Genomic DNA, 72089 nt, shown 5'->3' with positions numbered 1-72089 from the left:
AGTTAGAACGTGATTGTTTTTCTACCTTTTTTTAAAAAGAAACTTATCTTTACTCTAAGGTGTGCTGTAATGCACGAGATTCAGATGCTCAACGTAAATTTGATCCGATATAACTCCTCAAAAGTATGATAAAAATTTAAATGGATGCAAAAATCATACTATTTTTAAATGCAATTTTAGTATACTCTACACACAACTTTTAATATATACCAGAATTTTAAAAGTAACCTTATATATATATATATGTATGTAAATGATATGTATTAGATCTCTAAACTACAGATCATGTATTTAATCGAAACTGGTTCCATTAAAAATTGCTTGAAATTCCAAACGTATCACATTTTGGATTGTAATAAATTTATGAAAACTTGATCAAAATTGTCATTGCTCACTAATTGCCACGATCTCTTCTTGACCCGCGGCAATTACTAGCGCTTTTCTAGTACAATTGATTTCTTAAAACATATTTGAGGGCTTTATTCTTAGTAATTGGTAATAGATAATTGATAATATATGATGATAATATTCGTTACACAGTCTTAACAGGATCTATAAGTATAAGCAATTGTTACAAGGTACAACATTACACTAGCATCTGTAACAAAAAATCAACTAAAATATCCTTCCTTCAAATTAATGTAATGTAATCAAAGAATGACATAATATAAATTTGGCTAGAGAAAATTAATTGTCATCACTCATCAGAGAATGACATAACATAAATTTGGCTAGAGAGAACTACCACTTGTTTCCAATACCATAAATTTGGCTAGAGAAAATCTCTCTCCTTAAAAAAATATCAATGATGTAGCGTATTAGCGCACGCTCTCGTTTATTGACCTAGAGGTCATAGGTTTTGGTTGCCTGCTGCCTAGTTCCTCCTACTGACAATACTTTTGCCTCCATGCCATCCTCACACAGTGGTGAGCTCTTTGCTTTTTTTTTTTAATCCACTTTTAGTCCTTTGCCATCTCTCTCGAACGTCACTTAACCTCCTTCAAGTCATGCCTTTTTTAGACAGACTTCACACCCAGCCACTGCTTCACTCGGTGCCTTTTTCAGTAATTCGGACCCCCTCCAACAATTTCTTCATTTAGAGACCACTAACACTTTAGTCCTCAAATTATTCAATAGCCACCACTTGAGTACCTGAATATTCAAAATCAGGAATTTGATCATCCAATTTCAATTATGTCTAACATTTAGGTCCTCATGTCAAGTTATTGAAACGGAAATCTGACATGGAAGGCGAGTTGGCAGAAACGGCGTCAAATTTGTGCCGCGTCCTTACTGAAATGACATCGTTTTGCTTCTCGAATAAAAAAAAAAAACCAAAACGACACTATGCAACCTTGGCCTGCAGACCCAAGAACGCAAAACGACGCCGTGCATTCCATCCGACCATGCAAAAACGACGGCATTTGCCAGCTTCCCTTGCTAACATCGAAATGACGTCGGCTTGGCAACCTGCAGATTGAAAAACGAAAATGACGCCGGATTCTCTACCTCAGTCAGTGTTCTTCCTGCCAATTGAAACCATCCTCGAGTCGAATCTTAAATTCCCAAATCCATTTGAAACCCTAATCCCCAAATTGCCAAATTCCTCCAATCCAACAGAAAACCCTAAGCCCCAAATTCTGTAAAATCCTCCAATCGAATCCCAAAATTTTCCAATCGAATTGAACCGTGAACCCTAATCCCCAAATTCCCAAAATCGTCCAATCAAACCGTAAATCCTAATCCCAAAATTCCCAAAATCCTCCAATCGAATCATAAACCCTAATCACCAAATTTCCACTAGATTCCCAAAATGCTCCAGCTGATTGCGATCCCAATTTCGAACACCATGAGTTGCAACCCTCAGTCATAGTAGAGCTATGATAATCATCGTCGCTTGCGGGTGGATTCAGTTGTGTACCCCAAGAGCACGAGAACGAGCAGTTGGAGCATGTCCAATGACGAAGATGGGTTATGTGATTGTGGGCGAAGAAAGAGCAGTTGGAGTAGTAAGAGGGATGAAGACATGTACTGTCACTGAGGGCGACGAGCTCTGAGGATGACATCCAACACGAAATGCAATCCTAGAAAGGCGTTTTATAGGTGCCCACAGTGGAGGAACAAAAGTCTGAGTTGCGGTTATTTTCAATGGGAAGATAAAATTGGTTTGTCAAACTCCTTTCCTGATCAGAGGTTGATCAATCAGCTTAGGAGGAGGAATGCCACAAATGAGCTACAGTTGAAAAGGTTACGGATTTTGTGTTTGATTTTGGCTTTTTAGGTTATTGTTTTGGCATTGAAATTATGGAAGTAAGCTGGCTGTGGTATATTTGGTGTCGCTTGGAGTGCAGTGGTCTGTTATGCTGTGATGGAAGTCTGAGCTGCGGTTATTTTCAATGGGAAGATAAAATTGGTTTGTCAAACTCCTCTTCTGATCAGAGGTTGATCAATCAGCTTAGGAGGAGGAATGCCACAAATGAGCTACAGTTGAAAAGGTTACGGATTTTGTGTTTGATTTTGGCTTTTTAGGCTATTGTTTTGGCATTGAAATTATGAAAGTAAGTTGGCTGTGGTATATTTGGTGTCGCTTAGAGTACAGTGGTCTGTTATGCTGTGATGGAAGTGGCTTTTGGGAAGTGACCTATGTAGTTGATCAATATGTTGGAGTTGATCATTGTATTGTTAGTTTATCTGTCTGTTAGACTGTCGGTGTTGGTGGTCTAGGTAGATGGTGCTTAGGAGTTGGTTTTTGTTGGATGCTCTACTGCATGTATAAACTGAATGTACATGATTTATGACAATATCTAATGAAGAGCCGTTGTTGATATCAGTTGTTTCATCTTCTTCCTGTTATGCCATTTATATCTTACTTTGCAACTTAGCAATTGCTGCAGTAATGGTAACTGAGCATTGGGCACTTTTTTGTGAGATCACTAACACCAAGCAATGAGTAGTAACAACAAGCAGTGAGCACTAACACCAAGCATTAGGGACCTAACACCAAGCACTGACTACTAACACCATGTGAGCACTAACACCGACTGAGCACTAATACTAACACTAACTGTCCAGTAACACCATCTGAGCACTAACACCGACTGAGCAGTAACACCAACACTAACTGTTTTGAAACACCAACTGAGCACAGAACACAAACTAAGTACTAATACTAAGCACTAACACCAACTGTGCAATAAGACGAACTAAGCCATTTATATCACTGTGCACTAACTGAGTTGTTTCATTTTGCCGTTGTGATGCCATTTACTGACCAACTGAACAGTAATCTGACAATGGAGCAACAGTACAACTAAGCAACTTTTAAACATTCTTGAGAATAATTATTGCATATATTATTAGCTTCCATCACAAGGTAAGAGTACAAATGGTCAGATAAACATTTCAAGACCACAAAATATGTCAACAACTGGTCAGAAAATAACCATATGACCACTACAAATTGCCCATTTGGTCACCTATACAAAATGTACCTGATTTCACCATGCATATACCATCAACATTAACTATACCGAAAGACCAACTGAACCATGTCATCAACTATACGATAATACCAAAAGAGGACTAAATATCAGCTCCTATACACTTCCATATGTACTCTCATTAAATATACCAAAAAATGCTTCCATTAATGATTCTTGTGTTGCTGCTTTAATTACTGATGCTATTTCTTTTTTTGAACCTGCATGGAGCATGATTCATGAGTGGCCAAATTTGTGCTTGAGCTGGATGACGACCTATGAGCTTATTTGTTTGCCAAACTCCGAGTCATCCTTGGAAGAATTGTTGGTGGAGGAGGAGACTCTGCTGCATGACCACCAATCACTGACCTTGGAGCAGGAGCATGCATTGGCACTGAGGTAGGTATAGTTCTTGGCATTGGGGTGGGAACATGACTGAGCATCGAGGCATGAAGTGGGAACATGACTGAGCATCGAGGCATGAAGTGGGAACATGACTGAGCACCGAGGCATGAAATTGAGGTGATGGTGTTGCTGGTGTTAGAGGCCTGCGTGGGGGTGGCCTCACAGCTTTCTCGTTGTCATTCTTCTAAAACTTCACAACTCTCCCAAGATATATATTATAGTCCTTCACAGCCTCTTTAAACAGTTTAAGAGTGGGAAAGACCATTTCTAACCCCAAGTGAACATCAGCAAATGGTGCTTGGGCAAAATCTGTAGGTATCATCCCATTTTCTTCGTCATCACTCCTTCTCAATACCTGATACTCCTCATTAATGTGTCTTTTATAATCAAACTCAAGTATTACAATATCATCATGTTCAACCCTCACAACTATTTCTGATACTTCATTCTCCGAGGAAATGTTAATACCAACATTTGCTCTCCATTTTGACTTTCTCTGTCTCGAAGACTCGACTACATCACTTGCAACCTTATCTACAAAATCAAATGCTTCTACGAGAAATTCCTTATCTACAAAATCAAATGCATTCTCTTCATACTCATTTGATCCAGGTTCCTATGTTTCATCTCAGTCCCATAAGAACCAGTCTCAACTCCATCTGACAGATCATTCTCCTCTGACATTGTTTGACATTTACAAAAAACAACAAATAAGAGATAGATACAACCCCAACACACAGTAGCATCAACCCCAACACACAAGCATGGTCCACGACTAAAAAAAAGTTAACTCCTTTATGCTTGTCCACCTACCAGCCGACATATAAATGCCAAAATGACAAACAAAACCGAACAAATACCAACATCCGTGGTCCACAACCACTGGTCAACAAGAGGAACAACATTTCGGATCTTTTATGGCAGAAAAAGAGCAAACTTTATGCCACTGTAACCTTCACTAACCTGGACAAATGTGAAATCGTCCTCGATTTCACATTTACTCTGTTGAATAAAATGGGTTAGGCAGAAAAATAAATTACTTTTTCAACTCAACTCTACAATTAGGTTAGACTGATAATTTTGGGGTTGATTTTGGCACCTTTCCACCCCTTCGCTGACAGAGGCAGTAGACGACGTCGTTTTTGCGTGGAACTGAAGGATGGCACGACGTCATTTTTGTTTTTCGATAGGTAGGTTGCCAAACGATGGCATTTTTTCGTGTCTAAAGTCGGATTGCCCGGTTGCATTTTTGGTTTCACTGTTCAATTCAATTGGACGATTTTGGGATTCGATTGGAGAATTTACCGAATTTGGGGCTTAGAGTTTTTGGTTGGATTGGAGGAAATTGCGAATTTGCGGGAATAGAGTTGATTGGATTTGGGAATTTGCTGGAAATTAGGGTTTCGCTCTCGGAAGGAAGAACAGGTAGAGAAGACAACTGTAAGTTGCCAAGCTGACGTCGTTTCTAAGTCCGCCAAGGCAGCTGCCAAACGCCACAGTTTTTGAGTGGCCGGAAGGACTGAAATGCCGTCGTTTGCGTTCTTGGGTCTGCAAGGCAAGGTTGCACAGTGTCGTTTTCGTTTTTGGGTGTTCGGGAAGCAAAATGATGTCGTTTCGCTTATGACGTGGCATAAAATTGACGTTGTTTCCACCAACTCAATATCCACGTCAGATTTCCGTTCAAGGACTTGATGTCAAGACCAAAGTGTTAGACGGAATTGAAATTGAGGGATCTTTTGAAAATTCAGGTACTTAAGTGGTGACTATTGAATAATTCGAGGACTAAACTGTTAGTGGTCTCCTTCATTTAAGTAACAGGCCCTCTCCATTTCGCTTCTCTGTTCTCTATTGCGCCTACAATTTGCTTGATGGAATGCCTCTTCAATTGCTTTGCTCCCCATCACTCTACCAGACACTGTTGTGCTCTAACTGCTTGGTGTACCATCAACTAGCTATTGCATCTGGCTTTACCATTGAAATATATCAAGCCTTCCTCACCCTTTCTTCATTGTGGCAGTCTTTAACACCAGTAGTTTCTCACTGTAAAGTATGGTTCGCCTTTGCTTGTGCATACAATATATGTTTGAGTTCTCCACATTAGATACCACATTTTCTTTCACTGACGATCATAATGTACTCGGGTTTATATGCATCTGTAACTTTTCTCCTTGCAATTTTGTCCTGCATTTTGTCACAGGGGATTAAGGAAAATTGTGATTTTACTAGAGCAACTTCGCTGTTCTTTTGATGTTCTCCACACCTAAATGTACAGTTTGATATTCATTATTCCGTGTCAGCACACCATCAACATACCTGGTCTCTACATAGATGGCTATTTTCAATAGACCGTTCTCAGTGTTTTTCTTTGAGTTGTTCTTGTTAGATTTTCAGGAGGGAAAAAGAAAAGGAAACAAACTTACTTTGATTTTATTAGGAGCGGAACGGAAGATGGCTTTCTATTTTTCAGCTTCCGGTTTATCCCCGTAGCTAGACAGTTTAAAGTGTGAACCTCCCCCCCCAAAGGGTTGTCCTCCCTCGAGTGGTACATGTTTCAGGTTAGACTTCTTCATGTTCTTAGGATATACGTCTTCCTTTGATTGTGACTACTGCTGTGGATATGATTATTCATTTCAAGTTATCCCGTTTTGGCTAAAAAATGTTGTTTTAACAGTTTCCTAGTAAATGAACTTCAAGCACTGTTGTTTGCTTTTTCACGTAGGCAGTGGTTTCGGGCTTCTTTTTTCTTTTTTATTCTGGATGAATTTAGTGGTTTCGGGCGTATTTTACGCCTATCCATATATATCACTTTTTCAGTTCTCTTTATCTATTCTCTAACTTATCATTCCCCATGTTGTGTTTTCTTTGTAGTGATTTTGACAGCAATATATGTTTCTGATGCCTGTGGTTTTATCAATAATAAATGTGACTTGACATTTTCAATGCAAATCAACGCATAATGGATCATATAATTGCAAAGTTAATGTGTGTCTGTGGGGTCTCTCTCAGAGAAAACCTCATTTTAATCAAGGGCCAGCTGGTCATCATTTTTATAGAATGATTTGTCCGGATTGATTATAGTTTCAGTTCTGTCAGTTCTACTTCCACAACTCAGTCAACATGTTCTTTTCTTGTTGAATCTGATATTGCTACCGTTTATCAAAATTGTCCTGATATAATTTTTTCAAGAGTGGCGTGTCCAATAACACCATTTATGGTACTATTTTTCAGTTGTCTTGTGAACTTCATATCAACAATTTTTATTTAGAGAAGTTTGGTTGGTTTGTAAACAAGGTTATGGTCAGGTGTAGATGACCAGAACTTTTATCTTGAGCCTTGTTACTGGTCTATATAGGGACACTTCTTTAACTCGATATGCTGATGAATTTAATTTAGCATTTCGTATATATGATAACTTCACTATACCTAAGGTGCCAACACTGAATTAGATCTGAAAATTTCTTTTGACTAAATTCCCATCTTAAATCTCGCCATCAATTATTTCATGATTATAGACCTCCCTTTTCAGTGGAAGAAATTCTTAAGCATCATGGCTTTCCTAACATCTTTTACTTTTCAGATAGTGCACCAAAATGTGCATAATGAACAATTTCAGAGAAATAAGAGAAACTTCGCCAACCAAACTCGTTCTTTTTCAGTTAAATGATTTGTTATTTAGTGGAGAACAAAGAAAGAAAACTGTTCAATTACTTGAGAAATTCAAAGTGCTTAATTTTACTTGGAACAAATTTCTATGGTTTTGTTGATTGTATGTGTAATCATCCTGTTGGAAGTGCATAAACGTTTCATTTATAACGTATCTTTAGTAACATGATGATTCAAGAGTAATTTTTGTGCATGCCCTTATATATGCTGACAATAATTATTATTATTGCTGAAAATTCCCCATTTTTGCCCAATGGAAGTTCTGCTTTGTTAACATCAGAGAGAGCCTCACCTATTTCAGGTGTCAAGATGAGTATATCCACTTCTGGTTCTTATGAAACGCCTGCAAGTTCAGATGGCTAACCCGAGAGCCCTCATTTGGTGGCATGACGTACTTATCAGTTACTATTATTCTCATGTGTCTTGCACCTGTAATCTGTCTCAATTACAACCAAAGTGCGTAATTCCTCATTTTATGCTTGACCATTTTCTTGATCATGCAAAAGAAAGACCCAAAGTGTCTATATTTCCTAAAAACTAACTGCTCGAAAGGTACATCATCCGTGCTAGGATTACATGTGTAACTTGAACTTGAATATATAAGGAACATAAGCAAAATGAGCTTCAATCTAGCACAGCTAAACACCTTCTCATCATATGAGCCTGGTCTTATTCCCATTGATTGAACTTGAACAGTGCAAAGACTATAAAAATGGGAAAGAGAGTCCAAAAATGGAACCTGGAAACTTGGGAAGCTAGCATGTACTACCGAACCAACTAGATCATACGAAAGTCATATGTAACACACTTGATAGAGCTCTTGCATAATTACTCTGAATTAATGATGTTATAATATATAATTGTCCTTCACCGGCATGGACAAGAAATCTATGGAGAAATTGAGGTTCGCTTCCGAGGGAGGAGTTGAGGCGGCCTTGTGCATGCAGGCTTCTACTATTTACCTGCAGAGGAAACATTCAAATAAGGATGCTCAAGCTGCCAGAACTGCCTCAGATGGCCATGATAATGAAGCAGAGATTTTCGGCTTTAATCATCTCAGGGCTGTATGTCTTATTTCAACCTGTCTGTATATTGTATTCATGAACCTCTTTAGATCAATTGAAGATAAGAGCAAAAGAATGATTCCAATGAATAGCGATAGCTACTATCCAGTAAAGAAGTACGCCAGGCAAGTCTCCTCAAGGATTGCATAAAAAGGTGAACTAGTTCTTAATGTAGGCTTCAGGGGACACTGTAATCGTCACCTGCAGCTTGCTTAAACAACATAAGGGTGAAGATTGTAATATGACGATTGTTCATACTCAATCAATTATATATTGACGTAACACGTTTTCTTCTTCTTCTTTTTTTGTGTCTTTTTAATTTAAATAACCAGGTTACGACAGGGATATTGACATCGTTGATTATGTTTCTTTCATGAAGACAAAAGTTTGTCTTTTATCAAAAGCACCCTTGTGTTGGCTCATCTTATTGGTCCCTTTTTAAGGACTGTTTACACTAGATTTTCACATGTCGCGTTAATCATGGGAGCTGAAGAAAATTAACTAAGATCTAGGACCAATTGAGCTTTGGATTGACATGAGTTGGCCCGGACATGTGACGAGGACAATTTAGATGGAAGGTTTGATGGGCTCAGGCTTGTAAAGGCTTAAGGAAAGAGGAAAGGCAAAGGATGTCTTCAGGCTGGCCCAGCCCGAGAGAAATGACGACATCTAGCTTAGGGCTGCCACCTCTGGGGATTGGTGGCCTCAAAAATGGAAAGCGTGGGGAAATCTTTGCATCCAAGCAAATTGCAAGATAGAGTAATCTATAAGAAGACAATGACGTATTAAGAAGGGCATTTCCATTTTTATTTATTTCATTGCTCGTTTGAAGCATAGTTAATAAGGATCTATATTTCTTGGTTCTCTTATCTTAATTTTGGCCTATTTTATAATAAGATTTAGCCCTATCTAATTGTTAGCTATCCTAGGCTCGGCTTTATAAGCTAGGAGTGTGGATCATTGTTTTTTCTTCGACAACACAGCATTCACACCCCCTCATTTTATCTACATTTCAGTATTTTTCATTCCCTCGCACTTTACTTTATGCTTTACGTTTCATTCTTCAATTCCAGCACTTACATATCGCACTTAGGACGTTAGAACACACCAAGCCTCTCGGTTTATCCATTTACCCCCGTCTAAGCTTTTGGGTGAGGATTGAGTTCCATTCGTGGCTTGGCTTCCGGGCCTTGACGTGTGTTTCTCTCGGCTTTGCGAGACCGGGATCCATACCACTTGAGTCTTCCAGGATTCATAGTGGTCGGACCTATTAAATTGGCTTTAGGGCCAATTTCATCTTTTTGGGCTTAAACTACACACGTGTTGGGAGAATCAAAACGGCCTTACCCTCATGACCGTGACAACGTCTAATCAACTAATAGCTACACGTATATTCCTATTCATATCATCAAGGAAATCCAGCTGCCTGTTGGTCAGATCTCTTAGACCGTGGCACTCAACTTTCTTTTCCGATGGACTAGTAGTTCCACTTCTCATAGCCCTTGGGACAACACTTTGGTACACTTGATGACGTACTTTCTGCCACGTGTAAGCCAGAGGGGAGTTGTGCTATTTTAGGTGGAACAAGGACTTTCTGAGAACAAATTTAATTGGAAGTTTGATTTCATCAGTGGTTTGGTATTATTGTCGTGTAGCCTACTTGCTTCTTTTATTTGATGAAATTTTTAAGGCTGATGTCTAGATTCCATGTAATTTGATAAATTGTTGGACTTAACAGGTTCATGGTAACACGATGATGTTGGGATTAGTTAAATTTTTATATGTAGCTTTTTTTCTTTTGAAAACTTTTCTTAGCTTTCTGTTCGGGGAAGAAGACCTCTTGGGAAGCAATAATAATACAACTTTTGGTACATGCTTCAATAGTCTACGATAGACCATATTGGGACAAACTATTTATTGGTGCAAACGTTGTCCAAATTATCACATGTATTCATGAAAAATTTTCTGTGAGGATCCAACATGAATTAACTACTAAGAGCAACTGTCAATGCTCAGCATGCATATCATCACAATAGCAAAATTCTTGCGAAGCCTACGCTCGAACTCTTCTTAATTTGGAACACTCCTATGAATTGTAACTAGAAAGGCATTCTAGTGGGCGTATAAGTGATTGGGTCTATCTCCAATCTAAAAATTTGAGCTAATAAATTGTGAAACCCAATCTCTTATAAACCCATGGATTTCTCTTTAATTTTTCCGTGTGGGACAATCTCTCTCAACACCCGTCCTCACGTGGCACCGTGTAACCTTTCTCACACTTTACTTACACGTGCTGCGTGAACACATAAACACCCGCCCTCAACAACTTATCTCGAGCCGGGTTCTCCTCTCTTCCGGACTCGGACCTTAACTACCTCGAGGTGGGCTTTCTCTTCCACACTCGGGCGAGAAGGGTCAAACCAACTGCGAACCGAGCTTCTACTTCCGGACCCGGACTTCATTGGCTACAAGTTCCATACTCTAGCCTGACGTAGTGTGAGTCCCCACACGGAGAAGCTTAACCCGCTCTAATACCATGTAAAATTTTACTGGGCCTATAAGCGATTGGGCTATCTCCAACCCAAAAACTCGAGTTAATAGATTGTGAAACCTAATCTGTTATAAACTCATGAATTTCTCTTTAATTTTTCCGTATAGAACAATCTCTCTCAACAAAGCTGAGATCATTTCCTATAGAAGGTTCCTTGAAATGACCCAATAAGAAGCGATGGGAGTCCACTTCTTGATTGAAGCCCCGAGAGTTGGCGATTCGGGGCCCCGCCACAAGGCTTCTTTGCTTCAAAATGAGTAACTGAATGGAAAAAATAATAGAATTAACAAAACATTCATCACTAAAATATTCTGGTTATTTGTTATTTGTGTTAAATTCTCGACACTAATTTAGCTTATATGTAGTATTCGCTACTTTAAAAAAAAAACACGCAGGCGATGCGCATGCACTTACACTAGTAAGATAAAAATAAAGTTTTAGGATGATTATATCTATGACTAAATTTTCATATATATAAGTTTTGGCAGGGACACTCTGAAATCGGTACTATTTTTTTAAATTCGGCACAATAATAGAATAGTAAGATAAGCATGTGCCTTGCATGTACGCATTTTTTTGTCATTTAAAATTTAATTAATTCTTAATTTGGTATAATTAATGATATTTGCATTTCAAAGGAGTGTTTAGTTTCAAGAATATCAAGCGCAAACTTGTGCTACGCACGAAATTTAATTAAATATTTTGATGATAATATTAATTTAGATATATAATTAAATAAGAACAAGTTAATAAGATTCCATTTCATGCTCTGATTATGGAAAAAAATAAAAATAAAAACAATTCATGCTCTCATTTTTATGAACATGAATTTCTTAAAAATTGATCAACGATTAAAAATGCTGAGGGAAACATACCTTTGTTTGGGTACAGAGAGAGAGCTCAGAGAGAGAATGGGAGAGTAAATAGGAGAAAAAAAAGGATGAGTGGTCCGTTGCGGTGCTCATTTTCATATATTGGATTGGATTGGATTGTTTGTCTTTTCCCAACATTATAAGCTCATCTCTATCGGTCCAACTTACATGCAGAATGCCCAACGGAAAAGCTGCTTCGATGGGGAAGACTGAAGTAGCTGAGCTTTGTGAACTATGGACGTCCACGTCCCTCTATTTAAATGTAATATAAATATAACACGTCCCATGGCTATTTTCCGAAAGAAATTTTCTCACAAAGTCCATTGGGAATTTTTGAATCCTCGGAAATCCATCGGAAGTTTTTGAGGAAAACTTTCCTAAAAAATTCTTCTTCAGAAATAACGTATATATATACATATTTATATCATTTTTTTAGTGAATAAATATTATTACGACTAGAAAAACAAGAGAAATTATAAATAGTGTGGTCATTCAAGGAACGTGTCACCTACCAATAGCTACATGCATGCCAATCCTGGTCACAAACTTTAGTCCTCGTTCAAAAGCACGGCTTAAATAATTGTAGTTGTTGGGGTCGTGAAAAATTGGATTTTGATCACGTGCAAGTCACGAGCCTCGAGTTTCCATGAGCAACTTGCAAAAGGGGAGGATCGAGGGAGTCTCGATCTCCCTCTCCGATGTTTAAATGAGAGCATGTACGAGAAAAAATAGAGGATTGAACATAGGATTTAGGGATATCTTAAGAGGTATTTATAGAGATGCACGGGTTATCCGTATCAGTATATTATAATCTCTATCAAATATTTAATTGCATACAACAATTAGATATATGTGCCAAATATAAGGTTAGAGATAACATAATATCTCCTAAAAATATTGATGGAATATTCTAGAGATATATTAAGGATATCGATAGATATAAAAGAGATGTAGGTAGAGAAATATCATTAATAGGATTTAATTACCAATTTGGGTGTATTAAGGTGAACCCAAAATGGAAAGACGAACCAGATGGGTCGGGTCGATTTTCCAATCCCTAAAATAACCCCCCACTCCCGTGCACTTGAGAGGTCACAGGAAGTGGATCAATTCACAACTGCCGCTATCACGTCGTAAGCGATGTCTTTGCACGAATATAGACTTTGTATCACTTGTTCAATCCTGTGAAAAGAAAACTTGCCATTGGTTATCGAACGTTGTCGCTTTCGCGAAGGAAGACTCTGTTCTTGATTATCGAACCTTATTGCTTATGTGAAGGAAAGCCTTGCTCTTGGTTATCGAGCATTGTTGCTTCCGCGAAGGAAGGCTCCGCTCTTGGTTATCGAGCGTTGTTCGTCCCTTGGTTATTGGGATGTGGCCCTTGGTTATCGGACTCATTTTAACTTAGCCTTTGGTTATCAAGCATTGCCCCATCCTCGATTATCAGATGTAATTCATCCCTTGGTTATTGGAATATAATCCTTGGTTATCAAACACAATCAAGGCCCTTGATTATCGGGTTTTGCTCTTGGTTATCGGGCGGTGTGATGGAGACCCTTGGTTATCGGGTTTGGCCCCTGGTTATCGGGCGCAATCATTGTCAAAAGCGTAGGCCCCCGGAGAAGGGAGATGTTCCAGCGCGTCGCTTTTCTGTCCATGAAGAGTTAGCGAACCACAATAACAATTCATAAACCAAATATATGTTCATCAATCAAAAAGTCATAAAAACATTCATTGCAAACTATCTCTGACAAGCAAAAGGGAAAAGGCAATAAATTGTGATAATACCTTAACAGCTTTAATAAATCACTCCTAGTAGAGTATCCTTGCGTGCGTCCCTGTGCTCGTGATCATGAAGAGGTTCACTATGGACAAAGGACTTTAGGTGTCCTTGTCAGATCAACTTCTCAATCTCAAATTTGAGCGTGACAGCGTTTATCATGACCACAAGCCTTGTGAAACATGCAATATTTATCTAAATTCTGACCTAAGACTCATCTCTTTTCAGCGGTTGGGACATCACATATTTGATGCAACATTGTGGACACACCTTGCGATATTGTGGCGAGAGTCTCTAAAGTTGTGTCTTGCTCCTCAATCATCCTCGTCGCCTTCAAAGGCAATGGGTTTTAAGTGCCTTGCTTCAAGACACCTCATACTTCTCGCTTTGCATGTTCACAGGATTCGGACGTTTCTTGCTTTTAGCTCCAAGCCAACCATGCAAAATTCACGCCATGACTAAAAAAGTCGGGACTTAATTCCTGATTGAAATTAGGTTAATATATCATGACGATTACTAGCCATTCTTATATAACATATATTAGTCTCATGAATGCACAAACCACTAGAAAGGCTTGACTGAAACTCTCAGACCAAAGTTGTCTTTTAGGGACATTAGTCAACATGGGAGACTTGGCTATAATCAACGTGTTCAATTTGTTTGGAATTTCAATTCAAAGATCAATTAGAGATGACAGCTTAGCTTCAGAAGGGAGGCGTTTATTATTCAGCTATTGCATTAACATGGCTTCACTATATTAATAATCACATGTGCTTGATGTCTTGTGATTTTTACGAACCACTTTTAAAAGGAGATGCCAATGTAATGCCTGAAATTTTCCAAATAAATATCGATGTAAATTTCAAAGACCAAAATTTTCTTTTGACCAAATCATAAGAATAAAAGTCAAAAAATGGGGCTTAGCTTGCGATATCCTTTAAGCAAAGGTGTCATATATCTATCTCGAGAGGCGTCACGATCGCCGCGAGGTAGCCTCGCTGCACGACCTTGTTGCATCGGTCCTTACAACATGCCATGAGGGGTATGCAGCCTCCCATTCCCGACTTAAGGTTTGATCAATTCTTGGTGTGATGGAAAGCAACTGATGTGATGACCTTTCATGCCGTTTCCCACAGACGATGTTGGGGTCGTGAAAAATAGGTTCCTGATCACGTGCAAGCCACGAGCCTTGCAGGTCACGAGCCTCGAACTTCCATGAGCAACCTGCAAAAGGGGAGGATTGAGGGGAGTCTCGATCTCCCTTTTCGATGCTTAAATGAGAGTGTGTATAATAAAGAATGGAAGATTGAACTTAGAGTTTAGGGATACCTGGAAATGTATTTATAGAAATGTACGGAATATCCATATTGGGATATTGTAATCTGGATCAAATATTTAATTGAATATGACAAATAGATATACGTGCAAACTATAAGGTTGAAGATAGTATAATATCTCATAAAGATATTGATGGACCATTCTAGAGATATATCAAGGATATTGATAAATGTAAAAGAGATGAAAGTAGAGAAATATCTTTAATTGAATTAAATTATCAATTTGGGTGTATTAAGGTGGACCCAGAATGGAAAGACGAATCGGACAAGTCGGGTGGTTTTTTCCAATCCCTAACAGTACATAAAAGCATAAATTTGCTGTGCACGCATGCACACACTCATGAAATTACATAAAAAGTTAAATGAAAACCACAATTTTATTTAAGTATATATATTTTACGCTTACGTTTTTGCTGGATATTCTATAATTTGCTGTTACTAGAAAATAATTCGTTATTTTACAAAACAAAGATAAGTTACATAGTAGAAATTTAGAGTCTCTCTTCAATTTTGTGTTTTTCTTATTTTCTCTTCCCACTGCGTATAAACAGCTAAGACGGTTATTATGTATGATGTATATTGTACAATTCTTCCTCTTTGCTCGCTTCCGCAATATAATAAAAATTTAGATCGACTTATTCACCTTCCCAGTAAGTAAAGCACTTGCCATTCACACTCAATTTAGGAGACATTATCCTAAATAAATTTGTATAGCTTGATCCAAGAGAACTTAAATAGTATCTTGTAATATTATTATTTGCAAGAATTTCTAATGTTATAACTACCCACATATATATATATTTTAAATCTGACCTTATTATAAGCAAAATTTTTTATTATTTTTCTACTTTTTAAGGAAAATGTAAAAAAAATCCATGTCTCACTTATTCATTCATGTTTACTTTCTTTTTCTTTTCTGGGTTATTACGCAAGATATTTCATGGTATTACCCATTTTTCAAATCTATCCAATGATTTAAAAATCACCCAGAAAAATCCATGGTTTACATTTGGTTCCAAATATATCCCGACGTTAATTTATCCGTCAACATTTACTAATGTTGTTGACGTGGAACGTAAGTGGGCCTATTCTTGTCGCTGTGGCCCTTTGCTCAGAATAGATTTGAGAAAAGAATTAAAACCATAGATAGATTTGAGAAAAAAATTAAAACTATGGGATAAATTTAGAGTCCACTTACATTTCATTGACGGCGTGATAGATTTGAAACAATGTATAAATCATAGGCCTTTTGGATAATTTTTAAAGCATGAGATAGATTTGAAAAAACGGTAAAACCATGGGATATATGGCATAATAACTTTTTTTTTATAGTCCTTGCTCTGGCCTCATATATATGAATAATTATTTACTTAACCACCGACACCTACATCTCCCATATGGGACTTGTGCTACGATTCTTTCCGTCCAATGATATAACAAGGAAATATATAAACGTAAAATACTAAAAGAACAAGTCTGGCAGATGTCCCTCCACAATATTCCAGTTTTTCTAATTTTGGAAAACATATTTATATTTGTATGAATTTTGGAGAGCATAAATATTTGCAGACGTGTCTCTGCATAATATTATTATTATTGTTACTATTGCAGTTATAAAGAAAGCTTACATGGAGCCTATCAAATGGAAAAGAAAGTTAAATAAATGAGTATGGAAAGTCTCATTGATAAAAATTGAACTTTAAATTTGTTATTTCCGGATGGGGAACTCGTATGACTACATCATATCTTCTTTCTCCTATTATTATTCTTTTTTTCATAAATGCAAGTATCTATATTTCTATATATAATAGCAAAATAAAAAAAATGTTTAATGAGGTTGTGCCATGTGTCATCCCAAGATTAACAAGTTGGTGTCATGTGTAAGCCCTTAGCTCTCTATTTACTCAAGTTTCACTAATATTTTCTACCTTTAATGCATTAATAATTAATGTACAAGTAAATAAATTGATTTATAGGGATAATATATTTATATCTAATCAATTTACTAAACTTATTTCCATTTTTCAATACTCGTTTTAATAAGTAAAATTATGTTTACTAGAATATCTATGATCTTTAGAAAAGCCTATACCAATACTAAATGCAATTAAAAATATATAAAATATACAAGTGAGTTGATCTAAGAGTACCATTTAGTAATAAAATATATCTTTTGAAATTTGATTAGTTAAATTATTTTCTTTTCCAATTTTTAATTCTACAAATACTTAAATATATTCTTGAAACTGTAATAGGGTTTTTCAATTTAAAAAGAATAGGAAATATTTTTATAAAAATTTTAACACAACTAATTACTTACATAATTGAAATTGTAAGGAGGTTTGGAATATTGAACAACTATTACAAGTTCTTTGCTAATGTTAAATATATTTAGAAATTAAAAATGATGCTAAACGAATTTATTTATTTAAAAGTTTTTAGTCTCCCTTTTTATTAAATTTACTTAAAGTTGAAACATACTCTATTTGGTTTCGCAGTTAAAATCACAAAATTTTTAACTTTAACTTTAACTCAACACACTACACAACAAAAATACACATTTCATAAGTCAAAAATTTTAACTTTAACTTTAACTCAACACACTATACAATCATTTGTCCTTTTTTCACAATCAAAATCAAAGTTACTTTAACTCTGAAACCAAATGCACCAAAATTACTTTAACTCTGAAACCACAATCATTTGTCCTTCTATGAGCAACTTTTTATTGTATAAAGGATATAAAATATCTTCTACAATTTCGATATATTGAAAATTAAGATTTTTTTAAACTAAAAGGTATTAATTAATTACTTAAATAAAATAATTTTACTCATGTGATTTTACTAATTTTTTTATAAAATATATAAATTAATGCTTTTTAAGAGAATAATATAGTTTTTTATGTAAATAAAGTATTTAATAGAGCAAATCTAATACGTTAAATAACATTATTCGTTCGTCATTATTTTGACGATTATCAAAGAGTTAATTGTACAATTATAAACTAAATATTTTTAAAGACTCTGTCTAATAAATTATAAAAATTTATGTCACGAATAACGCTTTTCCGTAATACGCAGCTGAAATGGCTAGTTTCGTATAATATGAGTTCGGTGAGAGCAAAATGGGCAAGCTAGCTCTTTGAAGAGAAGGACGTGGTAAGTTTGAGTAGCAAGTAGACGGAAAATAGACCAAACACGCGAGTCACGTGCCACCCATGCGCCCTCCCCATAGTTGTTGGCCTTTGTGGGCATTAGTCAAGCACGTGACTTCCCCCTCCGCCATATCTACCATCTCAACCTCCTCCCATCCCATATATAAAACCCCCTACCACTCCATTGACACCCAACGCATCTCCATCCGTCAAACTCACTTGTTACTAGTCTTAATTGCTAAATTACGATCGAATCGGAACAATGGTGACCGTCGAAGAAGTTTGCAGGGCTCAACGGGCCGAGGGTCCAGCCACGATCATGGCCATCGGCACTGCAACTCCCCCCAACTGCGTCGACCAGAGCACGTACCCCGACTATTACTTCCGCATCACCAATAGCGAGCACAAGACCGAGCTCAAAGAGAAATTCAAGCGCATGTGTGAGTATATATCTATATGTTCATATCCTTTCCCATTTTCATATATATTAGAAGCCAATGAAGCCCTATGTATGAAGCATGCATTTCCCATTTTAGTAAACGCAGATTTTTAGCTATTTTTTATATCGTCAAATTAAATGATTAGATATTTTTCCAGTATATCGATTTAATAACTACAGTTCATATTTAGCTACCGATCAAATCTGCAGTAAATAATCTTTTGAAAAGATCTCCCATTTAAAAAAAAAAAGTACAGAGAAATGAAGTGAATTTCGGACATATGTAAAAATTGAATATCATGTCCTGGCATAAGACCATATTATATAGTACGTCAGACTACTAGAAAAATGATCCTGCTATTCCAATGTTTGTAGTTTTTGGTTTTTCGAAACGATGAGCTAAGTGGCGCGACTGTGTCACATGTCGTGTTTTTCCAGGTGAGAAGTCAATGATCAAGAAGCGGTACATGTACTTAACAGAGGAGTTACTGAAGGAGAACCCCAACGTATGTGCCTATATGGCTCCTTCTTTGGATGCTAGGCAAGACATCGTGGTGGTCGAAGTGCCGAAGCTAGGCAAGGAAGCGGCCCAGAAGGCCATCAAGGAGTGGGGCCAGCCAAAATCAAAGATCACCCACTTGGTCTTCTGCACCACCAGCGGTGTGGACATGCCCGGTGCCGACTACCAGCTCACTAAGCTTCTCGGATTGCGCCCCTCTGTGAAGCGTTTCATGATGTACCAGCAAGGGTGCTTTGCTGGTGGCACGGTCCTTCGGATGGCCAAGGACTTGGCCGAGAACAACAAGGGTGCCAGAGTCCTGGTCGTGTGCTCCGAGATCACCGCTGTCACTTTCCGTGGCCCGAGTGACACCCACCTAGACAGTCTTGTGGGCCAGGCCCTGTTTGGAGATGGATCCGCAGCAGTCATCGTGGGATCCGACCCGATTCCCGGTGTGGAGAAGCCGTTGTACCAGCTGGTCTCGGTGGCCCAGACTATCCTCCCGGACAGTGACGGGGCCATCGATGGACATCTCCGTGAGCTAGGCTTGACCTTCCACCTCCTAAAAGATGTCCCTGGGTTGATCTCGAAGAACATTGAGAAGAGCCTGGTGGAGGCGTTCCAGCCCTTGGGTATCTCGGACTGGAACTCAATCTTCTGGATCGCACACCCGGGCGGCAAGGCCATCCTGGACCAAGTTGAGGTTAAGCTGGGACTTAAGCCTGAGAAGCTCCGAGCCACCAGGCACGTGCTAAGTGAATATGGGAACATGTCCAGCGCTTGCGTCCTCTTCATCCTGGATGAGATGAGAAAGAAGTGCGTCGAGGATGGACTCCGGACCACGGGAGAGGGGCTCGACTGGGGAGTGCTGTTCGGATTCGGGCCAGGGCTCACCGTCGAGACAGTCGTTCTCCATAGCGTTGGTCTGGCCCACTAAAGCGACCCATTTACATATTAAGCAATAAATTGATTTGGTTATTTTGGGTTTCATATTTATCCATAAATATCTTAAGTGTTTGGCGGGAGTGAACGGGGATTGTAGACAAAAGGTGGAGGCATTTTGTGGTCTTATGGTAATTAATTTTGTAAAATGCATCCACAAGTACAATAACGATGTAATTCATTTGCAGGAAACTAAGGCCCTGTTTGGTTTTAGGGTGTTATTTTAGAATCACAATTCTAATTTAACTCTACCCACTATAAAACAAAATAACTCATACAAAGTTAAAGAGTGGGTCCCATTTATACTACTTTTTTCCACAACAAAACAACATAACTCATACAAAGTCAAAGGGTGGGCCCCATTTATACCACTCTTTCAAAATCAAAATCTAATTTTAAAATCCTACTATGAAACCAAACACAACCTAAATATGAGAGTACAGTTTCTGTCATTTTCCCAACCGAAAAAAAGATCTTCTTTCTCTTTTATAATAAAGGAATTTGGTGCAATGACCTCGCTTTGATTTGAAATAAAAAAATATTGGATTCAATTCTTACTTGTTAGACTCACCACACTCCTTATTTTCCTCTCCTATATCTATCCCCTTATGTACTCACTAGTGTTCTTTGTAACTAAATAAGAAAGGAAATTGCTTCTCATTTTGTTTTTAACTAATTCTTTTTAACCAGGCTGAAGCCATGGCAGTTTTGTTGGCTATCTCTCTAGCATTTGAACACGTCTGGAGAAAAATTTGGATTAGATTCAATGCTTTACTACTTGTTGATGCTATCATTTATCCTCATCGTTCCCCATGGGAAATTAGGAGCGTTGTTTCAGATATCACTGGATTACTAATTCTATGTTCGGATTGGAAATGTATTTGGATTCCACGTTGGGATAATCCTTAGGCAAATGACTTAAGCCAAATCGGCAATAAGTCCAAATTTCTCTCCTTTTGTATGTTTAATGTTACCCCAATCTTGATTTATTATTATCTTTTTAGAGATATAATCTTAATCTTACTTATCAAAAAAAATCTCGAATATAAACCGGGGCATATGTTATTGATTTTAGTGGAAAACTAGGTTAATTTGCAATAATTGTTTCATGAAATGCATGAAAACGTAATATATTTGACGCATGAAAGCTTCACTTGTCTTGCCTTTACATATATAAGCATGCATATATGTATAAAACATTAATTGAGTATCAAACTTAAGCCCCATTTCCACCACCCAAGAGCTCTCCTTCATTTGAACCAAAATCTCACCCATAAGGGACAGCATTGGGCCATTTTTTTGCGCTGTGTAAGCATTCTAATAATAAAAATAGCCCAAATCATAACCTCTTACATTGATAATAAATCCATACACATGAAAGTCACTTTTCCCCTTTCTTTTCCATTATAAGCTTCAATAGGAACAAAGTTTGGTTTGATCCTTAGGTTTCATCTAACACATACCGAAAGTAGGCCTCCCGGAAACATATATAGATGGGAGGGTTCCAAATTCAAAGAATCTCTCAAAATGATTATGTGAATGATGATTAAGCCCGCAGAGCCAATCAATCCCTCGAAGTTCACAAGCTGTCAGGTCCAAGATCCCCATCTGGGCTGTTACTGCATCTCTCAATGATGATGAAGACATACAACCTGGCCCTGATTGAATCCAGACTTAATGACTAGGCTTGTTTGGTTTTAGAAATTTTTTTTAACTCAACTCAACTCATCTTCAATTCAACAACGCAATTATTATTATTTTTTTCTTCAATTTTTAATACTAAATTCTCTCGACTATTCATTACTCTTTCCACAATTCAACAGCATAACCATTACTTAATCATTACTTTCTTTCAACTATTCATTACTTATTTATACTTTTTCTCATAATTCAACAACACAATCATTATAAACCGATTAAAATCAAAATTCAACTCAACTCAACTCTAATACCAAACACAACAAGAAATCTCACAATTTTCATTTGTCACCAATTGCTTCCTCTGCACGAATCACATTTGAAGATGCTCCATGACCCATTTCCCCGTTCAATTTCTCAAGATCGGATTTTCTTCCTTACTAAAGATGGCAAAGGCCTTGATTAGGTTAATCAAATCATTCACTACTAGAAAATCTCGCTAGTTCCGACGAATTTTTCTGATGGGTGTAACCCATCGAAAATCCGGATTTCCGACGGCGTTTCATTGGAGTTTGCTTGTCTCTCTCTCTCTTGATCAGCCTTCTCTCTTGATCTCTATTTGCCTTATCTCTCTCGGCGTCTCTCTCTCTCGATCTGTCTCGCACTCTATCTCCAGTCTCCACCCGTCTCTCACTGCAGCAAGCTAGCAGCAGCCGATTCATTCGAGATCCTTGAGGTTTCGAAGCAGCGTGCGTGCCCAGCTTTGTCCCAGCAGCCTCGTCCCGCCGCCAAGAACATCACCATCTCAGTCATCCTGAAGCTCACAATCCCGCCGGCTTAACAACTAGTCTCTCTCCCATGCCTTTGCATGACAGATCTGCCTTGTCCTCCGACTGCGTGTGCTGCCGCTGTCCTCTTCGCCCAGCCAGCCCAGTGGCTAGCTCCGCCCCGCGCGCTGCCATCCACCAGATCTGCCTTCTCCATCCGGCATTGAGCTCGCAGCCATCCCCCACAATTGTAAATAATTAATCTAATTGAAATTACATATATGTATTTGTATTTTTTTTAGTTTATAATTGTTAAATTGAAAATTTTTAATAAATTTCTGAATTTTTAATTTTGTAAAAATGGATAGCAAATATTGTAATTCATTAGAATGTGTGCAATTAGTTTAAGAAATTCCTTTATCATTAGAATGTGTGCAATTAGTTTAAGAAATTTCTTTCGCCACTCGAGATTGTGAATGGGCAGATCTCTTTCTAACTCAAGTCTCATCAACTTGAGTATCAAGCTCATTCATCTCTTGATCTTCCAAGTCATTGTTGTCTTCATCTAAATTGATGCAATTCTCCGCTTGATTATTTTGTGATGGTAGCACTCCAATAGATGGAGACCATGCAGCATCCCCTGTTGCAGCTACATTCATGAATAGTCGATCTAATTTTTCAGCAAATTATACTCCTCGGATGCAGAATTTTGCTGCCTTAGGCACCCACTGCAAGTTCATTTTTCATAAAAAAAAAATAGTAATTAGTAAAATTAAACATTATAATGGTAATGGGAGAAAATTACAAACTAATTTTAGAAAGTACCTTAGTCTTTCTTCCCACCACTCAAGAGATGCAACAATGGTTTGTCTCGATGAGTCCCAGCCAGGACCTGTTCCTTTTCCTAAAAGTTGTCTCCATAACTTCCACTTCTTCTGGAGTTCATCCTACTTATTTTTTAGTTGGGTTTTATCGTAATCCTGATTTGCCGCTTTATTAAATTTGACAAGCATATTAGCCCACCCAATCTTATTAAAGTTGGAGGTAGGGCGATTACCCGCTTCCACCTCTACTATACATGCATCGATGAAAAGTTCCGTGATATGATGATCCCATTGAGTTTTCCCACTTCATTTGTGTCATTCGAAGGGGTGAGAGTTTTTTTGCTTGCCATCTAAATAATTGAACGAGTATAATTAGAAAAATAATCTATACATAACCTACTCATATGAATAATAGAACGAGTATAAAAATTTGATTCATTTTGAAGGTTCAACATTGCTTTGATATGTTTGAAACTTCACTATTGATAATCATCATATACTAAAACCAAGTTCAATAGAAGTCACATACGATAACAATAAAAAATATAAAAGGTGAAAAATTGAAGTCGATTTCTGTGATGGATGAGGGACATGATCATGATATATAGATAAGCACATGGATTAAGAATTTTTATAAAGTACATACAATGATATAAAAATTAAAAAAGGGTGGAGAGGGTGATTAAAAAATATAAAATATTAACTCAGTACTATGGAGAGAAATGTACCCAAGAGAGTTTTCTTGATGGAGAGGGTTATGCAACTTTGATGCGTCTTGAGGAATGAATATACAATATTAGAGTTTGTAATAGAAATTAGGGTAAATTGCACCGGTGGTCCAAAATGTTTTACAAATGTTTCATTATGATCCAGAAAGTTTTTTTCGCTACATGATGGTACAAAATGTTTCAAAGTTGTTTCATGATGGTACAAACCGTCAACTCGAGCTGACGCCGTTAACATTTTGCTGACGTGGCGCGTCCTATGTGTCACTTTTGTTACGTTGAACCAATCATAGTGCGCCACGTCATTTAAGACAAAATAAAATTTTAAAAAGTCCAAAAAAATACAAAAAATAATTAAAAAAATACAAAAAAAGAGTAAAAATTTAGAAAAAAAGAGTAAAAATTTAGAAAAAAAGAGTAAAAATTTAGAAAAAAAATAAAAAAAATTATTTTAAAAATTATTTTTAAAAATTTTAATTATTTTTAATTTTTTTAAATAATTTTTTTATTTTTAAAAATAATTTTAAATAATTTTATAAAAATTTAAAATTTAAAAAATTATTTAAAATTTAATATTAAAATTTACCCTTTTTAAAATCCTAAAATTCTTTAAAAATTTAAAAAAATAAATTATTTAAAAATTATTTAAAAATTTAAAATAAATTTTTTTTATTTTTTTTCTAAATTTTTACTCTTTTTTGTAATTTTTGTATTTTTTTTAAAAAAATTAAAAAATTTTAAATTTTTAAAAATACTTTTAAAATTTTCAAAATTTTAAAATATTTTTTATTTTTTTTCAAAATTTTTTGTATTTTTTAATTATTTTTTGTATTTTTTGAGACTTTTTAAAATTTTATTTTGTCTTAAATGACGTGGCGCACTATGATTGGTTCCACGTAACAAAAGTGACATATAGGACGCGCCACGTCAGCAAAATGTTAACGGCGTCAGCTCGAGATGACGGTTTGTACCATCATGAAACAACTTTGAAACATTTTGTACCATCATGTAGCGAAAAAACTTTTTGAACCATCATGAAACATTTGTAAAACATTTTGGACCACCGGTGTAATTTACCCTAGAAATTAAGAGGGAGAGTAATATTTGAAATATACAAGGGCTTAGATATAGGAAAAGACTGGAAAAGTGGAATCACCGTGACCCACTGTGAATTGCAAAAGTAAAAAATATCATGCTGAAGGATTTCCACGTTTCCTCAACGTGGCGGTTGGAAAGCAATGAAGAAAAGCAATCTCAAACACTGCTTATCAATAATCGTTTTTCGGGAAACGACGTTTGGGGGAGTTGAACATACTCCTAAACGAACCCGTAGTCAATAGGATGGCATATTCTTGTGATGATTCACAAAAAAAAATAAAAAAAAATAAAGACATCTACAACGTCACAAATAAGAAAAAATTACTTAAGTTAGTGATAAATTGAAATATGTTTTTTACTGATGTGGATTGATTTCGGTGATTCAATGCTTATTTCCATTAAGCAAGATTTCGAGTGTGAGTAGAATCTGACCTCGTTTGAACCTAAATTAATCCAATGAATTTTCATATATCAAGCAGTTTACACCGAAAAAATTATGTATACGCAATCAAGTAACGTCTCGAGTGTGAATCTTGTGATTGTGAAAAGTACGATCGGAATAGTTTTATCCCTCAATGAGCTGACTTCACACGAATCTAAATTAATCATACTCACTGGACCTCCAAATATCAAGCAATGCACATTGCAAAAAAGTAAATATACTCAAATTAAACAAAAAATAAAAATTATAAGAAAGAGGAAGAGAGGGTGGCCCCCAAGAGTTGGAAAAACCTCGCCACTCTCCCTTACAATTTGACGGACCGGGTTTATATTCTTTATGAATGAATAGGATGGCATAATCTAGCGACGGTTCACAAAAAAAAAAGTAAGGACATCTATTTCGTCACCAATAAGAAGAAATTACTTAAATTAGCGATAAATTGAAATTTGCTTTTCACCAATGTGGATTGATTTTGGTGATTGAACACTTATTCCCATTAAGCAAGATCTGGAGTGTGAGTGTTATGATCGGGAAAGTTTTATCCCTTAGAATGCTAATCTCGCTTGAACCTAGATTAATCTAATGAATTTTCATATATCAGGCGGTTTACACCGAAAAGTTATGTTATACCCTATTAAGCAAGGTCTCAAGTGCGAATCTTGCAACTGTGAAAAATACGATCGGAAGAGTTTTATCCCTTAATGAGCTGACTTTACAGAAATTTAAATTAATCGGACTCATTGGACTTCCAAAAGCAATACACATTGAAAAAAGTATATATACTCAAATTAAACAAAAAATAAAAATTATAAAAAATGGGAAGGAAGACAGCCCTCGAGAGTTGGAAAAACCACGCCACTCTCCCTCACAATCTAACGCACCAGATTTATATTCTTCATGAATGAATATGAACTAGCCGTTTCACCCTCTCGTTGTGCGGAAGCGTCACTCATAATAGGAATTTTTTAAATTTTATAAGAATATTATTCAAATGGGTCCTTGAACATATCAATTAGTTTATAATTATAGAATTAATTCTTTAACAATTTTCAAGTTAAACACAAATAAAAAATGTTAAATTGTTCATAGCGGATAAGCTCTCTTTAATATTTTATTAGTGTATATATATATATATATGAAAGAACCTTTATTCACTTAAAAGGCATTAATATATATATATATATATATTATCAATATGATTCCTTAAAAAGGTTAAATTATTTCTTCGACTAAATCTTAGTATTTGGAAGCCTAATTTAAGCTCCGATTAATGCAATCGAACTGGACGACCACTAAGAGGTAAAACTCCTCAAACATGGATTTGAAAAGCAAAATTAATTTCGAACAAAATTAATATAATTATCCAACAATTTTGTGGTTTATTTATCATTTTAGTAATGCATTTTATTTGAAAATTTACATTTACAGTTTTATATCTAATTTCTTTTTGCAATATTTTTTTCATTCACTCAAGTAATTACTTAATTCTTATTCAAGTAAATGTTTTTCATCATATAATAAAATTATTAAGTGAAAAATCATGGAAGGCATATTAATTATTAAAATTTTTGTGAACTTAATTTTATATATAGTTTACGGCCTTGAATTATATGCTTATTGGCTAAGAAATGTTAAATTTGAATGACAGAATCAAACAAGATTACTAAAGTTTAATAAATTGTTATATATTTCTATTTTGAAAAATTAATTACTTTAAACTCTTTACTATATGGCTTCTCATCTACTCCATGAAGGTAGTTTAACATATGGCATTACCTTATTAATCTTAGGATGACAAGTGACACAGTCTCGTTAAATCTCATTTTGCATTTTGCGATTATATATTTATATAGATTTCACCTCCTCATCAATCTTCCCACGTCCCACCTCCCCACGACCCTTGCAAACTGCACCTACGCTTTACCAATTGTTCACCAATTCTCCTCCTCCCCCTGCTACGAACCTTACGGCCTCGACTATCCTCCACCTCCTGCCGACGATCCTTCTGGCCTACCTCATGTGCTGCTCTTGATCCCAAGCCTTCATTACTTCCTCTAGCTCTCTCCTTCGCAATGGGACCGTACTCATTTTACACTCTACGATCTGCTGTAAAGCTGAATCCGGACCTGCTTGAGCTGCTACTACGTTATCAGTGTTGTCAAAAGCACGACCTTAGTCGCTTAGGCATCACATGACCAAGGCGCAGCGCCTTGGCCATGCTGGTGCTCCTTTTTAACGGCGCACCAGGCCTTATACAACATGAACGTGATCCTGAAGGGAGCTGTGGCATCCTCTGTGATCTTCTTCAGAGCTACCACCACTTTCGCTCTTAACTAGTTCGTGAGCCCATACATTCACAAGCTCAAGTGGAAGCCCAGGTCTGATACTTTCGAGGTGGACATGATGTCTTGGATGGCAACTTACATCCCGAGGACTCTCAAGCTCTTTGAAATCCGACCAGCCGAGACTGACAGGCCTTTCATAACATTCAAGGCCAATGAGAGTTTCTATTTTTCGATGTGTATCTTGATATCTGGAAGCCAAATGGGTCAATGCAGTTCGAATCGAGTCGGCCCACTAATGTTTTTTTATTAATCTTTTTGCATATTTTTTTTCTTAATATCTCATCTTTTTATATAACTAGTCTTTGTTTTTTGGCTGCAGAATATCTCATCTTTTTGTGTAACTAGTCGAGTAATCCACGCATTACACGGCGTCAATTTTCGTTAAATAATGTCAACTTGTCTTCTATATAATTTTAGCAAAGATCAATGGATGAACTTCAAATTCGAATAAATTACGTATTTAGTAATTATTCGAATAATAGAAAACAAAGATCTAAAAAATCATACGAGTTAAATTAATGATGGGAGAAGAAATGGGAGAGGAATGTGAATAATAACTTTCACTCATCGAAAAGAACTAGTGTGGGAGGAGATCAAGGAAGAAGAGAGTCAAAAATGATTTTACTTGAAAAAGAAGAAGAAGATGATTTAGTGGAAGAGAAATAAATTTATGGGATAGGTAGCTTACATTCCTCCTTGCACAAAAAAAAATTTACGGGACAACTTTTCCTCACGCGAACGGAAAGATCATGAGTAGTCCGAATTATATATATTATAAATAAATATATAAATTGGTGCCCGCTGGTGCATCATTCTGAACAAAAGATTAATCTTTTTCATGAGTAGCCTATAAAACCAAACAAAAGGAATAGTTATGTGGAGCACAAGTTCAGCCCCTTTTCCTCTGTTTCTTATTTTCAGTTTCTCGAGATTCTTTTTCGGGAAAATTACAGTAATGGTCCTAAATGTTTGTCATTTTTTGACTTTGAGTCATAAAAGTTTGACTTGGGTAAAACAAGTCTTAAAACGTTTTGACATGTGGCAGCTCTGGTCCTATTTGTTACGGACCGTTACGAAGCTGATGACATGGACATAACGGCGTCAAATATGTCCAGTTTGCTATTAACGGGATGACGTGGCCATACGTGGCATTGGTCAATCCATGCAACCCGGGTTGAAAGGACGGGAACAATATTATCGACCCGACCCGACATCAAGAAAATGGAACATTGGATTCCCGCTCTTTCCCAAATTGAGCTGGAACCCTAATTTCACAAAATCCCCAAAATTCCCCTTCGAGACTGAAGCAATTGAAACCAAAATTCGGTGAAATCCCCAAAATCTCTTCGAAATCCCATGCAATCGGAACCCTAAATTCCCAAATTCCTCGAAATCCCCCTTCTGTCCAAACCAATTGAAACCCTAATCCCCCTAATCCTAACCGAAATCGCCAAAATCGTCTTCGAAATCCCTTGCAATGCGGTTCGATTGAAATCCTAATTGCCTCATGCAGCCAAATCCTGTGTAAGCTGTTTGATTTGCTCTTCAAAATCCCTTGCAAGAACAACATGGAAGTTGTCATTCGACGTGGGATAGGACATGAAGCTTCTAGAGGAAAGACATCTGGTTCGAGGGAATCTTCAACCTTTTCTGGTGGCAATGTGGGGCTTTGTAGCTGCGGATTGCGAGCTCAACAGAAGATATCACGCACAACAAACAATCCAGGTAGAAGATTTGTTGGTTGCCCAAGGTACCGGGATAATGGAGGGTGTGGCTATTTTAGGTGGATTGACCATGGATTTGAAACTTCTAGGAAAAAATCGATTGCTGAAGAGGAGGTTTCATCGTCTGAATGGGAAATTAAGTATATGAAATTAAAGATTAAGGAATTGGAGTTGGAGTTGAAGCATCGACAGAGTCATGGTGATATTAGGGTAGTTGTTTTTGCAATTTGTATCTCAATTGTGATTGAAATTTTATCTGGGATGTGGTTGGGGTGTAAAATCTATATTGGCAAGTAGGAGGATGGCCTGTAGATGGTTGTTACATTTTTCTGGTCTATAGGCTTGTACTTTGTACTCCCTTATTGCTAATGAAATACGAGGTGTGTTTGGATATCTTATGGATAATATTGCCAAAGTTGTTCTCTGTCCTGATATCTTATGGAAAATATTGGCAAAGTTGGTTCAATGTGTTACAGATTAACATGTGTTCCGAGGGTTGATATGGTCAAAATTGTCATCTAGTTGTGTGCAGATTCTGCAGATTATGGCCCCTGTGTTTTGATCATTCTGTTTTGTGAGTTTTGTGAGTCCATTTTGTTATGAAACTGTTCTAATATTGTGGTATTGAAATGAAATCCTGTGATCAGTTCTGCAGATTGTGGTATTGCCATTTTTTGTTCTCTGTCTAGTTGGTATTGTTATGCCCTGGCAAATGTTTGCAATGTTTGCCATTTTTTGTTCTCTGCCCCTTGGCCAAAGTTGCCAAATTGTCCTGTGTTCTGCAGATTGTGACCCCTGTCCTGATATGCTATTGCCATGCTGTTAGTAGCTGATAACTGTGTTGTGGCAAAAAATTCTGAAACATTTTGTTCGTAGCTGATTTCTCCATGAGTTTTGTGAGTTCATTCTGTTCTAAAACTGTTATGATATTGTGGTATTGAAATGAAATGTAGTCCATTCTATTCTGAAATTTTTCTGATATTGTGGTATTGAAATGAAATGTAGCTGATAACTGTCATGTGGCCAAAAGTTCTGTGGTATTTTTTGAATTTACTCTGATCATTTTGTTCTGTGAGTTTTGTGAGTCCATTCTGTTCTGAAACTGTTCTGATATTGTGGTATTGAAATGAAATCCTGGGATCAGTTCTGCAAATTGTAAAAGTTTGTCATTTTTTGTTCTCTGTCCAGTTGGTATTGTTATGCATTGGCAAATGTTTGCAATGTTGCCATTTTTTGTTCTCTGTCCCTCGGCCAAAGTTGCCAAACTGTCCTGTGTTCTGCAGATTGTGGCCCCTGTCCTGATATGCTATTGCCATGCTGTTCGTAGCTGATAACTGTCATGTGGCAAAAAATTCTGAATGTTCTGAAACTGTTATGATATTGTGGTATTGAAATGAAATCCTGGGATCAGTTCTGCAGATTGTAAATGTTTGCCATTTTTTTGTTCTCTATCCAGTTGGTATTATTATGCATTGGCAAATACAAAGTTGTTTTGTATTATGCAGTAATGTTGACCAAATTCAATCCTACAAACCATAAACTCTGTTTAGGAAGTGAAATATGACATAAAACAGTGTCTGAACTCTGTTGATACATAACCATACTAATGTTGCATGTACAGCACAAATATATAACAAAAACTATGCAGATCTTCTTGCTAGCTTATAATGTTGCAGAAACAACCAAAGTTGAACAAAAGTAGATTTCATCACATATGTACAGCACAAATATATAACAAAAACTATGCATATCTTCTTTCTAGCTTATAATGTTGCAGAAACAAACAAAAGTAGATTTCATCATACACTTTTTCCAGTTGAACTCCCTTGAGATGATTGCACTCCTATTTTTCCGCTTGCATCAGAAATGTTAAGGTTTGATCTCCTCTGTGCGATCAGATGAAGTTCGTTGACAGTCACTGTCTGCCTCGAATGATCAACTTCCCTACCCACGATCAATTCTCCTACACTTCCAGGCTGCACTTACACAGAGATGTATTACACATATATTTTTTCACTATCCATTAATTTCAGGATATGAAAGCACAAATAATATGATCAAATTAAACAGAGGATCACTTCCATTACAGTAATTGACTCACATTCAATATAATGTATTTTCTATTAACAGTTAGGGTTGTGCTTGCACTGATCTCTGGTGAAACAGATGTAAGGTCTAATCTCCCCTTATGTGAGTTGGATTTTTTTCTACTTCCTCCATCTCCAATATTGGTAGACCTTTTCTGCCCCTAATTATAATGGATGTTTAAACTAACAAATAATATAAAATCATAAATCTTATAGTGGATATCTAGTATATCGAACATGCCCTTATCCTTTGTTGGCTTGGGATTTGTTGCACTGTAGGAAGAGGCTCTGTAGATCCACAAACAGGTTGCATCACAAAATCCAAATTTAGTTACAAACAAATAATAAAATTCATAAATACATTAAAGTTCAAATTTACTTATCGGTTCAGTATTGTTTTTTCCCGCTAGAGTACACCTCCTCTTATTATGACCAAGCTGCCTACATAGGTTGCAAGTATTAGTTGTACCTTTACGAGACATTTGCTCAACCCCACCTTTTCCAACGGTAGTCTCCAACACTGTCTTTCTTCTCAGTTTCTTTGGTCTGCCTTGCTTCTTCTTCAATAATGGAGGTATAGGTGGTTCATGCATGTTAGTTCTCTCCCAAAACTTGGGGTCCCTTACAGATTCCATCACCTTCCCATAAGCTTCTAAAAAAACATCTCCTTCTTGTAGAAGCTATGAACAGAATCACTTGGGTCTAAACCCTTATCTAACAAGGCACAGACATTATGACAACAAGGGATTCTAGAAAGCTGCCATACCTTACAATCACATGATTTATTCTTGATGTTAACCACATAATTGGTGCCCCAAGCCTCGATCTCATAACCTTTTTCACCATTCCAAGTTACATGACAATACCTACTAAATTTCACATTTTCTTGCAATTTTTTTTCAATCCTAGGACCAAAAGCATTTGTCCACTTCTCACATTTTGCCCTCTGAGTGGGGATCCTTCCAATCACCAACTTCTTAATGTCCTCTAACATTGAATAAATTGATTTACACCTTACTTTAAGTATTCTCCCATTAAAGGCTTCACACAGATTATTATCAATAATGTCACATTTAACCATGAGATTAAATAAAGCATTACACCAATGCTTGGGATTTGGTCTTTCCAGCAAGTCCTCATATGCTTGGGGTGACATTTTATGGAGTAATTCCATATTTTTCCTTGAAATCGGCTTCAATGGTTGATTTGGCAATATTAATGTGCCTTGCACACATTCTATACTCTACATGAGGGAATAATTGAGCTACTGCTTGTACCAGCCCCTATGTAAAAAAAACACAACAATTAGCGCACTTTTTTAAATAATAAGAGGGGAATAATTAATCTGTATGTATATTATTTACATTACCTTTTGTTGATAAGATATGATTGACTAACCTAAGCCATCAATTATGTTTAAGTCCTCCTTCAACAGACTCAAAAATCATAATGGTTTTCTGAATCGTGATTCGAATCGTAGAATCGTACGATTCTACGATTCAAGGAGGGGCATACGATTATGAGTCAGGGGGTTGAGTCAGAAATTCTGGAATCGCATGTGAATCGGGAGTTGAATCGCAGAATCAGGCCAATTCTGCGATTCCGGATTCAGCCCAGACTCGGGCGAAGCCTAGGCCTGATTCGGGCGAAGCCCAGGCCTTATTCGGGCGAAGCCCAAGCCTGAGCCCGACAACTTCTTCTTCTTTTTTCCCCTTCCTTTTCCCTTTCTTCTCCATTCTCTAGCACTCCCTTTCTCCCCGACATGTCTGTGCCCTAAGCAAACCTAACCCCATCTCCGATTTCTCCTGTCTCCGACGATCTGTCCTATCGCGATTCACCATTTCTTCTTGTTCTGCCAGTGAGTCTGTAGTTTCGAGTCTCCGACGAGCTTGAAGCTCTGTGACTGTGAGTCCATGGTTCCGAGTCTGACTTTCGCTTCAGCAGTTGCTTGCTCTGTGCGGCTGCGCCTCTGCCTCTGCCTAGTGCCCGAGCTTCGACCGCCATCACCGACTCACCGCCTAGCGACATCACCTTCCTCGACGGCTCGACCCACCCGACTGTCTACGGCCTCCTCACACCAACGAGATTCTCCTCGGCAAGGTGGCCCAGCTCTCATTATTCTTGCAAAACTAAATAAACGGTGTGTGAATTCTTGCACTTTCTTGGTCGGAACACCAAATTAGTAACACTTAATAGGTGAACTTGTATCAAATTCGAAGACCAAAATTGTGCTGAACTGCTGATGAAAATTCTACTCTGATGAAAATTACTGTTGTGTTCTATGTAATTGTACTGATGAAATTGTGCTGATGAAATTGCGTTGTATCTAATAATGCTGATGTAATTGTACTAAAATTGTACTAATTTTTTTTTCCCGCATTGTGCTGTAATTTCCTATTGAGTTTCTATTAGATTTGTTGAGTGAGTGATTATTGGGTTTAGGTTGAACAGAGATGGCTTTTGCAAGTGGATCTGGGAGTGCATCAGTTAGTAATACCGAGGCAGTAGACAAATCTAGGAAAAATGCAACTAGAGTTAGAGATGATCTGACATGGGCACACGGTTATAAAGTTCCAGGAGAGAGGCTGACTATTGAATGTAAATATTGTGACAAGGTAGTTTCTAGAGGTCCCTATAGGTTGAAGCATCACTTGGGATGTACCAAGATTAACGTGGCACCTTGTCCAACTGTTCCTGATGATGTTAAGAATAATATGCGCACTATTTATATGCATTTAGAGGATTTTTTAGTGAAGAAAAAACAAGCTAGTAGTTATAGTTTAGAAGGTGATGATGTTGTAGATGTTGATAATGATGATGAAGATGCAGGGGTTGGTACAAAGAGAAAGGGAAATGAAACAGCTGAAATTTCTAGTTTCTTTAAGAAGAGAAGTTTGAACATTCAAAGCAAGCAAAAACAACCAACAATTAATCAGAAGATGAAGAAAGATTTGAGAGAGGATGTTTGCATGCAGATTGCTCATTTTTTTCTATACAAGTGCAATTCCATTTAATTGTGTCAAGAATCCTGAGTTTGAGAAGATGTGTCAATTGATTGGAAAGTCTGGTATTAGATTGAAACCGCCATCTTATCATGAGATTAGTGATAAATATTTGAGAAAAGAGGTTGATAATACTATGTCATTGCTTGAAGAGCATAAAGCTATGTGGAGAAAGTCGGGGTGTTCAATAATGTCAGATGGTTGGACTGATAAGAAGAAGAGGTCCATATGCAATTTCCTAATCAATAGTCCTAAGGGAACAATTTTTTTAACTTCCAGTGACACATCAGACATCTCCAAGACTGCAGTAAAAGTATTTGAGATGATAGATGATATAGTGAAGCAAGTTGGGGAAGAGAACATAGTTCAAATTGTCACGGAGAATGCTACCAATTACAAGGCGGCAAGTGAGATGTTAATAGAGAAACGGAAGAAGTTATATTGGACTCCTTGTGCAGCTCATTGCATAGAGCTTATGTTAAAAGATTTGTAGAAGAAGATTAAGGTACATGAGCTGACGATAATAAAGGGTAGGAAGATTACAACCTTCATTTACTCGAGAACACTCCTCATCACGATGCTGAAGCATTTCACCAAGGGCAAAGATTTGATTAGACCGGCTGTGACTCGCTTTGCCACTGCATATCTGACTTTGGGATGCCTTTTCGACAATAGAAATGCTCTAAAAACTATGTTTGCATCCAAGCAATGGAAAGGGAGTCGATTTGCGAAGTTAGAAGGTGGAAAGTATGTGGAACGTGTTATTATGGATAACAAATTTTGGAGTAATGTTAATACATGTTTGAAGGCTGCATATCCTCTCATTAAGGTCCTCCACATGGTGGATTCGGATGAAAAGTCCGCGATGGGCTTTATTTATAGTGAGATGGAGAAATCTAAACAGAAGATCAAAACAAACTTCAAGGATGATCGAAAGAGGTAAATAATCGGAAGAGGTAAAATTATTTATAAGCCACTATATGCTTAGTCTTTACTTACTTATTCATCATTATATTTGAAATTTGTAAGTATCTAATAATGACTTATTTCATGCTTTTAGCTATGATCCTATTTGGAAGGTTATTGATGAGAGATGAGAGGTTCAACTTCATAGGCCTCTACATGCTGCTGCTTATTACCTGAATCCCCAATTGCATTTCTCTTCTGAATTTAGAGCTGATAGAGAAGTTATACGTGGATTATATAAAGTTATGGATCGGATGCTAGATGATGAAGAGAGGGATAAGGTTGATTTGCAACTAGAGGAATTCAAACATGAAAGAAGGCTCTTTGGATTCTCATTTGCAAAGTCTATGAGATTCAAGAAGACACCGGCAGATTGGTGGGAATCATATGGTGCTGATACCCTATAGTTGCAAAGATTTAGTATAAGGATATTGAGTTTGACCTGTAACTTTTCGGGATGTGAGCGTAATTGGAGTGCTTTTGAAATGGTATTTTATGAATATGGATTTCGTTACCTTATCAGAATTCATTTTAATATATATACTAACTGTTTTGTTTTGCTTAGGTACACACAAAGAAAAGAAATCGTTTGCATCAAAAGAAGATGAATGATTTAGTATTTGTGATGTACAATTTGAAGTTGAAAGATAAGAAGATGAGGAAGCAAGTTGATCTTCAAGTGGAGGATATTTCTTCCGATGATAAATGAATTGTCGAAAATGAGACAGAGAATACCGCAACTTTAAGCTATAATTTTAACTTGCGTTATCTTGGTCGTGGGGATGATGGTGATGAAGAAAGTGGAGGTATTCAAATTGGCAATGACCATGCAGAGAATATGCGCACACAAGAGCATGGCATGGTTGATGGCTTGGAGTTTCCTGAAGAAGATGAGTTTGATATTTTGTATGATGATGATGTTGGTGATGATGAAGATTTGGATGAGATTTGATATGTTTGTTCATTTTATGTTATGAGTTATGACTTAGATTGTTAACTTTTTATTTCGGGAGTTTGAGTTATGATTTGGAATTTTGGACCTTGAATTGTTAAACTAATTTTAGAATCATGATTTTGATTTTAACTCAACACACTACACAACAAAAATACACGTTTCCCAAGTCAAATTTATAATACTATCTCATTTATCTTTTTTCACAATCAAAATCAAAATCAAAATCATGATTCTAAAATCACACCAACAATTCAAACGCAGCTTCAATAATTTGTAACGATATTTTGTGTTTTTATCATTTTATGACTTATTGTTGATTTGTTAGTTTGTGGTTTTTATTTGAATGAATAATGATTGATTTTTTTACTCAGGAAAGTATGCTACATATATATATATGCTATTTTTTTAATTACAGGTAGAATCTTACGGTGCATTTGGATTCAGAGTTAAAGTAACTTTGATTTTGATTGTGAAAAATGACAAATGAGTTGGGATTAAAAATTTGACTTGGGAAACATGTGTTTTTGTTGTGTAGTGTGTTGAGTTAAAGTTAAAGTTAAAAATTTTTACTTGGGAAATGTGTATTTTTGTTGTGTAGTGTGTTGAGTTAAAGTTAAAGTTAAAATCAAGTTGATTTTAACTTACAAACCAAACAAATATTTACGATTCACGATTCGAATTGCGATTCACGATTCTACGACTCTCGACTGATTCTAGGTAGAATCGCGATTTTGAAAACCTTGATCATAACCATGTATCTCTACTCTCAACTTGAACGATGCCCCAAGCAATGTGAAACATTTGAATGTTCCCATCCCTACCAATGGCAGTTAGCAGTTGACCCTTCACCACTGTCTTCAAAAAACACCCATCAAGACCAATTATTTGCTTGCAGCCTTTTACAAATCATGTCTTTAAAGTCTCAAAGCACACATAAATTCTATCGAAAACGGGTGGCTCAGTTGGTATTGGCCTTTGAACCATCATATAGACAGAGGAATCCCTATTTGATCTCTTCAATTCATCAGCATAAAACCACATCAATGCATACTCTACTTTACTATCACCAACCAACAAATCATAAACATTTTCCTTTGCCCTCCTACACTGGTGTCTAGATATCTCTACACCTAATTGCTCATTCACTAGTTTTTTGAATTCATTTAGATTGATGGATGGAAGTGACCTGATTGTGCCCATTCTAGCCAACCATGGTCTATTCACTCTACTATTCTTGTAAGTGACATTGCAGGTGTGATTGTCACAAATTTTCCTCACTTGGTAAGCACCAAGGTTCTTCATGAATTTGGCAACTATATTCCAAAGACAAGTCTTCTCTTTACACCTCACTCTTATATACTCTTTGCAATTCTTTTTGAAGTATAGATTCCTTTGGGTCTTCACAGAAGTCAAACAAATTGCATCCTTAAATTGTTTCCCATCATCAAACAGTTGATCCACAGTAAAAGTTGGCTACTCACAAGTCGGTTCATATTGAGGGAATGTACCTGACTTTATGAAGTGACATCTAGGTTGTTTTTCTCTCAATGTGTTTTCATCATTCTCAAACTCTGAACTTGATTCACCAGAGTTAATGCTGCAGGTCTCATCAGAAGATGGATAATCTGTTATATATCCGTAATAACAATCGCGCCCTCTTTCTCTTTGCCCTTATTTTTCTGCGTATCCAGATCCTTCTCTAGCCTCACACTCTTCAACTTTTTAGCTCTGTTCTTCTTCGCAATTAAAACTTGGGACCTGATATCTTGGAGCTCAGGATCATCTTCTTCACTGAGGTTTGCAGGCACATCCCCATAACCAAAATCACTCTCACTCCCACTACTGTTCTCTTCACTTTCTTCTGCAGCTAGGTCAGTCCTCTCGAAAGTCCCCTCAGCACCTCCCTCTGTATCCGCCTTAGGGTTCTCAACATTTGCTTTAGGGCCGGTTATGTGCTTCACATACAGCTGACAATATTTATGCTCCAACAGCTGCCCTATGACTTGAATGATAGAACTGTCCTTGTAAACCTCAAATAATCCCTCTTTTAACCCCTTCCCATAGACCCTACACAAGACCACCTCCATATTACCTTTATACCCCATATTTTCCAAGTCTTTCACCATATGAGTAATAGACTCTTTGTTTGGATCAATATCCCAAACCAATTTTTCACTCCCACTGTACAATAGTTCCCCTCCTTCTTCCTTAAAGGACCCGCCATGGTGTATTTCAAGAGTGTATCCATGATAGTTGAAGTTGACAGTCCAAATCATCAATTCTACAACACCAATGTAACAGAATAAGCATCATCATTAAAACGCATCACAATATTGACAATCTTTCATTAAAACACGATTTGACCAAAAAATTCAACAATATTTGAATAATACCTACAATGAAACAGAAAATGATCAGTAATGAGGAGTAATGAGCCTCTCTTCTCCTCCTCTCCTCCTCTCTTATCCTCAGTAAATGAACATGAACAGTAAATTTGCTTCTCCTCTTATTATTCTTCTTCTTCGGGTCAGCACCTTGCTCCTCAGCACCTTCTTCTTCAGGAACTCGAAGCTTGCTTGTTTCTTCGGGTCTACGTCTTCAACTCGAAGCTTGCTTCTTCAGACTCTCCTATACTTCCTCTTCGGGTCTGTGTCTTCCCCTTCTCACTTCTCAGTACGTTTGCTGAGGCCACTCTTCTCGGTAGGTTTGACTGAGGCCAGTCGTGTTGAAAGGATGAGCAGCGGGTTGAGAAGTCAGGTTGATCCACGGGTTAAAAGAATGGCCCGGTTTGATCCGTATGGCCACGTCATCCCGTTAACTGCAAGCTGGACATATTTGACGCCATTATGTCTATGTCATCAGCTCAATAACGGTTCATAACAAATAGGACCAGAGCTGCCACATTTCAAAACGTTTTAGGACTTGTTTTACCTAAGTCAAACTTTTAGGATCAAAGTCAAAAAATGACAAATATTTAAGACCATTACTGTAATTTTCCCATTCTTTTTCTAACGGCGAAGGTTTACCTCTCCGCTCATAGGACCAAAACAATCCATTTGACTTAGCGACTCGGATCCACATATCGAGCTTTTGTCGAGTGCGATCGCACGTGAAAGTGGCCTCGAGGACTCGATTTCTCGGGAATTTTTTAACGTCTCTTGAGCTACAGTTGTGGTTAATTTTCAGGCATTGGGCTCCTTCGACGTAATCCATCTTGCTATGGGCCGCACACTATACCCGAACCGAAAACAAACGGACCTATCCGACCCGGTTCATCCCTACCCGGATCCTACTGTTGTATCGTCGGCAACTGAGTGATAGGCGAGGTTTCTGCAGAAGAAGAAGAAGCAGCAGCAGCAAATCCTCCACCCGAACTCCCAAAAATTCAAATTTAGGACTTTCTCGATGCCTCTTTTCGAATCGAGGTGGTCTTCCGGTGAGAGTCTAACGCCCCTTCCTTGCCTTCTGCACGATTTCGTCTGCCCTAGTTCAGGAACCAGGTCAAATTCCGACGTTCTGGTTGTGTTTTCTTTGTTCCATTTGCTGTGTTGTTCACTCTCCAATCACTCTGCTTTGTCCACAAAATTTCAGCCTTTTGCTTATCAGTAGTAGATTCAGGGTCGATTTTTGTATGTGGTGATGCATTCCGAGTGCTGGGTTCAGAATCTTTTGAGGATTGATGGTTGTTCTGGCCGGTATCGTTTGTTTATCCTGATGTCCTATGTAGTTCTTTAGATGTAATCTGGAAAGTTTTCAGCTTCCCCCCCGTTTCATTGTGCGTTGGTGTCTGTGTTTCTTTAGGTTAAAAGTATCTGTTGTTTGCGTTCCAGGCGGCAATGCTTGCTGTGGTTCTGGGAGTTGAAATGCTATACTAATGTCATCCAATCAACACCTTGTGGTTCTGGCAATTCTTGATATGATTTGGTCATTTTGAAAATACATGGGTCGTGACTGAGGTGTTTCCCGTATAGGGTTAACTGTTATGTTGACCTTTGGCCTAGTAGTTCTTGCTTGATTCTGCAAATAAAATCGGCTAGGCATAATTTCACTTTTAAGTCACTTTCTGTAATCGGGTGTATGTGGTTCTCAATCATCGTTAGTTGTTGTAGATTAACGTACTGTCATTAAAATTTATCTTTCTGTGACAAGAAAGTTTTTTAGTTGCTGTGAAGAGAAAAATGGTTAACCGCATAAGTAAGTGATGGGACTTTAGCTATTTTTTTGTGGGAAGCTGCTCTTTTCTTGGGCACCGAAGTCGGAAAGTTTCTACAATTTTATGTGTTCCTCGCTGCATCCTGATTCTTTTGACATTGCATATTCATTTGGAAGTTCCAAATCTTTGGTTGTAATTTGGAATTGTTTGTAACCACTTCTGTTGAACACAGATATGATATTGTGTTAAATTTCCATCTCAACACGTTGATTTGTACCTGATGAATCTCATGGTGACAGTAACAAAGTGTATGACTCTGCAACTTCTTCGATCGGCGTCTGACTCTGCAACTTCAGCTTGGTGAAGCCAGAGTCTCCACCCTCAACACCAGCGCCTCTGTCCTGAAGCTCTCTGCTTTCTCAATCACTGGGGCCTTCACACCAATTTCAGGTCTGCTGCATCATTGTCGTCCTTGCAAGATGTTGTAGTCATCAGGTCAGCACACTCTCACACTCTCCTAATGGCCTCTGTTTTTTTCAATGATTTGGCTGTAGCTTGCTGATTTTGTTCATTTGAGTAATAGATGTTATGTTGTCTGGTTTCCGCTTGTTTGAAATGGGACAGCCTACCCGCTGTGCTGCTCGTGATCCCGAGCCTTCATTGCTTCCTTCAGCTCTCTCCTTCGCAATGCGGCCGGTCTCCTTTCTCTCTCTATGATCTGCTATAGAGCTGATTTTAGACCTGCTTAAGCCACTACTGCGTTATTGCCATAGCTGGAGCGGAAGTGGTGGAACTCTCAATAGTTGATCCTATCCAACTGTGAAAAATCCCTTAATCCGACTGCTGATTCACTCATCACATCCATCCCTCTCCCTACCGTTGCAATTTAAGCATGAACAGGTGCCATATTCCAAAACCAGAACTTTCTGTCTTCTTTTTCATCCATTGATGCTGAAATGAGCTTGGCTCAGGCAGTTCAGCTGAGCTTCTCAACTGAAATGATTTTATATTGCATTCTACAATACCTTCTCGGTTTGTGGTCGATCTGATTGGTGGAGTTTCGATGCAGGCTTCTAGCGAGGCGATTTGCTGGAAATTCTTGCCTCGTTAGGGTTCCTTGGAGATCGTTTTGCGATGCTGCTGCTGTGAATTCAGGCACTGCCCAAGCTAAACATGTAATTTCCGATATTTTTTCATCGTTCATGGCTCTGAGTTAAATGTGTGTTTGATCAGGTGTGATGATCTTTTGTTGTGCCAGAGGAATGCGAAAATTTGATTGCATGTGGAACATAGATGAGTACATGATAATTTTGAGGCAGTGAACTCGATTAATTGCTTTAAATCTTGGATAAGATGACCATATCAAGTGGAACAGCTTTAAATCTCTCTCTGAGTTATGGACATTGAGGAAATGTTAATTGTGTTGGGGTGGGAGATCACACAGGGTGGTGATGAGCCAGTCAAACTAGTCTCATCAGCTCTATCTGTCGATTTTTTTTTTCAAAATCTCTACTGACAATAGATGGTTGTAGTCACATTATCTTATCTTCCTTTTACATTTTGAGAATTAGCTTCTGTACATGCTTTAACTGGTGCATTTTTGTCCTATAACACCTTTGTTGGGTTCTTGGGTTTTAACATGTCCATTTAATTCACAGAACCTTAAGAAATCAGTGGACTTCTGGCTAGTAGTTCCTCCTTTTTGAGTAGCTTTGTCCTTAGGAACTCCTCGAAACCTAACAATGTTAGCTTTCTCTAGATCAGGTGTTTCTTACATTCAATCTTCTTGCATACTGATGAACTATCAACTGAATTTTATGGAATATACAATTATTTCGACATTTCTCTCCCTTTCGGATTGTTCATAAGAGTAAGAAGCCTTGATGGTAGAGAATTTGTGGAACACTTTGGTGCACCTTTTTCTTTTTAATAATTTACGCCAGCACAAGCATATGCCAGCCTAATATATTTTCTTTTGAAGCTTTTGACATATGCTATCTTAATAGTTTTTCGAAGCAAGTATGTTATGCTAACAATGACCGATTTGTTTTATAAATTTAGCATATGTTATGTAACCAATGATTGGTTACACCTGTTTTTTTTTTTATATGAATAGGTTATACATACTCGTTGATTTGACATTGTTGGCTGAAAAAAGTACCTTATGTCCTATAAAACTTTCTCCTTGTATGATTCTTTTCCCTCCTTCCAAGAGCTTATACAAGGGGAAACTATGGTGACACATGGAGGGGATATAAGTTTATTCTGCTGCACACATTTACTCTCTCATACAGTGGCTGCACATTCCTCTTACTCTTATTTTATTTGTGCTTTATTATATTCTATTCGATTTTGGTTATCCTCTTTTTATTAGAAGGGTGAAACCTTCAATTAGTTACAAAGTTGTGACCTTGTCTTTTTCTGCAGATATTTGCTTGAGTAATTTGCAGTTCTTTTAAAATTGTTCTTATGCTTTTCCCCATTTTACATCCTGCCTTTGCTTGAGCGGTTTCTAATGATGGATGGACGTGTCATTTTATTTTGATTAATATTCTACAGGCTGAGAAGCAAAGGCTTACTAGTCACTCAGAAGAGTATGATGTTGCTATCGTTGGTGGAGGAATGGTTGGCATGGCTGTTGCTTGTTCCCTAGGCAAGTAATGATTTTCATTTGTTCTGCTAGTATTATATTCTCGTGATATTTGTGCTCTTTATATGTCATATAGATAAAAAATTGCCAAGTCCTGCTCCCAAAATGTCTTCTTCCAATAACACGTAACAGTGACATTACAATAAATTGTAACCCCTAAAATGAGCTAATAAAGTACTGCTAATATCATTTTTAGTGCTCGCATTATCTCATGGCCCATGTCCATGTTCTGTCAAATTGTTTACTGAGCGCATTTTCATTTCAAGGAAGTAATTGCGCTAAAAAGAGTGCTCAGTTGGGCATCTTGATTCTCTGATAAGTTAGGATCTCTTGTTTTGGTCATACAAGAAGTCGAATTAGCAGTTATAGGAATGTCTGGTGACTTTTCTTTTTTGGATAAATTTTATCAAAACGGAATATTGGTGACTTGCTCTCGGGCTGACATGTTAACATCTTATCTGTTTTGAGGGTCTGCAGGTTTTTGGTGGGTAAACCAATTGGAATGATACTGTGAGAAATAGTAATCACTGGTGTACTGTTTTTAATGTTTGAACAGAATAGGCTGGCTTTGGCATCTCTAGTGTCTTGATTGTTGTAAGTTTCTCAAAATAATTTCAGTTACTCATGGATTTGCAGCAAGCATGTCGCTGACAAAACATCTGAATGTTGCCATAATTGATAGTAATCCTGCACTGGTCAACGGAATTACCATCAAGAAAGAGGATCCTCCAGATCCAAGGGTCAGCACTGTAACACCTGCAACTATATCCCTTTTCAAAGGTATCAGCTCGAGTCTTCTTTTCTCATTTCCAATATAATCTCAAAAAGATAAATATATTAAAACATGCTTGAGGAAGATGGAAAATTTAAACTAGAACATATTCTTTTGTTCTTCCATCGATCTGCCCTGTACATTTGTCCATTTTATGAACAAGACTTGAGTTAGGAATTCTACTATCTTCGTATGCAGAGTTAAAGAATTTTTAGTTTACATGCAGAGATTGGTGCTTGGGAATATGTTCAGCAACATCGGCATGCATACTTTGATAAAATGCAGGTAATTTTGGTTTTTATTAAATTAGTCTTCTATCTTGAGCAGTGCATGCCTATACTTTCTGTTTAAAATTATTTGCTATGTTTTGAAAGGGGTTCCATGTTTAAGGATTTCCTAATCACAATGGCATGCATTAACTAGGGCCATTATTGCGAGTGCTTTTCTCCTTTGAAAGTAAATTTCCAGGCATCTATAATTTTTTCCTGACATTTGTAACCATTGAACTAAATGAAAACCCGCGCATTACGCTAGTGAATGCATGGTAAAATTTTAAGTTATTTTTGGTAGCAAGAAGTGTGATAAATATTATATATGTTGTGGAGAGATATTGTTGAACTATGTAGTCTGTGACGATGATCATTATTTTTATTGATATCTTAAACTTATGTGAAGAGATCTATTATTTCTTTATTACTTCTTGTTTTAGAACGTGATCTTTTGGTCACGGTGATGGTGGTCATGCATGATAACAAAATGAAAAAGAATTAACTAGAGTTGAAAAGAGATATCTAATTATCTATGTTATATTACACTGACGAAAAAATTGTTAAGAGGAAATAAAGAGCTTAAGATGTAAGGAATCTTGATAAGAAATAGCAATAGTTGACATTACTGTTAGGAAATCAAGAAGTTTCATTGAGTGACCTAACTTCATTGCTCCTTACAGAAGTTATGATCTATGTAGAGAAAGCATAGATAAACCCCTGTAAGAAACTTGCAGACCATTAAATAGCAATTATAGTTAATGTATGAATTATGGAAAATATATATTTGCAGACCGTGAAATAGCAATAATAGTTGAGGGATGGAATTTATTAAGAGATGGAGTTTATCTCCCGTATGTAGAAGGTATAAGAGTATAATGAGCTCTATGTATATGAATATCATAAAAATATATAAGAATATAGACAAGAAATGCTAGAATATGCATATAGATATTATGGTATCATTACACAACTTTATTTAGCAAGAACATCTAACAATGAAATATCAGAATATCTATTCATGAAATATTATATATATTATATTCCGCCACTATATATGTATAAGCAATTTCCTCAATATTAACTGTTGACATGGCAGCATGAGAAGTCGCTATTTGATTTTGATTGACTGTGTGGGAGCTGGCAAAAAACCCAGTTATTATATATAGGTATGGATATTTGTTAGACTGCTCTTCCTTCCAATTATCAGTAATGCAAACTATATGACGGTGATAAACTTTGGTATAAGAAAGAATCAACTTTTGAAAGCCAAAGAAGTAATTCTATGAGAGAAACACTAGAAGATTTATTTGCAACGATGATATTCTGAATAGACTCTTTCAATTGTTCTAAAAGGTAAAGATTGTGAGACAAATGCATGATTATGATCTATTACTCAACCCACTCATGATTAAGAGATTAATGATGAAAGCTTTGCAAGACAAAGGAGGCAACATAAGTAGGATGAATTGAACCTGCAGTGATATATATTAATACTTAGGAGGCCTCTGAAACTATTTTAAAAGTTCAAATTGTTTAGGACCTCTGGAACCTTTTTTTTTTTTTTTTCCTTTCTGAAGTTCAAAATTGTTAGATTAAAACGATATTGTTTATTGCTCAACGATAACGCATCTTATATAATGGTCTATATTTTTGGATGGATACTTGGATGCATTGTAATGGGTGGAATTGATGATAACCGAAGTGATATTTCTTTATAATAAATAAAATATGCATAGTGGACATGATTTGTCATCTCTATGTTAAACCTGCATTTTTTTTTCTCCCTCTGATCAGTCCATTGAATTTGCATGGTTGAACAGAACTTCGCTGCCAGTTGATGAACGATAATAACTAAAATAGTAAATCTTATCTTGCAGAAAAATTAAACTCCTCTATCAAGCTACCTCTTTATTCTTCTAAATGCATGAATATGTCATGAGATTGTCTGCATTGTAAATGAATTTCCTTGGTTAAATTTATCTGATATGCTGCTTTGGTCATTCTTCATATTTCTTTTTCACTAATTTAATTCCCCTACAACAATAGGCAGTGCTTCTTTCCACCATATACAATTCTTCACTAATCACTAAGCTGTCCACCATTCCTCCTAACTCATCTTGAATATGTGACCAGTTTTCTTGAATATGGCATCTCTTGCATGGTCACGGGCTTTATACATAATTGATGCCAATGTCATTTTTGACTTATTTTTATGCTCAGTCGATTTCTATTCTTGAAGGTATGGGATTATACTGGCCTGGGATACACTCGATATAATGCAAGGGATGTAAGTAAAGAAGTACTGGGGTGAGTATGTGCACACATGTGACTCTATTCTCTTTATGCTTCACTCTTTGAAGCTGATTGTGCTGTTCCGATGTAGATGTGTTGTTGAGAATAAGGTGCTTCAGAGTTCTCTCTTGTCATGCATACAGGTATATACCGTGATAAACTCACTCACTCATTTAAAGTTGCAGTTAAAGTCATTTTTAAAGTTGGAGAAATAAGATCCCATACTGAACTAAAGCTCATTAATCATCCATCAAAAGATTGGATAAGAAAATCATTCGTTGGCATCTAACAAGGCAAAAATATGAGCATATAGTCCTGTATTTGATACGTGGTGGTGGTGGTTTTTTTTTTTTTTTAAATTATCACATGTTTATGCATAATACTAACAAGGCAAAGATAACAGAATGCAGATATTAGGAAGACAGTCTTTCCTGCCAGATTAACTTCAATGAACTTGAATCCATCCTCTATTCCAACAGAGCTGAATGGGACATCTTCAACATCTCCTTGGAGAGGCTTTGCAAGGCTGGAATTGAGTGATGGCACTTGCATACATGCAAAATTGGTGGTAAGTCTAGTCAGTTGATAATTGCCCTCAATAAATAAAAAGAAAATTGGGCTTTATTAATCTGTATAATGAGTTGGGTCACAATTTTCATTTCATTCTAGAGATGGAACTAACCTATAGTCTCATAAATTCAATCGATTAGTCACACTGCAGTTTATTATTAACTTAGGCTTGGTTTGGCAATGCTGAAGCTGATGAAAAAGTGCTGACAGAAAATTGCAGAATAAGTGCTGATTTTCATAAGCAGAACTATTTGGCAAATTATTGCTGGAAAGTGCTGAAACTGCTGGAAGTACTCACGAAATGTTTAGCGATACTGCACTGTATTTACTTTTGAATTCGAGCTAAGTTAAATTATATTGTATCAACACATATAACCATGTTGATTTATTATTTATATTTCTTATAAAAAATCACGTATTGTTACTTGCCATCTTCACACATTTATTATTGGTTTATCATATATTCTATAAAAACATCACATTATTTATTTTAGTTCTTTTGCTGAACTATACACATAAATTTAGACGAATTATTGATTTCAATGATTGATGAGACAGCTGCTTAACTTGATGTAATTATTTTCATTGCATGATACAAAGTCTAGAAATTTGAGAGTTATGAAGTCAACTGTATTGACAAAATTGTATTTAGATAGCAAATATAGCATAAGCAGTTTGTAGAAGCAGCAAGAAAACTACTACTCCATTTCCACATTTCCACCATCGAAATATGAGAACGCCCATGAGTCAAACACATTGCCAAACTAGCGTTTTGACTCATGGGCAGTGGTAACAAGTTTTTAACCCTGCAAACACAGTGCCAAAACATCCGTTGATTGCACTTGAACCGCCTGATGTTTATATGAAGATACTGGCATTTCTAGCTTCTAAAACAGGACATCCATACTCTCCTAAAGGTCAGATTATCACTGGAATGAAATGAAATAAAAAAGAAAAATTAGATATTTGCATAGGAAAATGCGATTTTCTTTTTTAAGGTTTTCTATTTTCTATCATTCTGGGATGATATGGTACCTAATCAGGGGGAAAAAAAACCAAAAAACAAAAAAAGAATAATGCCGTTTTCTATTTTCCATCATTTCTGGGATGATATGGTACCTAATCAGGAAAAAAAAACCAAAAAACTAAAAGAATAATGGCACATCAATGTTCTAATTGAGGGGTGTCCTTAGCAAGCCACTAGAGGTCCTGTAGAATTCACCCAGAAATTTTAGTGCTTTTAAATATTGTTACTGCAGAATTAATGTAAGGTAAAAATAAATGCAGAACAATGTGCCACTTTATTGGTTGGATGGGCAAGTTCAATAAATGTTAAATTCTCCGGGTCAATATGTGGACTTTTAAATTGGTGTTACCAAAATTCAACAAGATGCATGTGTGCTTCCTTGGTCCAACAGTTAGAACTTGGTGGCTCTATTGAGTTTGAAAAACTGTTGTTGGACCAATTGGTAGACAATTGCCATTGATCTTGAGTTGTAAACACCGAAGCAGGTTGGAGCTGATGGGTCCAAGTCAAATGTTCGGGAACTATCTGGGTTCAAGACAACAGGCTGGAACTATGCACAGAATGCGATTATCTGCACAGTTGAACATACGGTAGAGAACAACTGTGCCTGGCAGAGATTTCTTCCTTCTGGTCCTATCGCCGTTTTACCAATAGGAGAAAATTTTAGCAATATCGTTTGGACTATGAGCCCAAATGAATCATCTGAACTGAAATCTTTGACTGAGTCTGATTTTATTAAATCTGTGAACCATGCTCTTGATTATGGGTATGGTCCACATCCCAAGTCGAGTTCAGCAAGGGATGGGGACCTCTCTTGGTTTGGAGCGGGTTTGACTTCTTCAGCTGGTGAGGGGTTCACAGTTCCACCAAGAGTGGTCAGATTGGCTTCTGAAAGGATGGTCTTTCCCTTGTCTCTGAAGCATGCTAATAGCTACGTTGCAAAGCACGTGGCTTTGGTTGGAGATGCAGCACACACCGTTCATCCTTTGGCAGGTCAGGGGGTGAATTTGGGTTTTGGCGATGCATTTGCTCTTTCCCGAGTCATTGGTGAGGGTATTGCTGTTGGGTCAGACATCGGAGAGGTATGTGCTTAATTATATACTACTGGCTCTTGTTCTTAATGGAGATAATGTCTGAATTTGAAGAAAACTATGTAGAAAAGAAGTGAACTAAGACGGGTTGAAAAACGTAGATGTTATGTTTTCTGCTTCTTTATTGTTTGTAGCATTGAAGATGAGACATTCAGCAAAACTAAAATGGGTTGAAAAACAGTAGTTGATGAATTCATTTCACTTTTGTATTAGGTGGAGTTAAAAGATGCTTACATTTTAGGGCTTTCTCTCCTTATTCTGAATCTCTGGTATGTAATAAGTAGGAGAAGACCTCTTTGTTCGGGTTTTCCTGCTTGAGATGGTGTTCTGCTAAATTCATAATTTTTTGCTGCATTGAGTTCGAGAATATGTTATGTATCTTCCACAACATCATCGACTGAAAACTGGAGAGCCTCTTGTGTAAGCAGTGTATATTGATTTGACAAGAAAGGAATTTGAAATTTTACAGGTCTCGTTGCTCAGGAGATATGAGGCAGAGAGGAGACCTGCAAACATTGTGATGATGGCGATTCTGGACGGGTTTCAGAAGGTTTACTCTATTGACTTTGGACCTTTGAACATAGTAAGAGCTGCCGCTTTCAATGCTGCAAACTACTTCTCGCCACTCAAGAGAAACATTATATCATATGCCTCGGGCGAGCAAAGACTGCCGCTTTTCACTTAAGAAGTTGAATTTTGCTAGTCAATCAATGTTGCAAGTTGGTAGCTTTGTGACTAATTTCTATATAAAATGCTAGCTTTACTTCAAAAAAGTGGAGACTTCTTTTCCGTTTCCTTTCTGTTTCTTTTCGTGTTGTTTGTTTTTCTTCTCTGTTTTGGCCTTAGCTCTTTCAGACTCTCGTAAAAGAATGTATAAAGAGTGCAGTACTGGTTCATCAGTTGTAGCAGGTCTTGTCTCAGTTTTCCTGTCCGAAGAGCATGTCATTTCATGTAGCATGGGACAGGTAAGTTTGGGCACACTAGAGCTAATCATATGATACATAAGAATGCTTCTTATCTTCATTATTGATGGATTAACAGTAATACTGGCTTGATATTCATTAGATTTGGCTATTAGAACATAACCTCGCATTAGTGTGCGCATAATGCTATATAATGCATGGTTTGATGAACATCCTCTCTCTGCTTTCCGGAAACTTAGGAGTGAGAGGTATGAATATGACAAAGTCAGAGATGGTTCTAAAGTTGCTCAGGAAGCGATTACTTCGTTGCTGAGAAGTCCACTGAATAACAGCCTATATCTTCTACCAAAGGGGGGAACAGCTTGTCTCTTGGATGAGATGAGTAGAAAGAAAAAGCTTCATATGTGCATTCCTTGAACAAACATTTTAATCTTCTCTCTTTTTGGGAAAGGAATATATATTAACTACCCAGTCCCAGAGTCAGACAAAGCAGCTCGGTTAATACAAAAAATACAGGTATCAGGCACACGTCCATCTGATCAGACAAGATGAAATCTAGAAGAATAAAACCTAACCCCCTAGGGGAAGTCAAAGTACACTATCCTGATGAGAATGTAAGTCTGCCCTAGCCAAGGAAGCAAGATAGAGCAACCATATTCGCTTCCTCAAAGGTGTGCTGGATCCTAAAATTTGGTGAGGGCTCGAATCAATTTCTTGCCCTCCAGAATGACGAGCATAGTAAAATTTTCTCGTGAGATTTCCCGAAAATTAGATAAACTACTACCTTGGCATTCCATTCTACAATAACATAGTAGATGCCTATTCTTCGAGCTGTGCATAAGACCATCCCTCAAGGGTCGACACTTCACAACAAGGTTGTTGGTTACCCTGAGGGAAAGGCTAAAAGCCCTTCACCCAACCTCCAAGATGGTTTTGGAGGACACTATCCGTAGGAGGCCATAACAGAACCACCTGTGTTCAATTTAAACTACTCATCGAGGTGGGGGTTGGTAGAGGTTACCGTTGGACAAATATTGATTTGGGTCGAGAAGTCCTCGAGCCAGGGGAGGTGAAAAGCTCGGCGGCAAGCTCAATACAAGCCTGATATGGCCGAGCATGAAGAAAATCACCTGCCAAGATGAACTTGTTTCGCTGCTTCCAGATCATCCACACTGCATATGGGAAGGTAACTTTACAAAGGATGTGAAAATGCGCCTCACGATTGAGTTTTAAGCCACACGGGGACAAGAAGAGAAAATGTTCCCTTCTTAGGTTTGCTCAGAAGTCGCAACACTCCTTCAAAATGTGGGAATCGATTCGTCTGGAACATGACAGAAGAAGCAAGCAGGAGCAATAAGAAGCCAGCAGGGGCAATGAGGAGGCCCCGCCTGTTCAAAAGGGCGGCAGCGGTAGCCTATTATGGTATGCTAACTAAAGAAAACTAAGAGTGCGTTTGCATTTAGAGTTAAATTGAGTTGAGTTTTAGTTTTAATTGATTTGTAATGATTGTATTGTTGAATTATGAGAAAAAAAATATGAAAAAGTAATGAATAGTTGAGAAAAAGTAATGATTGTGTTGTTGAATTGTGAAAAAAAATGAATAGTTGAGATAATTTAATATTAAAAATTGAATTTAATGATTAAAAAAATTTAAAAATAAAAATAAGTAATGATTGTGTTGTTGAATTGAAGATAAGCGAAATTGAGTTGAGTTGAGTTGAAAATTTTTTAAAAAACAAACACACTCTAAACCATTTCGCCTTAGCATTACGCGGAAGTGTGTGCACAAATTTTAATAATTTATCATACATAGTTATATATAGTCTTTTAAAAATATTGATTAGTTTATAATTGTAGAATTAACTCTTTGAAAATCGTCCAAAGAATATTAAATTCAACGTATTAGATTTACTATATTAAATACTTTATTTACACAAAAAAAGTATGCTCTTCACTTTAAAAGCATCAATTTATACTATTTTATAAACAAGACTAGTAAAATCACATAAATACCAATATGGCTTAGTTCAAGCAGTTTGATACTAGTTCCCCTTAAGTAAGGTCTCAAGTTCGAATCTTGTGAACGGAGAAAATTCACGTTGGGAGAACTTTAGCCCTTAGTAGGCCGATCCGACTCGATTGGATTAGCCGAGACCAATTGGTATTCCGAATACCAGGGTTTACATCGAAAGAAAATCACATCAATTAAAATTATTTTAATTAAAGTAATTAATTAATACCTTTAGTTAAAGAAGAACTCTTAATTTTTCATATCTAAATTTTAGAAAATATTTACATTTAAATCCTTTATACAATAATAAGTTACTTATAGAATTTAAATGTTTCAACTTTTAAGTAAATCTAATAAATAAAGAGACTAAATTTATTCCAATCATTTGATGAACTTTTAAATAAAATAAATTCTTTTAGCATCATTTTTAATTTCTAAGTATATCTAATATTAACATAGAACTTTTAATAGTTTTTTAATATTCCAAACCTCCTTACAATTTTAATTATATAAGTAATTATGTGTGAAAAATTTTAGAAAAATATTTTCCTATCCTTTTTTAAACAGAAAATCTCTATTACAATTTCAAGAGTATAATTCAACATTTGAAGAATTAAAAATTGGAAAAGAAAATAATTTAATTAATCGAAAAACATTTGATGTGACATTATTTCTTACTTTTTTTTACATTAATTTTGACTTTGACTTATTAAATGTTTATCATATTACCCTTCCGTCAGAACGTTCCGTCAAGTTTTTAACGACAGACAGACAGACGGGGCAATATGATGTACACTTAATAAGTAATATCAAAATTAATATATTTTTTTTAAATCAGATTTGTTGTAACATTGATCTCTTGATGGACAAATTGTTAGTTTACTCTATATATATTTACGTTTATGCCATTATTTAATGTATTTGTTTTCAAGTCTATATATATAGATTGTGAACAAGGGTTATGGCAACATTACTTATACATTTAAGGGTAAATTGCACTGGTGGTCCAAAATATTTTACAAATGTTTCATTATGGTCCAAAAAGTTTTTTTCGCTACATGATAGTACAAAATGTTTCAAAATTGTTTTATGATGATACAAACCGTCAATTGTCCCTGACGCCGTTAACATTTTGCTGACGTGCACGTCCTATGTGTCACTTTTGTTACGTGGAACCAATCATAATGTGCCACGTCATTTAAGAGAAAATAAATTTTTAAAAAATCCAAAAAATACAAAAAATAATTTAAAAAAATACAAAAAAAGAGTAAAAATTTTCAAAAAAATAAAAAAATATATTTTAAAATTTTGAAAATTATTTTTTAAAAATATAAAAAATTTTAATTTTTTTTAAAAAATATAAAAATTAATAAAAAATACAAAAAAGAGTAAAAATTAATAAAAAAATAAAAAAAATATTTTAAAATTTTGAAAATTATTTTGAAAAAATTTAAATTTTTTTAAAATTTTTAAATAATTTTTTTTTAAAAAAATAATTTTATAAAAAATTTAATATTTATTAAAATTATTTTAAATTTAAATTTTAAATTAAAAGTTTAAAATTTTTTTAAAAGTTTTTAAATTTTTAAATTCTTTTTAAAAGTTTTAAAAATTTTAAATTATTTTTAAAAGTTTTAAAAATTTTAAATTATTTTGAAAATTTTAAAATTTTTCGACCACGTCAGCAAGGAGGTGACACGTAGTAACCACGTCAGCGTCGGCTTGACGACGTCAAGCTCGAGTTGACGGTTTGTACCATCATGAAACAACTTTGAAACATTTTGTACTATCATGTAGCGAAAAAAAAGTTTTGAACCATAATGAAACGTTTATAAAATATTTTAGATCACCAGTGCAATTTACCCTACATTTAATCATTAAAAGTGTGATTTATCTATACTTTTATTTTATTTTATTTCTTGTTCGCATACTAAATTATAACTTATGAACCTCCCAAGTCCCATACTATTCAAAAAAAAATAAAAAATAACTTATATAAATCCAGTCACCAAACAAACAAACAAACAAACATCACGATCAGGTAAGGAACCTGGACAAACATAGCGTCCAGATTCGTCGTGAAGAATCAAAACAAATGCTTCTCTCTCATCGCTGCTCTCGCCATTTACATCTTCTTCACAAACGAATTCCTCGGCATTACGAACAACTCTGTATCAGTGACAGACAGAGAGAGAGAGAGAGAGAGAGACAGACAGACAGACAGAGGATGAGTCCGAGGAAGAGTGAGAAGCAAGAAACTTCGTACCACGTAATCCACAAGCTGCCCCCAGGCGACAGTCCTTACGTCCGAGCCAAGCATGTCCAGGTTGGTTTGGATGCTCCTCTCTGTTTCTCTCCATCTCTGTTTCGAATCGATTGGTTTGTGTTAATGGTGCCTTTTGTCATTCGCGGTTGATTAGAAATCACTTTTAGTTTTGGATATCTCTCTGAAACTTGTTTCGCGTTTCCGGAATTGTTTAATTTCAATAGTTGTGTCCATTTCCTGGTTGGATCAATCTATACTTGCTGGAAATGTGCATTGCGATGGCGATGGGGTTTGTTTTGTGGCTTGGCAGGTGAATTTGAGCTTCCGGCAACCATTAGGATACTATTCTACGGTAGATCAAGAAGATGCTGTTACCCATGAATTGAATTGCTATAAATAAGTGCTTGATATCAACTTACCAGAAAAGAAGTGACCCGACTTGGGTCTTACATCCGTATAATCCTTTGGTATCATGTATTGTTGTGCAATCATGCTGAATTAGGCGGCTTTAATACATCAGTATTCTCCAGCTTGATGAACTATTAAGCTATTTGAGGAGCTGAAGCATCAAAATTGGTAGACTTTAAGTGAGCAAGCCACATCAGAATTTTGGTCGAACATGACAGGCCTACGATTCCCTGGCTTTCTTCGGGTTGTATTCTTGCATTCAATTGGTCTCCACTTTTCACCTTACCGGACTAACACATGGGCTGCACAGGTCTTCAAGTTTAGTGAGTTGCCAGTGGCTTTTATTTATTGCTAATCTAATGTTCGTTTTGCTTCTATTTTATCTTTCTTTGGCCAAATGTAGCTAGTTCATAAGGACCCCGATGCAGCGATAGTTTTATTCTGGAAGGCCATAAACGCAGGGGATAGAGTGGACAGTGCGCTGAAGGACATGGCAGTTGTTATGAAGCAGCAAGACAGAGCAGAAGAAGCGATTGAAGCTATAAAATCTTTCAGAGATCGTTGTTCCAAGCAAGCTCAAGAGTCGCTAGACAACATACTCATTGACTTGTACAAGGTACTCAGTTTGCTTTCATCATTTCTGGAGTTCCGTCATTTCAGGAATGTCACTTCCAGTCAGTGTCAGTTGCTGCATTTGCCGCTTATCAGAAGCATATTTGACAGAGTAGGCTTTAGATTTGAGATTATTATATGCTGCTGTCATGTAAAATTTTGTCAATTTCATATATATGGAAAATACGTGTACAAGTTCAAAGTTTTCTCAGTCGCTAAATTCTGCCGATTGGGTGATAGCTCAACAAGTCTTGTTCATTGATATATTTATTGAGTCTTCTAATACTAGTTGTTAAGATTATAAACAAGATCGTGAAAAGTTAATACATCAGAACTCTCTCCTCTACAGTCTGAGGGCACTGTCAAGGTTTTCAGATTAGTTGGTCTTTTAGTATGATCTGGATAGCGAATCTCTGCCCTCTCATTCTTACCTTATAAAGCTTCTACCATGAAAGCAACTACTGCTAATTACTAGTGTTCTTGGCTCTTGATCATCTCTTATGTACATACTTTCTTTTTTTAGTAACAAACTTTAGTTCACCAGAAATGCGGTAGAATTGAGGAGCAAATAGAGCTTTTGAAACAGAAGCTTTGGACGATCTATCATGGTGAGGCTTTCAATGGGAAACCAACAAAGACTGCTCGTTCTCACGGGAAGAAATTTCAGGTTACTGTCAAGCAAGAGACCTCCAGAATTCTGGTAATTTTCCATATTGCTTGCTCTGTTATGAGAGTTGTGGTCTCTTTCCGCAAACTTTTCCACTTTTCCACGATTGTTCATTAATGATATGGATTGTCCCGAAGCTGATCCTCAATGCCATTTTAAGGCTTTAAGCCATATCATTCAGTCAAGTGCATTGCTCCTTTCACAACCAAAAGAGCAGAAGAAAAGCACATAAAAGGAAACGAAAAACAAAAACAGAAAAATATGGTAGATAGGTTTGGTTTGTCCATAAAACTGCAGTTAGATCTTCATGGAGAAATAATTGGGATGTTGCTAGAGGAGGGAAAGTTAGCAAATGACTAGAGTTGGCCTGGAATTTGCTTATCCATGAGCTCGAAAATTCTTATCATTCTCTATTGTCTCAAACAGGGGAACCTAGGCTGGGCTTATATGCAGCAAGGGAATTTTTTAGCTGCAGAAGTTGTCTACCGAAAGGCCCAGCTTATCGACCCGGACGTGAACAAGGCATGCAACTTGTGCCATTGCTTGATAAAGCAAGCGCGACACTTTGAGGCCCGTACAGTACTAGAGGACGTATTGATGGGTAAACTCCCAGGGTCTGAGGATCCCAAGTCGAGAACCCGAGCAGAGGAGATCCTCCTCGAGCTAGAAGGAGGAGGAGGAGCTTATGCCCAAACCTTGAATTCGCCGTCACTTCTAGTCGAGTCGAGCTCCAGCTTAGAGGATGCCTTTGTGGAGGGACTTGACCACTTGATGAAGCAGTGGGCCCCCTACCGATCAAGGAGACTCCCTGTTTTCGAAGAGATTTCTTCTTTTAGGGATCAGTTGGCTTGCTGACAAGGTTGCGTTATTGAGGTACAGTTTTCTTGTCGCACATAGAAAATAGATGACGGAAAATGGCCTGGGACGGACGAGTGTAGATGCTTTGTTATCGTCTCTGTTTTTGCCACATTTTGTATAGCAAAGAATCGAGGGGTGGGTCGGGTTTTTTGTTTCGTGTTGTGTATCAGTTTGCCCTCTTCCGGGGAATGATGTAACAAGAACAATAGCTTGTTGTCCGCGTTGCTTTTTTTCGTGGAAGAGAACAGCCTCTTTCTGTTTTCCCTGCTCTCCTCTTTCTGGTTTTACTGTAACCGCTGATTAACTGAAGAACAAAGTTTACTGAAAAAGTCGGTTGCACTTCACGTTACAAAGCTGAGATTGGTTAAGATTTTATATGTGAAGTAGTAACAGCACACCGTAGCTCAGACTTTTCTCCGATTAAACGTAGGCGTTCTTAGCTTATTTACCGTAACTAATTCCCCCTTGGATGTAGGCATAGTATTTAGAAAACTGAGGCTAATACGCAAAAATGATACCTGTTAATGCAAAACCTTCATATTGATGTTACCAAAAAACAATTCTGTCGTACTACCAGAACACCCTCTGCCATCAGACCACCTCTTCTATCATATTTTCCCGCTCCGGGGAAATATAACAGTAGGGGATGGCACGGCACAACTAACATAATGGTACCATGGGAGTACCATCAAAGTTCCGCAAACAATCGGCGATATACAACATCAATCGTAAGAAGATATATTTGTACGGGTGCTTCCTTTTGTGAATGATAGGACAGATAATAAATAAAACCAATATGAATTTCTTATTGAATACGAAAGTGTAACTATGAACAATTCCATATACAAATTCATATACTGACAGCACCAGTGCCTCCCGCCGAATGATAAATTTTTAGAAGATATTAATCGACAATCTGATCCAAAGTACAGTCTATAATACCATAAACAAGACAAAGGAAAAGATTAGAGAGAGCAAAAGAAAGACCAAAGAAGATAGATCTGTGTTCCGAGTTCATCCTAATACAAAGCCAAATCCATATCCATATCCATAATACAATACTAACTCAATCCCCATCCTATATAAGGCCAAGCTACCATCTCAAAGGGGAAAAGCAAAGACGCCTAAATTAATAACTCTTGAAGGAGAAAAAAAAAAAACCAGAAAGGGGAGGGAATCAACATCGATCGATCATCAAGCAAATTTTATGGGACGACGGGCAATACTAAGAATATATATCCCAATTATGATGTGGCCCGTCGTAGCAACGGAGGTTAATCATCAATGGTGAGGTGAGGTGACTTAAGTACACTTGAAGCCATGACACACGGAAAGTATGATGATGAGTATCAATGCAATGATGATACCCAAGACGATCAACTTAATCTTCATGTTCTGAATCCACATCTTTCTCCTCATCTTTGTCCCCTGTTGTCTGAAGTCTTGTGCCTGCACATCAATGAATCATTGTATCTCATTTACGGGGTGAATACAGCTCTCACAAGAAAAAATAACGTGCAATATACTTAAACGACCATAAAAGAGAGGCCACCTCCTGTATTTACCTGAGACCGCAGGTTCTCAGTTTTATCCACCAGAAGCTCGATCTTCTCACCTCGATCAAGAACCTATCAGCAAAAAATAATTTTTCATAAATAAGATGCAAGGCAATCTTGTTTTATTATTTCATAGATCAAATGCTTCATGAATTTGATCCACTTATCAACAGATTTAAGCAGAATACTCCAAAATCTGAATAGCAAAAGCACCAGAAAGCCTTGCCTTTTCAATGTTCTCCATCATGACACCCTTAACTTCGGAAACCTGAGCCTTCACTTTGGCAAGCTTGCTGATCTCTTCAGGATGGTCCACACAGTACTGCATGTGCTCTCTCAGCTTGGAACTATAAGAACAGACTAAGGTTAGATGCAGGGATGTATAAATGAAGTGCAGAAAAGGGGGAAAGAAAAATAGAGATACACATATGCCTATACAGGCAGAGAGAAGCAGATATACCCAAACTCTCTGTTCAGGCTATTGGCACCAGCCGTTGCAGCTTTCCCTCCACCATATCTCTTGTTAAAGTCCTCCTTGACCCTCTCCAAGAAAGCAATTGGAATTTGTCTCCCAGCAGACTCAATGGCAACTACACAGTAGGCTGCAAATTCCAATATAGAGTAGTCATATAAAGCCCAGAAATTTATGCTTCTTTACAGATTAAACATAGACACGAAAATGAACAGGGAAAATTAACTAATGCAGGACTAAAAAATCCATTCGTTTGCAGGGCATCACATGTATCATCAATTATGTCGAGAACAAATTTTGGTTGTCGAAACATGATGACAAAGCAATACTAAAAGATTCTTTAGGAGAACCTTTGAAATTCTAGATAAATATTTGCTAAATTTGAAGAATCGGAATAGATGTAGATATGTCGCCATTACAGAAACTGTAATGAGCTTCTGATGAATGCTTAAGACACTGATGCAACCAATAGATGATAAATTATCTATGATTATATAGTTATCAGAGAAAAATGACAAAATGATGTCCCAAATAATAAAATCTTCACCATATGTCCATCTATTGCGGTGCATGAATCATGCACCGCAATAGATGGATATTATATATTAGACTTCTATTGGCACAAATGCAGGCTTTAGGAATACTGTAATCGAGCAAAAATGTATCTAACAGAATAGGATACTCATACTACTGAAAAAAAAAAAAAAGATAAAAACAATAGAGCAGCAAAGCCAAATGCAAAAGGCGATTAACCAGCTAACTCGCGTAAAAGATCATTTAGATGAAAAATAATAACTTGAATAAAACAGGATTCAGTCACCTAAAATATAATACTAAGCCCTACATCACATATTGATGGCTAAACATGTTCTACCATGAACTATAATTCTCTCCTTCAACCATAAACCAGATTTTCCTTTCCTAACTTTCACTTTACTAACATGTCCTGTAAAGCTTAACATTGACGAGCTACTAAAGCAAGACATAAAAAATCTACGGTTTGATAGATTACTCACTACTCACAAATGTGCACTGACCTCCTAGAATTTTGTGTGGTGCCAATGCATAATTAACAAGAGCACTGAGCAGCAAAAGGTAATGTTGACATCCATAGTCGGCTAGACTAGCCTATTTTGGGGTCACAACTCACAAACACAAGTGAAAGTTGTCAAAGTGATGTCTTGTATTTAATAGCTCCAATCTTCGGGGATGAATCACTGGAGGAAATGAAGATGTAGAAGATTGAATACATGAATCAGAACACAAATTTCCGGTCTAAATCCAAGACATTCAACTAGAAACCACAAAATCAATATGGCAGACACTCAAATCCAACAGGAAAACAACAGATAATGAACAAATCTACAAAGAAAATTCCAAAATCCGGTCAAATCAATATCAATGTATCTAAGAAGAATCACAATCAGCGGCTGATCAAATCATCCAAGGGCATCATCCAATCAACTGCATAATGCCACAATTAACCATTTTACAGACAAACATAGCAAAACACCTAAAACCGACATTATTGATAGATTATGTACAAATCCACAATTCAAAACGTGAAGGTGATGACACGGTCAAATCTGACAGATCAAAATGGCGGAGATCGACATCATTTCTAGGCAGGAATGGTGAAAACAAGATCTCATGTAGAATCCAAAACAAAGTTGCCATGGCAAAAGCAAATCAACAAAACCCAAATCCAACAGAAATTCAACAGACGGCGATACGACAGACGATCGAACCCGACGAATCAAAATTCGATGAGATCATCCGTTTCCAGGCAAATAGACAAACGATCATAATGGAGAAGAGGAAGGCAAACGAACGTACTGAAGCCGTTCTCGACGAGGTAGTTGAAGGTGTGGCCATCGCAATTGTAGGTGAACTTGTTGTTGGTGGCAGGGAGCTTCTGGAGGCACTGGGAGGCGATGGAGGTGAAATTTCCCTTGAACTCCGTGTATTCAGCGAGGATCACCGTGCCTCGGGCCACGAAGCTGTAGATCAGAGATTGCTGCCCCATCGATACACCGCCGAACAACAATAATCTCCTCAAAAACCCTAAATCCGAAGATCAAATCGCGCAAAAATGCTTCCGAGCTATGGCGGAAATGGAAGGACACAGAGAGAGGGGGCGGGGGTGGGAGAAGAGGGAGGGAGAAGAGAATGGATTGGAGGAGAATGGCCGGGCAAGATTTTCACAGAGGAATGGAGTTTCTGTTTTTCTTTTTTTCTTTTTTTTCCTTTTTTTTTATTTTGTTTGTTTTTACCTTTTTTTTTTCTTACTGGTATATGTATATATATATATATATATATATAGTTTTTTTTTTTCTGTTGCAAATTATGGGGGGAGGAGGAAAATCGGAAGGAAAGAGCTGACCACCGAATTGACATTGACATTTTATCATTTATTTATGCAGTTGAAAAAAGGAGACGCAACCACCCATAAGTTTCTAGTCGCTCCCTAAACTTTGATAATCTTCTAATTTTAGTCACTCTGGTATAAATATTTAAAGGGCAAATTACAAAAAAAAACTCAAATTTTGTAAAAAGTCTCAGTTTTGTCCTAAATTTTATTTTGTAACCAAAAAAACCATAAGTTTTCTAAAATGTCTAAAAAATGACCTCCGTTATAACTTCCGTCAATTTTTGCCTAAGTGTGACCTACGTGGACTGTTAAAGGGACCCACTATCAGCAGCAAAAATTGACGGAAGTTATAGCGAAGGTCATTTTTGAGACATTTTAGAAAACTTATGGTTTTTTCTGTTACAAAACAAAATTTAAGACAAAATTGAGACATTTTACAAAATTTGGATTTTTTTTTATAATTTACCCATATTTAAATCATAGTGTCCTAAATTCCTCCAATGGTACAAAACCTTTTAAAACTTGCACGGTCAGTACAAAAACTTTTTAGTGATAATTTGATACAAAACGTTCCAAAATTTTGCGATAAGCTATATTCTGACGTGGTAACTAATGCCAAGTGTCATCCGACATGTTCCAAACTTTACATAATTTTTTTTATTTTTAATTACAGTATATTAAATAAAATTAGAAACACGAAAAAGTAGTAGCCCTCTAATAAGCTCGGTCAAGGGCTAGTTGCTATGGAGCGCCCGCACCAAGATCTCTTGAAAATTTTGGAACTCTTAAGATTCAAGGTAGGGACACTCTGCCCAATGACCTCACGCCAACTCGAAAGATTAGGAACCGAATCTCTCAAGTTAAGTTAGGGCTGCCCTCGTTAGCGACATGAGCCCTTGACCAATCTTGCTAGTGGGATCTGAGCTTCGAGTCCCCTATGAGGGAGTCCCCACTTCAACTCGAGAGATTTTTGGGAGAATAAAAAAAGCTCTCGATAAAACTCATTCAGATCTTTATTTTTTAAAAAAAAGAAAAAATTCAAATTTAAAAAAAAATCGATCGGTGTCACACTCTCGGCAAAATTGCCTACAAGCTAAGTGGTCGCCACCGACCTTTTGTGGGATGGGTCATGGGTGGAGGTGGTGTAGGGAGGGTGAGGCACCGATCTGCCTGTTATTTTCTTTTAATTCCAATTTTCATTCTTATAAAGAACACTTTGAAGGGCAAATGTGCCAAAACATAATTTAGTGGGTCAACGAGAACTGTACAAACAGTTTGGGGTTGGAAATAAAATATTACAAATAAGAAGCCAACGTCGTTATTAGCCATTTGGCCAAAGAAGTCCCTTGGGGTTAAGTGCTTAATATTTTTCTAATGAATAAGAATAAGTGTCATTTCTCCAAATCTCAAGGAAGATCGCTACACTTTACCTTTAAAAAAAAAGAAAAGGGAAAAACTCATAATCACAATAGTGGACCAAAATATGAATTGTTGTGTTGCCAGTAATACGAGATCGTGTCTCATATGGTCCTTGGTTTATGTTAGGACCGACAATATTTGACACGACATGATAACACGACACAGATACGACATGGAATTAAACGAGTTTGGGTTGGGCATTTTTGATATTCGGTCTAAACGGATCCAACCCGTTTAGACACGGTTAATAAGCGTGTCTTACCGGGTTGAACCCGTGTAACCCGATTATACACGATTAAACATGTTTATTTAGACGTGTTTAATCGTGTAACATGTTAACCCGTTTATCTAATTTAATTTACCAAAATACCCTTCCACTAACCCTAATTTTGAATGGTTAACCGGGTTGAATAAACATGTCGTGTATAAACAGGTCGTGTTAACGTGTTCGGGTAACCAGGTATAATCGTATCGTGTATGGATACGTATACCTATTATGACACGTTTCGATAAACATGTTTAAACGTGTCGTGTTCGTGTATATGAAACCTGACCCATTTAATAATCGTGTCGTGTACAGGTACTGACTTCGATGGTACAAACCCGTTTAGACATGATACGTATAAATACTACACGATACGAATTGCCACCCTTAGTTTATGTTAACAATTTGGACCACGTTGAGATAGATTACCAATTTTGTGAATTTTTAAAAAATCAATATACAACATCTAATAGGTACGAAATAATCTATAGGGTCTAAACTGAAATAAACCCTAAAATTGGAGAAGGAAAAAAACTGCGGTGCCGTCTTGCAATTATGGAAACGAACTTCACCTAAATCATTGCATGAATTAGCTTAGCCGGAAAACTAACAATATTTTTTTTATTATATAGTTCTTTTTAATTGGCTCACAAATTATTAGTTTCAAATTAAATTGAAAGTAACGCTTTCGTCAAATAAAACTATAAAAGACAAAGACCCAAATAATGTTTGCTAGCATATACAAGTTTGAATTCATCGAGGTTTACAAGTCATCCAGATATCTCCTAATAGCACAAGGTTATCGGATTCTTTACCAACACCCCTCTTATTAACCACTAGTCTTGAAATCCGCGTGTTGCAAGGATAATAACGATTGTTCGTATTTTTAACAATCCACTAAATTTCGATAAAAATATCTTTACAGACTTATTAGAGTATGTTCGGATCATAAAAAATATGAATTGGTTATGGGAGATTTATTGTTTATGTGATCATCAACTAAAAATAATATAAAATTAATTTTTATAATTTTTATCGAATTTTCTTTAAAAAATGTAAAATTAATTACTAATTATGAAAATTCATGTTGATATTAAATAGCGGAGACTCAAAGAGTCAGTCAATGAGAATGCCTGAGAAGTCTATGTGGAAAGCTCTCATAAATCGAAAGAAAGGATTTCGTTCGCAAAATCCTACTTTATTATACACAAGAAAATTAGAAAATAAAATAAATAAGGTCCTAATAATATCACGTGATTTTATCATAAAATAACTTCAAACCAACTTTGCTATAAAGGAACTTTACCATAACATAATATTAAGAATATTGTCTATAGAGCCATTTATCGATTTAGGTACACAAATTCAAGTGATCTTTATAGAGGAAAACGATGTTAGCACTTAAATTAAAAACTATATTGGAAAAAGGATGTAAAATATGTTAAAGTTAATAAGAGAATAGACATTTATCTATTTTTCTATAACTCTTTTTTTTCGGTAGAATATTTTTCTATAACTCTATATATCCCTAGTATGAAAATTGTCTACGGTTCAGTAAATTATCTATTGATATAATATGCAGTTTGGTAGTTTTACTCATAGTAAGGGCATTTGTGAAAATGAAAACAAAAGAAATAGAGAATGTATTGATATAAAAAAAAAAAGGAAGAAGAAAGAAAAGATTAGTATAACATGCAATAAATAAAAGAAAAAAATGAAAGAAAACAAAAATTATATAAAAATGGAAAAGATAATAAAAATGCGAAAAGTTGAATGGAAAGTTTTCGAATACTAGATAATAGGCCCAAATAGCCAGATCATTACCACTACAACACCAACATACTTATGCCCATCTTCTAACTTTTGGGACCTAAAAATTAAATTCATGAATATTTAAAATCTATTCTTAGCTCCCAATTTTATCAAATCACTGACATGCCACAATTTGGTCAGCTGAATAGAGGCCTCCCATCGCACGATATCGGAGAGTATGAATTACATATCTATAATAGATAGATAGGCATAAATAGTCATATCTTAACCATTGGAATACCAACAAATTTATGACCACTTCTTACTTTCTTTAATTTTTTTTAAATTACTTTTAAGACCTAAAAATTAACTGCATGAATATAAAGAGTTTATTCTTATGAGGCTCCCAAACTTATCAAATCGCTGATGTGACACAATTTCATCACCCGAATAGAGGCCTCCCGTCAAACAATGTCGAGGAGTATGAATTACATAACTATAATAAATTGGCATCCTCGCTAGATATTGTGTGTAATGGATATACCATATCACAAGACATGAAAAATTCTATTTTTGTTAATAATAGATATTTTTGTGATATTTATAAAAATCTATGCTAAATTAGAGAATTTTTATTTTTTTGGGTAAGATAGAGAATTTATATTGGCTTGTGGCATATGCCACATAATATATCCATTACATATAAGGCTTTCTAGGCTTCCTTGGGTCATGAGAAGGATTTGAAGGTTTGAGGTCAAAATCTTGTAGAATTTGGGAAGCGTTTAGGATTTTAGCTCAAATCCCATCCCAAACCCATTAAGTGTGAAATTAATTACTAAATTATCTTTCATATTACTCATATTGACAAAATAACCTTCTTTAATATTTTGAACTTTTAAGTGGTGACATATTGTTCTTGAATAGGTTATGAACTTATATGTGTTGTGATGTGTTTTTCTCAAACATGTTATGGATTTATGTAAGTGTTGTGGTTTATTTTACTCAAACAATTACTTGCATGAAATTTATATTTATATTTGAATACTTTTTATTACCTTAAACTATTTTGTATCAATCAAATATTACGATAACTTGAGGGAAAATTATTAATGGGCAAAAGAATGGGTTCCCAGTGGGTACCCCGCTTAATTAGTGGGAAAAATTTGGAAATTTTCATCTAAAATCTTACCGAATTTGAAAAGGATTTGAGATTGAATTTTTTTAATAAATACAGATAATGGATGGATACAACCCTCCTAAATTTTCCCCGGTGCGATTTATATTGTGAACTCTCCCTTTTAGCTTTAGCACGTTTATTATACTCTTTTATCAGAATTCAAACAATCATCCAACGAATCTGATTCACGGATACCTCATGACAAGGTCAAATCCGGCATTGTCTGTACCACGTAAGGATCACACATTGATACGAACTAATATTACTTTTTTCTTAGGGGTGGGCCTGGTGGCCTTATCACAGGACATACAAAATTTTGGTGTGAATTGGATTTAAAAGAACATTTTTGACGAGATTGACCCCAAAATTAACCTCAGAAAGTCAATGTAGACCTAAATTTAGTCTTTATTATGTAATAATTCTTTGGAAGCTGGTTGGTTGATTAATCTCTAATAATTTAACAAATTCAGAAGGGTATCGCTTATATATATATATATATATATTTATATTTAAAATAGCCTCCTACGAATAAGGGAGCTCTGTTCATTTGACAATGATGCCTCATTGGTAAATCCTCAGTTCCGAATTGTTTGACCTTTGAAATTCCCGTTATTAATAGGAGATAAGATAACTAGTTTAATATATGTTGGAAAGTCAAAGTGGTATATTTGGGGGAGGCATTGGGAATGTCAAAAGTGGTGGAAAGAGAAAACCATCAGCAACTCACGCATTTCATTTGAAGGAGAAAGAGAGACACCGTATTAGGAGCAGTGCTATCAGAATCGGACCGGATATCGAATCGGTCGAGATATGAGTTCATGGGTTCATGGGTTTAACCGGAGGTTTGATGGGTCGAACCGCTTGTTTAATTATAAAATAAATATTTATTTATTATTCTAAGAAAATAATATAAAATACAAGAAAATAGTTGGAGAAGAAGAAGACCCATCTCTTAACAGCCCAACCTAGCAATATCACAGAGATCAAAAGCAGGAAAAGAGGCTTCTCCGATATCAATCTCCTAGTCTCTCGATTAATATTCCGTCAAGCAGCTTCCAACCATCTCTAACAACGTACTCTGAATCTATCTATTAACATGTAAAAGAGGATCCATTGACATCATCCTAGCATTAACCAGGCAATGTCCCGATAAAACATCATTGTCCAGAAATTAGTCACTAACCTCCTCTAAACAGATGCCAATCCATTCGATAATTCTTACTACAAAGCAAATGGTAACGACAAATATAAACTGATACCGCAGCATCTTTGTATCAGAATTGTTCCTGCCCTTCATCATAAGCCGATTCGCGACCTCAATTAGACCATCATACTCGAGTTTCTCCGAATCCCATCCAACCTCCTGTTTTATCCCTTAAAAGCAAACAACAAATCATCATGACATCATCTCATCACAGCCCAGTCATTGCTCCAAAAAGTAGCAACTTTATATATACATTTATACATACATAACTATAAAACGGAGACCTTTAATAAGGGATAATGAACTGAAGCTTACCTGTACCATTTTCCTGCGGAACAAATTGAGGAATAAGTCATCGAGCGGGCCGGGATTGCACTCAGTTCTCTCAGCAATCCCATCAGATTCGACCTGAGGAAAATGAGGAACTCATCATCGGTTGAATTGAACACCACAAGTTCTCTTGTTCCTGACTTGAGCCGATATCGAGCAGAACAGAACAGAATAGCAGCGGAAACGACGGGAATTCTGGAAGAGCTTATGGATTTGGGGCGGGAAGAGGAGCAGGTTACGGAGAACTTGGGTTTCCGGAGGTGGGGATTTGCGGATTTACGGGAGGAAATGAAGAGGAAGGAGATGGACACAAGTATCACAACAAGTATAAGTGCATATATCCTCACAACAAGTATCACAGGCAAAGGAGAAGAGGGAGGGGAAGATCGAACCAAAATGGGTCGACTGACTCGACTCTGCCGCCTGAAGAGCTGATGAAGACAAATCGGAGAAGCGACCGGTCGTAAAGTGGATGAGCTGATGAAGAATCAGAACTGTAAGAAGATCGAATGAAGATGACTGATGAAGAAGAGCAGCAAGTGATGAACTCGAGATCGAATAAGGAAGTGATGAACTCGAGATCTAGAAGAAGAGAAGACGACTAGGGTTTCCAATTTCTTTCCAGATTTCAACTATGCACTGCCACTCTACATTCTGAAGCTTTAATTTCCGATTTCTTCAATTTCGGGTCGGGATGCAAGGTGTTCGGGTTGGATTCCGCCTAAAATTTATGAACCCATGGACCGGCCGGTTCGAATGGGTTCCATGGGTTCATGTAAAAATCGGCCGGTTTTTTGGGTTCACCGGTTTTTTTATGCATTTCTGGTTTGTAAGCGAACCGGACCGGCCATGTGTCCGATTTCCGGTCGGACCGGTCGACCGGCCGGTCCGGTCCGGGTTTGATAACAATGATTAGGAGCATCTGGAAATTGTACGGTCTCCTAGGGGGATCTTTCTACGTAATCTGCTAATCCCTTTGCCTAATATGTTGATCTCGGAAGCTTCGTTTGCGATTGAAGCAATTAGCCTACCTGCATGGTCTTTTGTGCTTAACTTTTCTTTTTGGTGAGGTTACGAAGGTTGTCCCACCAGTGTCACGCGACCAGCTTTCTTTAACGTAAGTGTCAGCTCGAAGTGTTTTTTGCAAATTTCGCAACCTCTACTTCGCAAGTAAATGTTTTGTTCAATTTACTTACGTGACAAAAAGCTGACTGAAGATGCTCGACTCAATTGCGAACTAAAGTGACTAGAGCGCCTTATTCAGAGACGACATATCTTGAGGCATGATGTTTAACACTGCAATATTGGTTTAGAGGGAGATCACATCTCAATTATTATCTTATGTGAAAACGAAGAAATCCTGTTGATATTTTTTATCGGCGAATTTCCCTACTTTTTAATTTTTGGCGTTCTTATTTTTTTGTCCCCTACTAGGTCATGGAGCTCCCTCCTTTTTTATTAGTATCGGCATTTTTTTAGAAAGTAATTTTCTCACTAGATTTTTCATCTCCAATTCATAATAAATCTCAATAATTGCTGAAAATCATCCAGCCACGCAAAAAATCATGTGCATCAAGAGAAGCAAATGAGTTGACATAAATAATAAATCAATAGAAAGACAAAGCCACACAATAAACTCTATACAAGTTGAATAATACAGGATAACAAGGGTGGGTAGAAGAAACTGGGATACTCGCCCATGATCCGGTTCACGGGTATTACTAGGGATGCAACTTCGACCCAGTTCACGGGTACCTGGCCTGGGCCGATCCATTTGGGCCCGTGTTGGAATAACAGATCAGGCACATATGTGAAAGTAGTGCCCCTGCACGGGCCGGGCCAGGCTTGGATAGGGCTTGCGGCCTAGTCGACCCGACTTTGCATGTACATATATTTTGTAATAATATATTTATCTATATATTATATAATCGGGGGCGGCCCAAGGGAATTGGTGGCCTAAAGCGATAACCTTAATATGAGGCTTATTAATTATATAACGAATTCATACAAGTTAATATTTTAATTTTTTTTATTTCTTAAGAAAATCACTATTAAATTCTTCCGTTTTTCTTAATTGTATTTTGATTATCGTAAGTGAAAAAGAGTGAAGAGTATGAAACTTGCTTTATAAATATGTTGAATATTAATGAGAAAAGGTCGTTAGAAAGGACAAGCATTATGACGTGGAGAAAAATAGAAAAATAAAAAAGATCGTTGACCAAGACGAAAAATAAGGAATCAAAAGATTATGGAAAAAGTTATCACTTATCCAAAAAAGATCGTAGAAAAAGTGAGAATTATATTAGGGTTTTTGATTAGAGGATAAGGAAACACCAAAAAAAAAATTATAACGAATAAGTGTATGAAATGTTAAGTACATGAGTTTTGGGTTTTTTTTTTTTTCTGTGGAGAGTTTTGGATTTTTATTTAATCTTAAAATGGAGGATGTAATTGATGTACAGGGACCAAATTGATGCAAGTTGACAAAATTAAGGACCACGTTGATGCAAAAAATAAATTAGAGACCCGATTGACATAACCTGCAAAAATTAGGAACCAAATTGCGTATTTACTCTTTCTTTATCGTTTCTTTGCGTTCTAGGGTTAGGTTTGGCAACGCGACCGCTTCCTCTCTCTTCGTCTCCCCTTACGTTGGTCGGTCTCGCTTTCTTCTACGCCGTGCTCTCTTCCACCTCTCGCCGGCAAGCTGCCTCTGCGTTCTGCCCTTCTACTCCTGGTCTATCTTCCCCTGCTGGAGCCCGGTCTAAGTTGCTGCATATTCCTCCTTTCCCAGGCGGTGAGCTGCTGCCTCGACATTCACTGATTACTGTGATTTGCATCGATCTAGTTTTGCTGTGGATTTGTTGATTATGCCTAGCTTGAGTTTATTTAGCTGCTGCCCTTTAGTCGACGATGTTGGGTCACTCTATTTTGGATTTGTATTTGGATTTAGCTGATTTGTTGATTATGAAGTTATGTGTTTGGGATTCTTAATTGCATTCTGCGAGTCAGAGTCGTGTGCGTATACGATTTTGTGGTTTTGCTGTTACCCTTTGCTTATATAATTGTTCTTTTACTTTACCACAGTGGTTGGCCATGGCGGAAGAAGCTGGCCAGTTTATAGTTAGGCAAACTCGTGGCACTGTCTTGTGCTGCAAATGCGGCGTCCTTATCACAGCAAATGGTCCAAATATGTGCGAAAAATGTCTGCGATCCGAAGTCGACATCACGGAAGGCTTACAGAAGCACGTGATTATCTCGCACTGCCCCGAGTGCAATAGCTACTTGCAACCGCCGAGAACGTGGATTAAAGCGGAGCTAGAGTCGAAGGAGCTGCTGACTTTCTGTGTCAAGAGGCTCAAGAATCTCAACAAGGTGAGGCTGGTCCATGCCGAATTTGTTTGGACTGAACCCCATTCCAAGAGGATTAAAGTGAGGCTGAGGATTCAGAAGGAGATTCTGAATGGTTTCATTGCGGAGCAGGCTTATGTTGTTGAGTACGTTCAGCAGGAGCACATGTGTGAGTCGTGTTCGAGGATTCAGGCAAACCCTGATCAATGGGTCGCAAATGTGCAACTCCGGCAGCATGTTTCTCACAGAAGAACTTTCTTCTATTTAGAGCAGTTGATCTTGAAGCATGATGCCGCGGTTCATGCCATCAAGATCAAGCAGATGGATCATGGCATTGATTTCTTCTTTGCTAATCGTAGCCATGCTGTGAAGTTTGTGGACTTTATTGGGAAAGTGACTCCTGTCAAGAGCCGTCATGACAAGAAGCTCGTTTCTCATGACTCAAAGAGCAATAACCAAAATTTCAAGTATACCTTCTCGGTTGAGATTTCTCCGATTTGTCGAGAGGACCTCATCTGCTTGCCTCTAAAGGTTGCTGTTGGCCTCGGGAATCTCGGCCCTCTTGTTATATGCAGAAAGGTTACGAACAGCATTGCTCTATTGGACCCGCTCACCCTGAGGCACTGTTTCTTAGATGCCGACCAGTACTGGAGATCTTCGTTCGAATCCCTACTTACTAGCAGGCAGCTCGTGGAGTACATTGTCTTGGATGTGGAGGTAGTCTCGCCCGAAGTTAATATTGGTGACTCTAGATACACCTTAGCTGATGCCCAGGTAGCTCGTGTCTCTGATTTTGGGAAAAATGATACAATTTTCAACATCAGAACCCATCTGGGCCACCTCTTGAGCCCCGGTGATTATG

General features: G+C 36.9%; 5 protein-coding genes and 1 pseudogene across 7 annotated transcripts in view; 5 read left to right on the top strand and 1 right to left on the bottom strand.

The window, feature by feature from the left end:
• Positions 1 to 18491: 18491 nt before the first annotated feature.
• On the top strand, positions 18492 to 20409 carry LOC116196364 (chalcone synthase 1). Its single transcript, XM_031526042.1, has 2 exons — positions 18492 to 18748; positions 19186 to 20409. The coding sequence occupies exons 1-2, from the start codon at positions 18571 to 18573 to the stop codon at positions 20181 to 20183; spliced, it is 1176 nt and encodes a 391-aa protein (XP_031381902.1). The 5' UTR covers positions 18492 to 18570; the 3' UTR covers positions 20184 to 20409.
• Positions 20410 to 34291: 13882 nt separating this feature from the next.
• LOC116193774 lies at positions 34292 to 36758 on the top strand (annotated as a pseudogene).
• A 3284-nt stretch (positions 36759 to 40042) lies between these two features.
• Positions 40043 to 50505, top strand: LOC116195685 (ubiquinone biosynthesis monooxygenase COQ6, mitochondrial). 3 transcript variants are annotated; one of them, XM_031524989.1, is made up of 12 exons: positions 40043 to 40197; positions 41214 to 41409; positions 41539 to 41814; positions 41984 to 42089; positions 43474 to 43567; positions 44201 to 44344; positions 44563 to 44621; positions 46845 to 46912; positions 46989 to 47040; positions 47301 to 47465; positions 48977 to 49576; positions 50055 to 50505. In XM_031524989.1, exons 3-12 carry the CDS (start codon positions 41807 to 41809, stop codon positions 50268 to 50270), a joined length of 1512 nt encoding a protein of 503 aa, XP_031380849.1. In that variant the 5' UTR covers positions 40043 to 40197; positions 41214 to 41409; positions 41539 to 41806; the 3' UTR covers positions 50271 to 50505. The 3 variants fall into 3 exon arrangements, with proteins under 3 accessions (XP_031380849.1, XP_031380848.1, XP_031380850.1); XM_031524988.1 differs by having other exon boundaries at positions 40086 to 40261; XM_031524990.1 differs by having other exon boundaries at positions 40088 to 40261; positions 48980 to 49576.
• Positions 50506 to 54632: 4127 nt separating this feature from the next.
• Positions 54633 to 57593, top strand: LOC116197882 (protein SULFUR DEFICIENCY-INDUCED 2). The gene is made up of 4 exons (XM_031528148.1): positions 54633 to 54845; positions 55597 to 55809; positions 56350 to 56505; positions 56899 to 57593. The coding sequence occupies exons 1-4, from the start codon at positions 54747 to 54749 to the stop codon at positions 57325 to 57327; spliced, it is 897 nt and encodes a 298-aa protein (XP_031384008.1). The 5' UTR covers positions 54633 to 54746; the 3' UTR covers positions 57328 to 57593.
• A 621-nt stretch (positions 57594 to 58214) lies between these two features.
• Positions 58215 to 61628, bottom strand: LOC116197564 (putative vesicle-associated membrane protein 726). Its single transcript, XM_031527739.1, has 5 exons — positions 61195 to 61628; positions 59347 to 59488; positions 59113 to 59233; positions 58896 to 58958; positions 58215 to 58779 (listed from the first exon to the last, which is right to left on the bottom strand). The coding sequence occupies exons 1-5, from the start codon at positions 61382 to 61384 to the stop codon at positions 58633 to 58635; spliced, it is 663 nt and encodes a 220-aa protein (XP_031383599.1). The 5' UTR covers positions 61385 to 61628; the 3' UTR covers positions 58215 to 58632.
• An 8833-nt stretch (positions 61629 to 70461) lies between these two features.
• The window catches only part of LOC116196992 (60S ribosomal export protein NMD3), a 2242-nt gene continuing 614 nt past the window's right edge, over positions 70462 to 72089 (top strand). The window contains exons 1-2 of the mRNA XM_031526973.1: positions 70462 to 70673; positions 70964 to 72089. The exon at positions 70964 to 72089 is cut by the window's right edge and continues 614 nt beyond it. Of these exons, the coding sequence (XP_031382833.1) occupies positions 70973 to 72089 (1117 nt within the window). The 5' untranslated portion in view covers positions 70462 to 70673; positions 70964 to 70972. The remainder of the gene's footprint in view (positions 70674 to 70963) is intronic.

This window comes from Punica granatum, chromosome 2, assembly GCF_007655135.1.
Source record: "Punica granatum isolate Tunisia-2019 chromosome 2, ASM765513v2, whole genome shotgun sequence".
Classification (NCBI taxonomy): Eukaryota; Viridiplantae; Streptophyta; class Magnoliopsida; order Myrtales; family Lythraceae; genus Punica; species Punica granatum.
Note: the sequence above shows the minus strand (reverse complement) of the source record. Positions and strands in the feature narration are given on the sequence as shown.

What these genes read in the sequence shown, in the direction of transcription:
- LOC116196364 (XM_031526042.1), top strand. Translation starts at nt 18,571, where the DNA reads ATGGTGACCGTCGAAGAAGTTTGCAGGGCTCAACGGGCCGAGGGTCCA. An exon ending in AGAGAAATTCAAGCGCATGT is followed by an intron (nt 18,749 to 19,185) that starts GTGAGTATATAT and finishes GTGTTTTTCCAG; the next exon opens with GTGAGAAGTCAATGATCAAG.
- LOC116195685 (XM_031524989.1), top strand. An exon ending in AACTATATCCCTTTTCAAAG is followed by an intron (nt 44,345 to 44,562) that starts GTATCAGCTCGA and finishes GTTTACATGCAG; the next exon opens with AGATTGGTGCTTGGGAATAT. An exon ending in TTGGGTCAGACATCGGAGAG is followed by an intron (nt 49,577 to 50,054) that starts GTATGTGCTTAA and finishes GAAATTTTACAG; the next exon opens with GTCTCGTTGCTCAGGAGATA.
- LOC116197882 (XM_031528148.1), top strand. Translation starts at nt 54,747, where the DNA reads ATGAGTCCGAGGAAGAGTGAGAAGCAAGAAACTTCGTACCACGTAATC. An exon ending in TCCGAGCCAAGCATGTCCAG is followed by an intron (nt 54,846 to 55,596) that starts GTTGGTTTGGAT and finishes GGCCAAATGTAG; the next exon opens with CTAGTTCATAAGGACCCCGA. An exon ending in AAGAGACCTCCAGAATTCTG is followed by an intron (nt 56,506 to 56,898) that starts GTAATTTTCCAT and finishes TGTCTCAAACAG; the next exon opens with GGGAACCTAGGCTGGGCTTA.
- LOC116197564 (XM_031527739.1), bottom strand. Translation starts at nt 61,384, where the DNA reads ATGGGGCAGCAATCTCTGATCTACAGCTTCGTGGCCCGAGGCACGGTG. An exon ending in CCTCGTCGAGAACGGCTTCA is followed by an intron (nt 59,489 to 61,194) that starts GTACGTTCGTTT and finishes TGGAATTTGCAG; the next exon opens with CCTACTGTGTAGTTGCCATT. An exon ending in CTGAGAACCTGCGGTCTCAG is followed by an intron (nt 58,780 to 58,895) that starts GTAAATACAGGA and finishes ATTGATGTGCAG; the next exon opens with GCACAAGACTTCAGACAACA.